Source organism: Peromyscus californicus, unplaced genomic scaffold (assembly GCF_007827085.1).
Source record: "Peromyscus californicus insignis strain IS unplaced genomic scaffold, ASM782708v3 Scaffold_13__1_contigs__length_99412109, whole genome shotgun sequence".
NCBI lineage: Eukaryota > Metazoa > Chordata > Mammalia > Rodentia > Cricetidae > Peromyscus > Peromyscus californicus.
The window spans coordinates 29,571,826-29,632,773 of record NW_026294424.1 but is presented as its reverse complement, the minus strand read 5'-3'; the positions used below and the strand labels follow the sequence as shown (position 1 = coordinate 29,632,773).

The 60,948-nt window shown below is 43.0% G+C and overlaps 3 protein-coding genes across 5 annotated transcripts in view; 2 read left to right on the top strand and 1 right to left on the bottom strand.

Annotated features, from left to right (window-relative positions):
* Positions 1-2,920: 2,920 nt before the first annotated feature.
* Positions 2,921-11,592, bottom strand: Pno1 (partner of NOB1 homolog). Its single transcript, XM_052734776.1, has 7 exons — positions 11,335-11,592; positions 11,048-11,197; positions 8,344-8,427; positions 8,115-8,175; positions 7,811-7,928; positions 4,075-4,145; positions 2,921-3,600 (listed from the first exon to the last, which is right to left on the bottom strand). The coding sequence occupies exons 1-7, from the start codon at positions 11,536-11,538 to the stop codon at positions 3,533-3,535; spliced, it is 756 nt and encodes a 251-aa protein (XP_052590736.1). The 5' UTR covers positions 11,539-11,592; the 3' UTR covers positions 2,921-3,532.
* Positions 11,593-11,789: 197 nt separating this feature from the next.
* On the top strand, positions 11,790-37,089 carry Dnaaf10 (dynein axonemal assembly factor 10). Its single transcript, XM_052734775.1, has 8 exons — positions 11,790-12,168; positions 17,965-18,065; positions 20,517-20,647; positions 22,687-22,788; positions 25,378-25,493; positions 26,558-26,692; positions 32,235-32,332; positions 35,941-37,089. The coding sequence occupies exons 1-8, from the start codon at positions 11,986-11,988 to the stop codon at positions 36,146-36,148; spliced, it is 1,074 nt and encodes a 357-aa protein (XP_052590735.1). The 5' UTR covers positions 11,790-11,985; the 3' UTR covers positions 36,149-37,089.
* Positions 37,090-59,028: 21,939 nt separating this feature from the next.
* Positions 59,029-60,948, top strand: part of C1d (C1D nuclear receptor corepressor) — an 11,661-nt gene continuing 9,741 nt past the window's right edge. Inside the window, exon 1 of one of the 3 annotated variants that reach the window (XM_052734773.1) lies at positions 59,029-59,142. Coding sequence is in view for 1 of the 3 variants with exons in the window: in XM_052734772.1 (XP_052590732.1) it covers positions 59,461-59,467 (7 nt within the window). In the remaining 2 variants the exon portion in view is untranslated. The other 2 variants (XM_052734772.1, XM_052734774.1) reach the window with 2 other exon arrangements.

Below are 60,948 nucleotides of genomic sequence, written 5' to 3'. Positions count from 1 at the left end.
ATCCGAAGAGAAAGAGCCTAAGAAAATGACTATTCAGAAATGAAAACTCTTAAAGTAGGAGAAAATATTTGTAAACCATATAAGAAAAATAGGATTGATAATCAAACCTGAAGGTCTGCATAACAGCAATAAAACATCTAGCTAAAGTATGGGCAAAGGACTTGGAATAGACAGTATAAATACACAAGTGGCCACTAAGTACTGGAAATGATTCTCAATAGCACTGTCATTAAGGAAATGCAAATGCAAGTCACAGTGAGATCCACTTTACAAGCATTAGGTTATATTAACTGTTCTTCCTCGTCCCCCAAAGGAAAGAAAAACAGAATTGGAGAGAATACTGGCCACCTCTTTGGTTACTGGTGAACTCACTCAGTTCAGGCAGCATTACAACAGCTAAAGAATGGAAGCAGTCCAAGTATTCTGGAGATGAACTGGTAAACAAGGCATAAACACTACTGAACAGAAAGGAAAATTCTGACACATTCTCTAATATGGGTAAGCCATGTTAAGTGAAACAGCTCCACTTTTAATGGGATAAAATTTCTAAAGACAAATGCAGATTGGTTTTGTTAAGGGCAACAGGAAGAAAGGGATTTACTGTTAAAAACTTGTACAGACCTTCAGGAGACAGAACATTGATTGTGATGGCTACATATTAAATAAAACTACCAAGTTGCATTATCTACAGTTACAATGGTTAAACTGGAAAGCTGTATTTCAAAAAATTTTATTTTTTATGTGCACTGGTGTTTTGCCATGGGTGTCTGATCCCCTGAACTGGAGTTATAGACAGGTGGGTGCTGGGAATTGAACCTGGGTCCCCTGGAAGAGCAGTCAATGCTCTTAACCACCGAGCCATCTCTCCAACCCTTGAAAGGAATTTTTTTAATGTGTAGAATGTTTTAGAATGAAAGGTGTAGACAAGATGGTAGATTTACTTTCTGGATATTTCTCAGGATGTACAAAGAAAGTGTTGTTCAAGGTCATGTCTTGAGATGTTCATCTTTAGTGTTCAAAACTCCCCCACATGCCAGGTTCACACTAATGTAGAGCTTCTAAGTCCTGTTGCAACCTTTTCCTTCCTTATCAGCTAACCAATCCAAATGGCTGAGTTCTTTGAGAGTTCCTGAAGATTGTGATTTCTTTGGCCAAATAAGCAGTGCTTTCCCAAGACAAGTACTTTGCACGTGGCAGGCACTTTGCAGCTTTCAGAATGGCTATGGATACTTTCAATAATGTAACCGGAAGTGTGTTGCTCCAAACGTGACATGGCTCTTGGAACAGTGCAATTGAATAAATCAGTAAAATATAGTTGGAGTTGTGATAGACACCGAGTATCCTAAAGACCACGTGGCCTTACAGTTAACAGGTGAGTCAGTAGCAGGGCAGTGCCACAAAAATAGGTTTCAGGCCGGGCAGCAGTGGCGCACACCTTTAATCCCAGCACTTGGGAGACAGAGCCAGGTGGATCTGAGTTCGAGGCCAGTCTGGTCTACAGAGCGAGCTCCAGTACAGGCACCAAAACTACACAGAGAAACCCTGTCTCAAAAAACCAAAACACCAAACAGGTTTCAGGTTGGCTGTAGTGTGCTGGCACTAGAGATGTTAAGGGAGTGATTTGGTCCAGGTTGTTAAGATTAACTACCAGCAAGATGCAATCAAGTGACTTCAAGAGTTACTCTCTAGCATCGTCTACCTTTGAATGCAGAGTACTGCACTTTAACATAGAATCTCAAACTCTCACAGGCAAAAATTATGTTCTTAACTCTGCCTCAATTCCTTAGAATTAAACCCAAAACACTGTTACCTAGCCATGGATCACTTCAGACACTTGAAAAGGCATTAAAGCCACAGACGACATTTCCGAGAAAAGCACATGGTAGCTGTCACCACAATATTGAATCCCTCTCACTGGGCATATAGTTTGTATGTACCTCCTAAATGCTCTATAGACTCCAGAATAGAGAATTCCTAACACATTCCTCCTTTTAATGAGGTTTGATAATATTAAACATTCTCTCCTGTGTGAGGGGACACTCCAGCAATTTCTTGTTGGCAGACAGTCCATCCAGGTAAAAAGCAGCTTGGATACTTAGCACCTCCCACCGATAAGAGGGAACCCAAGCTCAACAAAAACTACTACTAAGCAGGGCATGATGACACATTTGTAACCCTGGCACATGGAATGTTGAGGCAGCAGACTGTCCCAAATCTGAGGCAAGCTGGGCTACACTGAGTTACAGGCCAGTCTAGACTACACATTCTGTCTCAAAACCCAAGAGGAACTGGAAAGATGGTTCAGTGGTTGAGAGCACTTGCTGCTCTTAGAAGACTGGAGTTCATTCCCAGCAGCCACATCAGGCCTATAACCATCTGTAACTACAGCTCCAGGGGAACGCCTATACACACGTAGCAGGCACAGGCGCACACACACACCCCTATACACATGTTGCAGGCATACATACCCAAGTTCACATAAATAAAACTAAAATTTATGCTGGATGTGGTGGCGTATACCTTGCATTCCCACTCAGGAGGCAGAAGCAGGGGGATTTCTGTGGGTTCGAAGCTAGCCAGGGCTACACAGTGATACGTATCTCCAAACACACACCCTCTTTGTTAGAGCTGGCTCACTGGGGAAGAGCACTTGACTTTTCAGACTTGGCCCAGCAAACAAGGTGACTCACAACTTCATCTGTTAACTCCAGTTTAGGGATCTGATTCCCTACTCTGGGGATACCAGGCACACGCATGGTGCACAGACCTAAATGTATAAAACACTTATAAAATAAGTATCAAATTTTTAAAAAGTTAAAAAAATTTTTAAAAGCACTACTTCTTTTAGCTATTGCATGGATTTCCTGATACTCCAATCATCACAATAGTTTGGTCAAAGCCTTTGAGAAACAAAAGAATGTAGTATCTAAATCACATGTTTAATGAATTAGGTTCTAAACAATGTAAGAAATAAGCAAATTCATATACACAGACACTAGTTACAAGAATATACTGTTGGGAAAACTGTTTTACTTTCATTACTTCCTTGAAAAGCAATTCATTAGGCTTGTGATGCGGGCTTTCATTTCATAAATAGACACAGACAAGCACCTAAGGGTCAACAGCACAGACTAGTGCTATGACCCATCCCTGAAGTAGTCACGGTGCTCGGTACCAAGGACTGTGATTCTCAGGTCTTCTGAGATTTTCATTAAAATTTTCAGAGGAAAAAAATGCTTAGTTTAGTTATAAATCTGTCTTAAGAAGTCACCTCTAAATGACAAGACTTTAAACTGTGAATCTGCCACATGTGATTAAAGTGAAAAATACAGCAATTTACACTTAATGTGTTAAGTATTAAAATATTACATTTTGGTATTTAAATTAGCCTAGAAGCAGAGGAGTGCCAAGTCCGGTTAAACCTTCCCTTTCTGCTTCTGCTCTGGCTGAGACCTGAAAAGGAACCTGAGCTGTAGGTGGCTAGGAAATATTCCCATGGTTTTATGTGAATAACTCAAGGGTCGGAGGGGAATCAGAACCGGTCCGCTGATCTGCTGGCCACAGCTCGGATATTGCCGTACACCTTTGATGGAGGATTTCCTGTTTAAGAAAAAAGCAGCTTATATATACAAATATATTCAAACAAAGAACTACATAGAAGACAAATATCTTGCATTCCTAAGAGAAATCAGTTATAAAAACAGTATTTCATAAAGAAGCCAGCCAGCCAGACCTGAACACCAGAGCAACCTCTGAGCAAATTACTATGACTCTCGAATTAGATTAAATTAAATCAAGTGGACAGATGTGTTTAGCAGCCCCCATTTTGTAGAACTTAAAATGTTCTGTTATTTTGGAATGGCTTTTCTATGTACTTCTTAGGGAAAGCAACAGAGATTTAATGATATTACTCAATAAACGCTTCTCTCCTCTAACAAATGAAATCTAAGTAAAATATTCCTGTTTTTCCCTTCACTAACTCTTTGACTTCTCTTGGTATCTTTAACAATATGAAAGCTGCTTCATAAATATGGCTTCAATTCCTCTGTTCCCTAAGAAATAAACTGTTATTACCTAGGATGAGGTTGCAAATGGCAGTTCTAGCCATCTTGATGTTCTGGAAAGAGCCGAGAATGTGAACTTTCCTGAAAGAAATAAATGAGTTAGGTTAGCCACGAAAGGCATGTCCATACCAAATCCTGGGAAACTAAAAACTCTGGAAATCACAAGAGATCCATATTCTAAACCGAGGGCAGGGGGTGATGGCTGACAACTTAAAGATCTTCTAAAACCACTTCTACAATGAGTGACTTGTGGTACAGAAATTATATATCCCCACAAAAAAATTATCAAAAAGACAAGTAACAACAAATTAAAAATGCCTTTTTCTTGGCAGTTTTTGCAGTGTTACCAGACTGGCCTTAAACATGAAGTGATCCTCCCATCTGCCTCCTGAGTGCTGAGGTTACAGGCATGTGCCACCACTCCCTGATTACTGGTTACAGGCAGCGAGAGATGGTGCAGTGTGTAAAGGTACATGCCACCTAGCCTGACAACCTAAGTTTGATCCCTGAGGCCCACTTGAGAGAAGGAGAGGACTAATTCCCACAGGTCGTCCCCGACCTACGTTCAGGTGCTATGGCACATGATCCGCTATACAAACAGGAATTACACAAAACAGAACAAAAAGATTCCTGGTCAATAGTTGTTCTCATCCAATGAGTCCTCCACTGTAACCCTCAAAGGACCTTCCCTAGGTAGAATTATTCCCACTGTATACGAGGAAAGAAACTTTAAAGACATCAGGAGACTTAGGGCTAGGGATGTAGCTCAGAGGCACACACCCCTGTGTGTGAGGCCCTGGATTTCATCCTGAGCAATAAGGACGGGAAAGGATAGAGGACACACATGGAAAGGACACAGAAATCAAGAAAGCTTAGACCATTTAGCTGCTCACAAAATACCCAGAACTCTAACACTGATTCACTAATTACAGCATCTTTCAATTTCAACTTATAAAGCTATGAAAAACTATTTTAGAGGCTTCTATATTTATGTATATTAAATGAGATGCTATTTTATACTTGGGGATTATAATGCTATTTTCTGACTCCAAAGACTATCACATAACAAGTCCAATGCTAGATGTGGGATACTGACCTTCAAGTTGTTGGCTGGGGTACTATATTCCCCCAAACGATACAGGCTACTGACAATGTTGTTGGTTACCTACCAGATTTGATCGTAATACCCTATTGCTGAAGACACAGAAAAGTCGAGCTGGTATTACCTAGAAGCTTCCCCTCTATTTGCTAGCTTTCATAGTGATACACACTGCTACACGAGCTGCCAAGGGAGGAAAGTCACAGGTTCTACTCAGAAGTGAAGCCCACCAGCTTACACTAATGATCGGGGGTTTGCTGTGAGATTGTGTCTCCTACTAACATCAGAAAAGACACTCATAACGTCTTACCAACATGACCGCCCAATCATGAGCAGAAAACAAGGACACCACCAGTGGACATGCCAAAGTAGATGGGGAAAAAGCTCAAGAGGCCTCAACCCTATAGCAAGAGCTACAAGTAATAGGAATGCTGAAGTAGGAGAAATGGTCTACCCCAGGGAAGAGCACCCCAATTGGTCATCCAATACCAAACGGTCAGCTCTGAAAACACACATACAAGTAACATTAAGCTGACTGAACAGCTTGTATTTAGGAATACATATGAATAAACATATATGCAATTAATAACAATTTTTTTAAAAAAGCCGTAAGTTTGAAAAAGTAAAGAAGGGTATATGATAGGGTTTGGTGGAAAAGAAATGTAATTAAATTACAATCTCAAAAAAAATTTCTAAATGTAACAACAACAAACAACTGTTGTCACACTTTAAATCTAATTTAAAATTAATCAAAAGATGTACGAAGTACTTTTACACCAGCGTTAGTCACCATGTCTCCAACATGAAACATCCCAGATGTCCATCAACTGTAATAGAATGCTACTTGGCTATTAAAAAAAAGGGAACTACTGTTTCACTCAACAAAACAAGCTCAAAGCAATGTGCTAAATGAATCCACACTGGGCATCCATTTACATGAGCAAAAGCAGTGACAGGAAGCAGACTGGTGGCTGACTGGGACTAGAGTGGGGTAAAGGGCTGGTAAAGTGATGCAGGGGAACTCCGATGATGGACAGTACGGCTGTTGCAGGGCCACAGGACGGCTATGCTGAGCAACTCACTAGACTGACAGTGCCAACAGGTGACGTTTACTGATGGAAACTGTGCCAAAAATACCCTTTCTGAAACATTTATAGTGAATTTTAAGACATTTAAATTTGCAGATTATAAAGTTAATGACAAACCAGTCACAAGTTCATTAGCAAGTTGATTCTAACTTTGGTTTTCTCAACTAACAAAAACTTTTAGGCTACGTTCAGCTATTTTGAATATTGTTATTTCCATGTCTTTGAAATTACCAGTAGAAAAAAGCTCAGATTTCAGACTCTTAAGGCTCAATCCATAGAAGAGCAAAATTATGATACTACATTTGACTTCAAGTAGAGGGCCATCAATACAACAGTTACCCTTAAATATAAAGACTACATTATAGTCTAAATAATGATGTTTAGAGCAAAATGGTATTAAATGAAATCCTTACCCTCTCTGCCAACTGCTATATGCCAACTTCATAGTCTATCAGCTCTGAGATATCTCCCTGTTTAACACCAACATGGGAACAGAACAGCTCTGACCTCAGAGAGGTACTCCCAGCCTCATATCCAGCACTCTCATGCCCATCTTAAAAGGGGCACTCCCAGCTCCGCGTCCAGAACCTCATCCTCGCCATAAGCCTGTATCATCTTATTTATAGTCACATATAAGTGTCTGACAGTTTTTTATTCAATATGCAATACTCACCCTCCTATTAAGAAAGGTATGTGTGAAATATAGATATATATTCTAAAGGAAAGCCTCACAATGGCATTTCAAGCACCCACTATTTGTACTTCCCTTAATGACTTAATGAGATTGGACCAAGAGCCCTGATAAGACCAAAAGTGGCTCCCTGAGACACAGAATCAGCCAGCTTAGATCAGACCAAGAGCAGCTCACTGAGACACAGAGCAGCTCCGAGACACAGAATCCACCAGCTCCAATTAGACCAAGAGCTAACATTGGACCCAGAGTGGCCCCCCAAGACAGACACAGGAAGCACAGATTGGACCAAGAGCAGCTCACTCAGACACAGGCACCTCTTGCACCTATTGGAGGAAGAGATGGGAAGACGGCAGTGCAAAAATACATACAAAACATAAAGAGCAATATGGCACCACCAGAACCTAGCCGTTCTACAACAGCAAGACCTGAACATCCCAACGTAGAAGAAGCAGAAGAAAGAGACCTTAAAAATAACTTTATGAAGATTTAATGGATTTTCCCGAGATAAAATTTAAAGCTTCCCTTGTGATAAATCATTTTAATAGTGAGTCTAAGTATTTCTTTTATTCTGAGGGGAAAAAAAATGAAACTACAATCACTGGAATTTCCTTGACTAACTCATCATCCTTTCAAGTTTGATGACTGTTCATCTAGGACCACATACCTACAAAGACCCAATGGCAAGAACATCAGGTAATACAACTATGATAAGGCAGTGGTATGGTACTTGACCAGAACACACGTGGTCCCTGGTTCAATCCCCGACACCAAAAAGAAAAAGAAATTACAACAAATATAACAGCTATAAGACCAATTATAAATCACTAATTATAAATTAAAAATTTCCTCAAGACGAGATACTTACACATCTGCCAAGACAATCCGTGTCCGTGTCACATTCTCTATTGTGAATTTGGTTTTCCCTCCTTTGCCAGCAATGCGTCCTATTGCCCTGGACAGGTGGTCTCCTTTCAGGGGCTTAACTAAAGGAGAAAGACAAGACATCAGGGGCTAGCTACTGAGTTGTTCTACTACACAACACTATACATTTTCTGAAGTGTTAGTAATACAGCTCAATTGAAGCTATTAGAAAGCCAGTCACAACACAATGCAGTCAGAAACACAAAGGCTGACTGCTCACACAGAAGACCACCAAGTGCTTCTCTCACCATCGGTTATTTCAAAAGACTCTAGGAAGAGGTCATCCAGCCTGATAAGGGCAAGCGCATCCTACAAAACAAAAGTAAACATCATGAAGACCTTTTCAGTAGACACTTGGCAGTGACAGCATTTCTGCAACTAAAATCCAGATGCCACAATGACAAGACTCATTTGGAAAATGATCCATCTACTGAAATGTCCACACTGTGTATTTCCAAATCCCCTGAGACTACTCACCTCCACCTGAAACCCAAGAACAAAGGCTTTCACAAAGTCGGCCGCTTTTGTCAGGGCAGTGACATCCTTGGTGTCTTTACAAGTCTGAAAAAAAGAGGTACACACATGGAGGGAAGAAAAAGAAAGCATTCTAAAAAACACTAGAAATGCTATTTTTATTATAATTTCCTTCACCATCAGCTGCTACCCTCCCCCAATATTCTAAGACCCCTTTTAGGTGGGATAAGCATGCTCTTTAATTTGTACAAGAGAACCTTCTGTTCCAAAGCTGGGCAATGCTACACAAACCCGCTCAAATGACTAACCACACGCTATGACTTGTCGAGGTTAGTGGCAACACCCCTAGCATTCTCCAAGGGCTCACACCCATTCTGTCCTCTTTTAAATGTCCAGACAGTTCCTCTTCTCTCCTCCATCAAGGCAGTATTCCCCAGAGTCCTGACCTAATGTTCTGTCTTAGAGGACCATTTTTTTTTTTTTTTTCCCGACACAGGGTTTCTCTGTGTAGCTTTGCGCCTCTCCTGGAACTCACTTGGTAGCCCAGGCTGGCCTGGAACTCAGAGATCCGCCTGGCTCTGCCTCCCGAGTGCTGGGATTAAAGGCGTGTGCCACCACCGCCCGGCTTAGAGGACCATTTATATGCTGTTGTTTCCCAAATCAACAACTCCAGTTCTAACTCCTTGCATGCCTGGTACTGAGGAAATCAAGAATAGCTTAAGTAGGAATCCTGTCTGCAAGTAATTACTTGAACTACAGAAATAGCTGTTATTCACAGAACGCCCACCACTGTAAATAATATGCTTTACACATCTAGCTCTAAGCCTCACCTTGACAACCTTGAATGTTTAGTAATATAAACACTTATCAAACATGAGGAAATTAAGGTACTAAAAACCCAACGCAGTCTAATTCCAAAATATTCCTTCCGGTCTCCCACACAAACTCACAATCCATTTGAAGGGACTACACATTTGACAGACTTAAAAGCATACAGGATTGTGTTAACAGGATTTTCACATTTTTTTTTTTTTTTTTGGTTTTTCGAGACAGGGTTTCTCTGTGTAGCTTTGCGCCTTTCCTGGAACTCGCTTTGGAGACCAGGCTGGCCTCGAACTCACAGAGATGCGCCTGGCTCTGCCTCCCGAGTGCTGGGATTAAAGGCGTGCGCCACCACCGCCCGGCTAGGATTTTCACATTTAAAAACAGAACCCAGCAGGGTAGGGGAGCATATGCCTTTAATCCCAGCACCCTTCAGACCTCTTTCAGTTTCAGGCCAGCCAGGGCTACATAGTGAAAAACAACAAAGCCCCAGACTCTGGTTTCCACCCTATACATCCCATAAATATCCTAGGATTTTTTTCATCTATAAAATTACATGTCGGCATAGAAGATCTTAAGTGGTCTCTTCCAGCATTAATACTCAATGACTACACTGAGGGCTCTGGCCAAGGCACTGAATTTCTTTTTTCTTTTTTTGGTTTTTCAAGACAGGGTTTCTCTGTGTAACAGTCCTGGCTGTCCTGTCCTGGATCTCGCTCTGTAGACCAGGCTGGCCTCAAACTCACAGAGATCCCCCTGCCTCTGCCTCCTAAGTGCTGGGATTAAAGGTGTGAGCCACCACTCCCTGGCTGGCACTGAATTTCTTTAACTTCCCTTGCCTCATCCTCTGGCATGTGTGGGGGCTGGGGCGGTGGTGTATCATCTACATCATACTTAAAGACCGAATGACGTGGTTCACCTCAAGCTAACACACTATGCATCTGATATATGGCATCAACACATAATAAGAATACCAACTAATGATCCTGCAACAGACAAGGCAGCCAAGCACAACAGAAATGTATAAATGCATAAATTTCTAAAGAAAGTGTTTGAGCTAGAACCGAAGTCTAAAGAGAATGAAGAAACAGTCTCCTCCAGAGAGTAAAGCCACCAAAAGTACCAGCGCGGGGTGGGGATGGGGGGGGTGGAGTGGGGATGGGGGGGTGAGGAGAAATAAACACGACTGGGTCTCCTACTTGAAAGCATCTAGCTTTTATCCCTTTGAAATGCTGGGGATTCTAGACTATCAAAATAGAAGCACTGTGACCTGGGAAAATTAATTTGGCATAGAAGATCTATTGAAGAAAGGAGAGTCTTAATGAAAAAAAAAATTACTTCCTCCGAAAAGAGTATCGTTAAAATATACAGCAATATGCCGGGCGGCGGTGGCACACGCCTTTGATCCCAGCACCCGGGAGGCAGAGCCAGGCGGATCTCTGTGAGTTCGAGACCAGCCTGGTTTACAGAGCGAGATCCAGGACAGACACCAAAACAACAGAGAAACCCTGTCTCGAAAAAACAAACAAACAAACAAACAAACAAAAAATATACAGCACTTATATTGTTAAGTGGGTACCTGAAGTTACCACCTATTAATGTACACCCAATTACCCTTCTCCGCCTTTCATCAATTCAACCAGCATTATAGAAGGCAGTCACAGGATAGACAATATTTTGGAGTAATCTCAGGACCAATTTAGGAATGCATTCAATCCCTGTTTTGAATACAGTTTTGAAGGTATTTGGTTAAGTTCAAAATCACTATACTAGAACCCCGAAGAAAGCCACTTACTAGAATAAGCTCTAGGAAGGAAAAACGCACTCATTTATTTTCAGTTCTGAAGGAGAAAACTCGGTGGGCTGCTACCCTTCTCCTCCTTACCCTGATTTCGACATTCCTTGATTTCAGGTTAAAGCGTATCTGAAGTCCCAAATGTTCTACTATCGGAGTAAATATCTTCATCCAGTTTTCCTTTAATGGCGTGTATCTGTGAGCGGGGACAGGAATCTTTCTCGTTTCTTCTTTCCCAGTCTGCAACAAAGCACACACACACACACACACACACATTCAGGAGGTGACTGGAGACTTGCGGGCCGAGACTTAATACCAAAAGGGATCGATCCTTCACCAGGACGCCCGTCCCCACCCCGTCCCGCCTCGGTCCTCACCAGGAGCCGCTCGCCCGAGAGCGGCGGGAAGACCGGCCTCTTCGCCGGCTGCGCCTCCTCCGTGTCCATGCGGCTGGCGTCTCCGTCCTGCCCCGCCGCGGACGGCTGCTCGGCCTGTCGCTTCTTCGCCCGCCGGCTCCCTCTGTGCGTGACGGGAGTAAAGCCGTCCTCCGTCCCGGTGTTTTGCGTCTCCATCTCGGCCATGTTACTCGAACCCGGTGAGTACAACCGGCTGAACACGTGCGTGGTGGTACTGCGCAGGCGCCAGCCTCCGCCAATCAATTTGAGGGCGCCGCCCCTTTCCTGAGGCGGGGCCCATGCCGGGGGCCTGAGACGGGATTGGTCCGCGTGTCTGAGTGGCTGCCCTAAGATATGCCTGGTTGTTAGTGTCGCCGTACCCCCACGCGCTCGCAGCCAAAGGCTTCTCAACCTCTAATGTGTCTATGTGAAAACGTCTTGGTAAAGGCAGTAAGTCAGCTTGTGCCGTGTGTGGAGAAACATCTGATGCGGTCTCAGCAGCTCATCTGGCATTATCAGAGGCACCCAAGCCCAACTTGCTAGAGCGTTCCGGGTAGAGTGCGGCTCGGGAGGGACAAACTGCCCCTGCGATGTTTGCAGTCTGGTTTCTAGGTTAGTGTTTGCATCTGCACCATGACCACCTTCGAGAAGCCTCAGATCATTGTCCACATTCAAAAAGGCCTCAACTACACGGTGTTCGACTGCAAATGGGTGCCCTGCAGTGCAAAGTTCGTGACGATGGGCAACTTTGCCCGGGGCACCGGCGTCATCCAGGTGTACGAGATCCAGCGCGGGGACCTGAAGCTGCTGCGGGAGGTGGGTGCAGGCTTGGACTGCTGTTTGGGCGTGCGAGCGTGTTCTGGGGTCTGCATTACTCCTTGCCACAGCCTTGCTCCAGCAGGACCAGAAAGGAGATTACAGACTGAGAAATACTTCGGACTTAAAACTTTGGCATCCCAGAATCTCACTGGGGAACCAGTACTTTCTCTCACTGCCAGCCCCTTCTCCCGCCACCCTCGGTGCAGTCCGTTGTAAGGTTTCTGGGAAGTGAAGTTGAGGTTTCATATTTACGTTCGAGGACCTTCTAGGCTGTTTGTAGTTGTTGTAATCTGCTAGTACGTATGTGCAATGCATGCACGATTCTTGCAAGCAGAACCAAGGAGGCACTGGTATACCTATAACGAAGTTTCTGGAGACAGCTAAATACCCTCTTCTTTCGAGAAGTATCAGGTGAATGCCTAGTAGTCCCAGGCGTGACAATGACAATGTCACGGATCTCATGGAGTTTATTTTCTGTTGGGGGAGACAGTTAGTTAAACACCAAACCAAGAATACATAAATACATAAATCAAGATGAGTTTTCTAATACACAGTTCTGTGAGAGTAAAAATAGATTTAGGGTGAGCAGAAACTAGGGCAAATTCAGAGTAGAGTATGAAGTTTCCAGAAGAAACAGTTTGTGGGAGAGCTCTTTGATAGTTGTGGGAGATGGTTTATTATCTTTTAAAAAACAAAAACACGCTGGAAGTGGTGGTGCACACCTTTAATCCTAGCACTTAGAAGGTAGGAGCAGGAGAATTTCAGTTTGAGACCCTGTCTGAACAGCAATCACAAAAAGATCATACACATACAAGAGGGATAAGTAGGGACCTTTGCAAGATCTCTAAGACATTTAACAGATTTGTTCTTCTTTTTCCTTTAAGAAAAACAGGATCCCACTCAAGGACTTTTAGAAGGAGGATGCAAGACCAGATTGACAGGTTTTGTAAAAGACCAATTACAGAATAATGAAAACAATTAACATTTCATTTTCTTTCTTTCTTTTTGAGATGGGTGTTCTCTGTGTTATCCAGTTGGCCTCAAATTCATAATCCTCATGCCAGCCCCCACAGTGGGCTGGGATTACAGGCCATGTGCTGTGGTGCTGAGCTGTGACTAACAGTTTTATAGTTAGCTATAGTTTTAAAAAATGTTTCGATTTGGGTTGACGAAAACCAATGACCAGTCTCATTGAGGTGTTGAGGGTTGGTAAGCTTTGCAAAGAGTTGGCTTGAAGGAGGTGAATTTAGAGCAGTTAGTGGATAAATAAACTTGCATGAGAAGGTGTGTGAAGTATCATCTCTTCCCTGAGCTTTGCTGAGAGCGTGTTTTCAGGTTTAGTTCCTACTCTGTAGCCGGGCATTCAACTTGGAGAATCTAAACACGGCTTGGTTTTCTCCCTTGCCTTGTCTTCTTCATCACTGGACTCACAGTCACCTGTTGCTGTTCCAGTGGCCAGTTCAGGTTATCTGAGAGAGGGAGGAGCCCTTCCTGATCTGCACTCCTATAATACTGACCTTCTGTGCCAGAAATAAACAGACTGTCTTATGTCTCCAGATTGTAAGCTGGACAGCAAGGACCATGTCTTCTAGTGTGATTTGTAAGGACCAGCCACTCATTGCGCATTTATCATAAGAATGGGGAATAAATGAACTTGGGAGTTTTAAATACTGGTGTAGGTAGGGATCTCGAGTCAGTGTGTGGGTTAAAGACTGTGGACATGGGAAACATTGGCATAACAGAAACTTTAAAGTGAAATGTTAGGAGCAAATGCCAGTCAACACGCCACCAGAAAGCATCTGTAGACTTGTATTTTGTTTTCCCAAGAATTATGATACATTTATACATTTCAGTAATAGTTATTCCAAGTGAAATAGTGTTCTTTTCTAATTACTGAAGAATTCTAGCAAATTTTCATTTATTTACTTATTAAATGAAAATAATAAGTGTTTATAAGAGAATGTTTAGAAAATATTGATAGGTCTAAAAAAGAGAGTGATCTGAACCCTAGGAGTAACAATTGTTTTTGGATCCTCTTCATTCCATGAATTACTGAGACTCCTGTAGAGGTGCTGTGCCGAAACAGAATCACAGGTATTTGAACATTTCCTCATAAAAAGCAAGTGAAACAGTAGAAGCAAATACAATATTGTATTTGTTTGGGGTGCAGCAGAAAAGCATGCAGGTTCAATACATAGCCAGTGACTGTCCTGCATCCAAGTCCTCTGTGTATGTTTGGTTGCTAATAATGGCTATGTACAGATTTGAAAATATCCATGCCTTGTTCCCACCCCTAAAAATATGAACTCCTGCTGGTTGATTGTAGTGAGTGCTAGAGTTAAGAACTGTTGGGTCAGGTAGATTACTTACCTCAATAGGAGGAGACATACTTATTTTGTTATGATGGATTACTACAAGACTTGCTCCAAAGCCTGTACACCCAGGATACATGTAAAAGGAGCGAGTTGGCTGTTTCCTCTCTTGTGCTTTTCCTAATTGCTAAAGGAATGGGTACAAACGGAGGGCATGAGGCTGGGCACTTTGCCACTCGTGATTTATCCCAGCACTCGGGAGGCAGAGGCAGGAGGATCTCTTTAAGTTTGAGACTAGCCTGGTTTATGTAGTGAGTTCCAGAATAGCCAGGACTGCATAGTGAGATCCTATCTCAAAAAACAAACTCACAAAAATTAAACAAATAAATAAAAATGGAGGATAGGGGACTGGAAAGGTGACTGGGTGGTTAAGCACACTGGCTTGTCTTCCAGATGACCCAGGTGGCAGCTCACAGCTGTGTGTAACTGCAGTTCTAGGGGCTCTGCTGCCATCTTCCAGCTTCCATCAGTGCCAGTCAGGATTCTACTGCACAGACATATGCAGGCAAAGCACCCATACACATAAACTAAATGAGTAAGTAGAGGGCAGGACCTCCTTCCCTAGTTGAACAGTTTGGTGGGCCACATAACAGTGTCTAGCCATGTGTCACTTCATCATCCCTGCCTGAGACGTCAGCTTTCCTAACGTACACAAAGGTACCATATGGACAAAGACAGCCCTGAAAAGTGAAAATCAGGGTTGAAAGTTGGTAGTGAGCTAGTGAAGTTTTGGTGTTTTAGCTCCTGTGCTACTGAATTCACTGCTTGTTCATTCGCCTGACTAAACCTTTTAATGTTAATTAAGTAGTGCCAGGATGTGGAGGAGGCAATACTGACAGGCTGCAGTAGACCCGCCCACAGGCAGAACAAAAATAGCTTGCTCTGTGGCAATTATTGATCATGGGCTGCTTTAGTCATGCTAACATAAACTTCTGGCAAAGAATCTAAAAAACTAGGCCAAGTAAACTGTCACTGATGGTCATGTTCAATATTTATCATTATTTATCAATATATTTATCATCATATATTTATCAATTTCATATGCTGATTTTTGTGTGAAATAATTTTAACCAAATAGATCATTATTTTTTAACCAATTAGTATTCTGTCAAAGTTATCACTGAATTCTACTCATCTTTCCATAGAAAAAAATATTTAACAGTGTTAAAAAGAGTTCTTTTGTGTGCTGTGTGAGTCTGTGTGTTTGTGGTATCCCCTCAGTTACTGATTTCTATGAATGTCTGAGAGCAGGGGAAACATGACTGCTTTCCAAAGTCCAGCTACAAAGGAGCTCAGCCTCTCTGAGCAAAGGTTTTGAGTTTGAGTCTTGAACAATAAACTGGTAATACCTAAGTTTCTGTTTCTTTCATACAAAAACAGAAACCCTAAGGGAAGCATGATACTATCTATTTATCTTGCAAAAAAAAAAAATACGAACGAGGGTTAAAAAAAAAACGGAAGTGGAGAAATCTGAAATTAACTTTAATTCATTCCTCCACCATTTTGTTCACTTTTCCAGGCCTGGAACTTTTTTTTTTTTTTTTTTTTTTTGACACTTCTATTGACTCAGGCTTGCAGAATGGGGCTGTGTAATAAAATGTTTGTTGGAATCACATACTGGCCTGGAGGCAGCATTCCTTAGTAGAGAGAGCTCGAAATCTGCCTGGCTCTTGATTATAAATAAGAGATATCACTTCTCACTTTGAAAATGGTATCCCGGGACTGCGTAGATGGCTTAGGTAGTGTTTGTGCAAACATAAGGACCTGAGTTTTAATCTGCAGTGGCCACATAAAAAGCCGGGCACATCTGTACACAAGTAACTCTTGCACTGTGGAGGACAGACGGGATCCCTGGGGCGTGCTGTCAGCTTGCTTAGCTCCAGGTTCAGTGAGAGACCCTGTCTCAGGAACAAAGCAGAGTGCTAGAGCATGATGCCTGAAGTCCTCTTCTGACTTCTGCATGGATGTGCGTGCCTGTACACACTACACACACACTGTACACACATACTTTACACACGCTATAACACACTACACACACTGTACACACATACTGTACATACACTACACACGCTGTACACATATACACACTATAACACACTACACTCACACTGTACACACATATACACACTATAACACACTACACACACATACTATACACACACACTACACACAGAGTGATATCTTTAACAGTTTGTGGCAATGTACATGTTATGAAAAAAGATAGTCTTTTCTGGAAAAAACTGTATAGAATGATGTTTGTTATCATATCCTTAGTATATGGAAACTGTTTCTGTGATTGTGTGCAGTTGACACCAGACACCATCTTAGACACACAGCACGTGAAAACCCAGAGAACCGAAAGGGGCGGACCTGGGAAAGTGCTCTGGTGCTGGCTTCCTTAAACCCTCATTCAGAGAGTATTTAACACCTACTAGGTTCTACAGGTAGGACTGTAAGAGGCTCCGGGACATTTTTGTTCTTGTATTCTTCAGGAAATAATGTCTCTGTTGTGTTTGCATTTCTGCTGAGAGCTTTGCATATTGAACCTTTTTACATGCACACCAGCAGAGATGTTAGAGCGTTGGAGGATTGTGAGAGGGCAAGGTTAAAGCAGGGTCCTTCTCTGTAGCCCAGCCTGGCCTAGTATTCGCTGTGTAGCCTAGACTGACCTTGAACTCACAACTGCCCTTCTGCTTCCTTGTCTGGAGTGCTGGGGCTACAGGAATGAGCTACCACACTGGGGGCTCAAGCTGGCAGCATTTGGCTATCTCAGTGAGATAAGAACAACAAAAACATCCTTCCCTCTCCCTCCCCTGTATTCCCATGCTGACACAGGGATTTCTGGGTTTTAGACCAGTTTGGATCGCATCTGGCTTGGACAACAAAGTGAGAGACCGTGTCTCAGACTATCCGGCTGGAGAGATTGCTCAGAGGTTAAGGTCACTGGCTGCTCTTCCAGAGGTTCTGGGTTTGATTCCCAGCACACATGGCAACCACCTATAACTCCAGTTCCAAAGGATCCAGTGCCCTCTTGCAGCTTTTGAGGGTACTGCATAAAGACAAAACACCCATCCACATAAAAATAAACTCCACCCCCAATCTAAAAGAAAAACACCCAGATGTATTGCATGCCTTTAATCTTGGCACTTAGGGAACAGTGACCTAGGAGCTCCAAGTTCAAACCAACCAAGGCTACCCAGTAAGATCCTGTCTCAAAACAAAAAACACCTTTCTTTTTGATGGTGATATGCTTTTTTAAATTATTCAAAATTGACTAAAGAAAGAGTACAATAATTTCCATCAGAAAATGTTTTAATTGCTTTTATATATAATGTATTTAACCCCTACAGCAAAGCTGTAGACATTGTGATTATAAATAATTGCTTGCATAAGTAAAGTATTCTCTCTCTTTTCTGTCCAGATTGAAAAGGCTAAGCCCATTAAATGTGGAACATTTGGTGCCGCATCCTTGCAGCAGAGATACTTAGCTACTGGGGATTTTGATGGAAATCTTCATATATGGTGAGATTATTAAACAGTACCCTAATGGGATAAGCCTTCTCTTTGATAGGCTTATTGCTCTTCTGAATTCTAATTTTAAAATACTTCTTTCAAATATTTTAATTTCTTCCAGAAGTAACTAAAATCATAAGGAGTGTTATAATAAATACACCTCTGTGTCATATTTAAAGTCCACTTAAACTCCTAAGCTCTTCATATTACATTTAAGGATGTGTATGTGTGTATGTATATGTATGTAATAACAATGAACAAACAGGCCATGAATGTGAAAGCAAGGAGGGGCCCATAGGAGAGTTTGGAGGGGTGGGGGTGGGGTGATATGTTATAACCTCAAAAGTTAAAGGACAAAGGTTTAAAAAGATACTGAGCTCTAGAACTTGACAGTGTTACCAGTTCTTACCAACTCACAGGCTTAGTAATTAATGCCATTTTAGCAAGAGATTTGGCATTATAGAGCAATACACTGATTTTAATTTTTCCCGTGTAGAACTTCCAGTTAAAGTTTTTGTTAGTATTTAATGCTTTAAGACCTAGACAACTTTTTAGGAAAATGTCTATTGAACAACTCAATAAAAGCCTGCTTTGAATAAACAAAATCACAATTGTGTTTATTGCCTTTACTATTATAATATCTTACTTAGAATTACTTTTTAATATTTAAAGTTGAATGAATTCATATTTCTCTTTAATTGCTTTTTAGAAAAATCTTTTTCTCACCACTTAAAGTATATAGCAGTATTTTATTTATTTATTTATTAGCTCTTTTTTTTTTCTTTTTGGTTTTTGTTTTGTTTTGTTTTTTCAAGACAGGGTTTCTCTGTGTAACATTCCTGGCTGTCCTGGAACTCACTTTGTAGACCAGGCTGGCCTCAAACTGGTTTGTTTGTTTTTTGAGACAGGGTTTCTCTGTGTAGCTCTGGATGTCCTGGAACTCTAGACCAGGCTGGCCTCAGACTCACAGAGATCCGCCTGCCTCTGGCTCCCTAGGTGCTGGGATTAAAGGTGTGCGCCACCGCCGCCATCTTATTAGCTCATTTCTAATCTGAGCTGTTTGGTTCACTGCTGGCCCGGAACTCACTCCGTAGACCAGACCTGTTTCAGACTCACAGATTCACCTCACTCTGCCTCCTAGCGACGGCACTGGAGGAGTAAGCCACCACACCCAGCCTAGTAAGGCTTTTTGATTATCACTTAAATTGTACTACTTTATAGTTAAATTCTATTCACATATTTACCTATTTTAGAATTGGAACATCAAAATGAAGCTGGTATAATTTCTCCTTGATCTTAACTGCTTACCTACTAAATTCACATTTATTCATCATTTCACAGACTTTGTCATAGAGTTTCAGAGAAATGGAGAGAGAGGCCAGTGTCTTACTTTCTGTATTTCTCATTATTTTTGGAGGACTTGGGGGCTTAGCATGTAGAGTGGTAGATTTTCATGACTTCATTTTCATGTATGTATGTGTCAATATGCTTTGCTCTTAGTCATTTCCCTCTCACTGCTTGCCCCTGTATCCCCGCTCCCTGTGGGTGCGGGGGGGATCTCTTCCCTCCAGATACAGAGCCATTCCTTTTTGTTTGTTTGTTTTTTGGAGACAGGGTCTCTCTATAGCCCTGGCTGCCTGGAGCTCACAATGTAGACCAGGCTGGTCTCTAACTAACAGAGATCTGTTTGCCTCTGCCTCCTGAGTGCTGCCATTAAAGGTGTTCCCAGCACGCCCAGCTAGCTACATTCTTAGTGTGTATATTCCATTGCCCACTGCCTCCCTTCTGATCCCCTTTCTGGTTTTGTTTTGTTGTTTAGATTTTTTTCACATTTTAGTCAGTGTCTGTGTGTGTGCACACACACAAGGGGAAAGCAGAAGACAGCTTCTGGGTGTCTGTTTTCTCTTACACCTTGAATGATCTGGGAATCAGTGCAAGTTGTCAGGGTTGGTGGCAAGTGCCTTTATCTGCCAAGCCATCTTACTGGCCAACCTTCCCAGTTTCATGACCTACATACAAGCATACATAAATATGGATATTTACACACATGTATGCGTGTCTAATTTTAAATTTATTTTCCACATATAAAAGGAAACATGGTATTTGTTTTCCTGATTCTGGCTTATTTTGCTTAACATAATGGCTTCCAGTTTTGTCCATTTTCTTACAAATGTCATGATTTCATTTTTCTTCATGGCTGAATAAAATTTCATTGTGTATAACTTTATCCATTCGTGTCTTGATGAGTCCGTTTCCCGGGTTTATTTCTGTGCTGTTGAAGTCCTTTTCAGAGAATCCTTGCCTTTGCTTGTATCACCCAGTGTCTTACTTATGTTTGCCTCTAGCATTTTCTGAGTCTCTGTCTTAGGTTAAAGCCTTTGATCCATTTTGAATTGTTTTTATTTTATTTTGAATTGATTTTTAGGCCACATGTGATAAGTAGCTATGCTTTTTGCTTAGGAATTTGGAAGCTCCAGAGATGCCAGTGTATTCTGTAAAAGGCCACAAGGAAATTATAAACACTATAGATGGTATAGGCGGACTTGGAATTGGGGAAGGAGCGCCTGAAATTGTGACCGGCAGCCGGGATGGTGAGTCAGTGTATTTTATATATTACACAAATGTTTAATGGAAACGTCTGTGCTGCAGAATACCCTCTCTTTATGGGGTCCTCTTTGGTTGGCTTCACTCTGCATCTGCCCTTTGAGCATCTGCATTTTAATAAACAAGTTTTATTGCACAGCCTTCATTTGTTTCTGACTTGTGTATTTTCAAGTAGAGTCTTAGCACTGAATATTTAGTGTGGAGTTAGTTCAACAGCTAATAATGAGCTGACTTTGAAAGACTGACAATGTCTCTACAGGTTTCTGAAGCAGCCAATGATGTGATGGGTGGCAGCTTTTCATTCTCTTTTTAAGAGAACAGTTACTACTAGGAAAATGTCGGGTTGACAGCTACCAGAAAACATGTCCTGTGATCTGTCCCCTGAGCACTGTGGAAGCTCCACAGGCACCAGCTTGGCTTTCAGCTCTAGTGACCAACAGACCAGGTCTGAATGACCGCTGTGGGGTCCCAGGTTTTGTTACTTCACTCGGAGATAATAGTAGTTTCTTTAAAAGAAGAATGAGATGTAATTTTCTTTTTTCTTCTTCCTTTTTTTTTTTTCTTTTGGTTTTTCAAGACAGGGTGTCTCTGTGTGTGTAGCTCTGTCTATCCTGGAACTCGCTCTGTACACCAGGCTGGCCTGGAACTCACAGAGATCTGCCTCCAAGTGCTGGGATTAAAGTCATGAGCCACCACCACCTGGCTGAGATATAATTTTCTGGTAGTTACTCAAGGGCAGTGGTGTGTTAGAAATCTTTTTCAGGAAGCAGTGTGGAACACAGAAGGAAAGATGACGAGCAGTTCATTAATGCTGCCACGGCCATTGTGCTGCTGCTGCGCTAGCCACGCAGTTTCTTGAAGTTTTCTGGGTATTCTTAGGAGAGTGGCATGAAATTATGAAGAAGTGATATTGTTACGTATGTAACTCCTTGGTGATAAATACTTCATGATTTATAAAGTGAATTTCTAAATAACCCATCTCACCAGTTTACCTGGCCGGCTATGGTAGACGAGGACTAAAGTGGCTGACACAGATGTTTCTTTCCTGTAAGTTTGTAGGTTAGAAATTGTACGCCATCTCCACTTGTGTTAGTGTCTATGCTTGCCTACTAATTAATTTGGTGTTATGAATCATCTTTATGTCCTTCACTGATTCAAGTGTGGAGAACTTACTGTCGATCTTAATGGTTTGTGTAAACCCTGTATCTGAGTGGTGATCTGTCAGATTTGTGGGAGTCCACAAAGGATTGAAGCCTTTTTAATGACCAGCTCTATCCCTGGAGATAAGTCTTAAGTTTCTTGTCTCTTTCAGGGACTTTTTGCCCTTTCCTGTTCTTGCTCAGATGTATGACTTTTAGCCATCTCATTTCATGCATTTATCTTGATTATATACAGGTAGTGACAGTAGTTAGTAATCCTATAATATCAATTGATATAAGAGGGTTAAAATTTAATTTAGGCTAATTTTATTTAATAGCTCTCCTCACTCTTTTGTGATAGAAAGTTAAGCTTCATTATATGTGAAATGGGTGGTGGTCTTTCTTCTCATGCCAACAAGTGAAGCTGAGAGCTCATGCATGCTGGTCCCTGTGCTGTGAACTGCCTCCCCCAGCCGTTGAATGGCATTCTAAAATGTAGAATGTAGTAACGGTGCTTACTCTTCTGCATACGAAAAGTGCCAGTGGTTATCTGTGTAGTTAGGAAAACGTAGAGTTAAAGAAAGTACGGCGTGTTTGAATTGTACCCTTGTCTTTGCCTTGTCAATCATAACTTACAGATAACCTAGGCATACTTGTTGGGTTTTCTCCATGTAGCTGTTAATTTAGGCATCATTTCTAATACTAGCATATGGGTTATGTCTGGTATCAAGTACAGCTTAACCAGTTTGAAGCCAGAAAAACATGAACAGTTTACAGATGTTCTAACATCTACAGTATTGGCACATGTCCCATTCGTACAAAGAGTGCAAAAAGGAAATGTGATCAGTCACTGTTGAATTTTGCCAACTCCCTTTTATTCATGACAGGAACTGTAAAGGTGTGGGACCCCAGACAAAAAGATGATCCTGTTGCTAACATGGAACCCGCACAAGGAGAAAACAAGAGAGACTGTTGGACTGTGGCATTTGGTAGGTTACTGAAGAAATAATTGCGTTTGAAGTTTGTGTTTTAGGAAATTCCCAATAGTCTGTTCTATAGATTATTCTGAGAGGTTATCCAGGCAAATATCATAGTAGTTGTCAGCCGCAGGCTAGGATTTACTTCGTTACTGTTCTATTTATTGTGTGGCTTAGAGAAAGTCAACAGACTTGACCGTTTCTGGTTATTGTGTTGACACAGTAGTGCTAATAGAATTTGCTTAGCAGTGTTGAGGAGCCAATGCGCTAATGCCACTAAAGTGCTTAGAACAGCGCTTCTCAGCCTGTGGGTCACAACCCCTTTGGGGGTCTAACAACCCTTTCACAGGTCACCTAAGACCATCAGAAAACACAGAGATTTACATTATGATTCATAACAGTAGCAAAATTACAGTTAGGAAGTAGCAATGAAAATAATTTGTGGTTGAGGTTTACCATAGCACGAGGAAGAATATGAAAGGGTCGCAGCATTAGGAAGGTTGAGAACCACTGTCATAGAATGTGCATAGATTATTAAGTGTTAAAAATGTTTCCTATTATTATGATAGGTTTTTGCTTAATTGATAATATTGACCTAATTTGGTATCAAATGCTATTAATAAGGCTAAGGGAAGCCTCAAATGCAAATGATAACCTAAAAAATCCTACATTACATTTTACATAGTACATTTATTTTCTAGAAAATAGTTGTGCCATTACATAATTATTTCTTACAGGTCTGATGACCATGACCTTTATTAGTACACTTACACTGCATATTGATCCTGTCAGTGCTGGTGCTTGTCTCTGACTGTGAAAGATGTGAGTCAGAGCCCAGGCCAGCTGCAGTTACCAGCATGAACTGCTGCTGGCTGCAGCTCCGTATTCAGTTTTAAACCTCTGTTTTCTTTTTGATCAGGCTGGCCTCAAAATGGCAGAGATCTTCCTGCCTCTGCCTTTCAAGTGCTGGGATTAAGGCATGTGCCACTACACCTGGCTTTTGTGAGTTTTTTGTTTTGTTGTTTTGAAACAAGATCTCACCATGTTGCTCAGGCTGGCCTCAAACTTCTGGACTCGAGTAATCCTCCTGCTTCAGTCTTGAATAGCTGGGACTACAGATGAATACCGCCATGCCTGGCTTGAGTTTTGTTTTGTTTTTTAGTAACTACTGTGGACATGCAGTAGTGAAACTGAGTCATATTTGACCCCTCAAGCATATGCTTTCATGAAGAAGGGCTGGCATCGACTTTACTTACAGATAAAACAGAAGTAATGAAACATCACAAGAGGCATCTGTCCATGCAAAGGGAGAGATATAGAGGGAGGAAGATCATTTTGAGCTCAGACCAAGGATTCATAGGATTTCCATCACTAGAACTGGGAGAGAATTTCAACACCAGGAATAATTATAAGGTGTCCTAGAATGGTATGATGGGGAAAGTGGCCACAGAGATGGCGCTAGCCACAGTTGCCATAGCCACCGTTATTTGGGTGGACTGGAGGTAGTGGTCGGCCTTGGAAGGTCTTTGCATAGTGAGATCTGGTCTCTGGTCTGAGCTTTCAGATGTCACTGGTGATAGTAGAGGGTGGTGAAAGGCATAGTGGAGATGAGTTCAGAAGTTCTAGGCAGGATTCCAGGTGAAGAAGGAATGGAGCAATGAAAATGATTCACATGATAGATACCGAATAAATAGTATTTGCAAGTCTGTATCCATAAAATGAGGAACAAGGAAAAGGATTCTGTCCAAGATGACTACATTTTGGGATTGATTGTGGAGGGAAAGATGTTGCTCATTGAAAAGTTCCACAAGCAGTGTCACAGTGGTAAAGGAAGTCTGTGAGGCCAGTTTGGGACATAGCAAGAACAAGATGCTCGTACCATCAATAGCTCACAGTGGAAATGCAGACCTGGAGTTAATAAATAGGAAGCTAGAGGTAGTTGAGAATAAAGACATTGGGGTCATTGTCCAGATAGCCTCATACACTGATAGGACCTTCCTCTTCCCTCACATTTTTTTATTCAGCAAGAGCTATGCAGGAAAACCATCCTGCAACTAAGCATGCTGAAATTAACTTCACATTCTAAACTCTAGGTATGGTCATCTATACCACTAAAAATACACTCTAATTCATTACAAAGTTTCCTGCAAAGATAAAATAACCAGAAAAATATTCTGCAAGATAATTATAAAACAGTATTTGCATTCATATATCATTATTACCAAGGAATGAAAAAGAATAATTATATGTGTTTTCCCAGGCCCTACTATCTGAACTGTAGTTGGTCTGTCTTTACAGGTATGTAATGGATCATGGCTTTGCATTTGCTAGACAAGCCCTGAGTGATATTTCCAGCCTGAGAGAGCATTCCCTTTCTATTTAGAATCCTCTAAACACTTTCAAGTAGACTTTTGCCAGAGAATTTCAAGTAAGCATTTTTTAAAAATTAATGCTCCTCATCAGCTGTCAGGATTGATGAATGGAATTCTCCCCAGTATAATTTTTTAAATTTATATCTGTCCCAAGTTATATGCGTAACAGTTTTTCTTAGCAGGCTGCACCATGGATTTATGAAGACCTGCAATGTGTCTTGATTTCCAGGCAATGCTTATAATCAGGAGGAGCGTGTTGTCTGTGCTGGCTATGACAATGGGGACATCAAGCTATTTGATCTCAGAAACATGTCACTGCGGTGGGAGACGAACATTAAAAATGGGGTAATGTGCCTTTCTGTGCTGTCCAGCCTCTCTGAGATGTTTGTATCTACTGTCTACCTCTAGCCACTACAAAGTTCTCAACTCCTTTCTCTTAACTCATGTCTCTCAGTCTTCTACCAGAAGTTAAACTTTTGGGCCAAACCATCTTGAATCTAATGGCAGCCATGCATCCTTTTTTAAGAAAGTGATCACATATTTAGATATGCTTTGTTAGTGTCCGTGGAGTCAGTGGAGCCTGCAGCCCATCTGAGGACAATGGGGACCACACATTTGATATCAAAATGAGCAAATACGTGGTCCTTCTCTTGCTGGAGTAGGCAAAGTTTCACCAAGCGCCTTTGGACTTTGATTCTCAAGCTGTACACATTTGTTAAAGAATTTAGTTCCTTTCTGATTTCTGAAGGTAACCTTGACTTACCTTCCTGTTCTAAATAGAAAACATCACATTGCCGGGCGGGGTGGTGCTAAATAATAAAAAACATCACATTGCCGGGTGGGGTGGTGGCGCACACCTTTAATCCCAGCACTCGGGAGGCAGAGGCAGGCGGATCTCTGTGAGTTCGAGACCAGCCTGAGCTACAGAGTGAGTTACAGGAAAGGCACAAAGCTACACAGAGAAACCCTGTCTCGAAAAACAAAACAAAACAAAAATATAAAGTAAAAAAACATCACATTGTGACCTTCTACTGAGCATGGGAACCCAAGATGGTTTTGTTGATCAAATGAACAGAAAACATATTTTGCTATATTCAAGTACATGGTCTTGTCATTTTGAGCGATTCAGATAACTTCAAAGAGCCAACAGGATCTGGAGAAATGACTCAGTGGTAAAGAGCACTGAATGCTCTTCCAGAGGACTGGGGTTTGATTCCCGGCACACACATGATGGCTCAGAACTGCCTGTAGCTCCAGTTCCAGGGATTCTGACCCTCTCATCTGGCCTCCCTGGGTACCAAGCACATACTTGATGTGATATATGAAAGCAGGCAAAACACCCATACACAGTTTTTAAAAAGTAAAGAAAATAAGAACCTATCAATAACAGATACATTCTCCACTTTCAGGTGTGTAGCTTGGAGTTTGACAGGAAGGACATAAGTATGAATAAGTTAGTAGCTACATCTCTGGAAGGCAAGTTCCACGTCTTTGACATGAGAACGCAGCATCCCACCAAAGGCTTTGCTTCTGTTACAGAAAAGGTAAGTGAGAGACTCTCTGTGGGTCTGTCATGTGCTTGTGGGGTCTTAGGTGCCTTGGTGCAGGTTACTTTCGCAAAGGTTGCCAGCTTTATACTTCTTGATTATAATAATTATCTCGCTTAGTTAGGAATCTTATTTTGTAGTTAAAGAAACCTTGCTGATGCCAAGAATTTGATCAGGAAATCCCAGCCTGATGTTTTCTAATAAAGGTATACTCATTAATAACTAATAATGTACTTTCCAGAAGTAACATTTTCACTGTCATTCATCCCATTTTATTCTATATTCTCATTTGCTGTATTAAGTGAACTTATTTTAAAACACTGGTTACTGTGGTTAGGACGTAATAGAAATTCAAGAATGTTCTGTTTGTTTATACTTTGACTTCTACTTGAGAGACTTAGTGGGAAAGGCTTTTGATTTACAACATTAGAAAAATAGATAAGGAAGAAAAAAAACAAAGGGAAAATATTGGTCACAAAAGAGAGAAGATGTCTGGAATAAAGCAGCTGCATAAAGTCCGTGTTAACATCCTGACACTTTTAGGAGACAGGTGAGGACTGTGGCCCTCTCTCCGTGAACATAGGGAGGAAAGCAGCCACAGGTTGGCTGTTTCCATAAGACTCAAATGTGCAGTTTGCTCAGGAAATTGGAAGTTTCTTCCTGTTCCTTCCCCCGCTGTGGATGCTGTGGGATTCCTTCCCCCGCTGTGGATGCTGTGGGATGACTTCCCCGAACTCCCTCCTCTGTGCTCTTGTGTCATCTTATGACATAGTGGAGGTATCATTGGGACCGGTGAGATAGCTCAGCAGTTGAGAATGGTGGCTGCTCTTCCAAAAGACCTGAGTCCAATTCCAACACCCGTGCCAGGCTCCTTACAACCCCCTGTAACTCCAGGTCTAGGGGATCTGATGCCATCTGCTGACCTCCTCAGGCACTGCACTCACGCACAGACTCACCACCCTCACCCCCACACACGTACACATAATTGAAAATTAAATCTCAAGATTAGTAGTCACTGAAATGTGAAATGTGAAGCTTAGCTTAAATAGCAGCTTCACTGCTCATACAAAACAGTATCACCCTCTCCTGTATCCGCCTACTTCCCCGGATCGCTCCTCTCGCTCAGTGCTCACTCTCATGACCCCCAAGGTGAACTAGCATGCTGGAGTGGATTTGCTGGTGTGAGTGTGGTACTGATAAACTGTTAGCCTTTTCTACTTGTCTGTCTTTATTTTCCTAAGGAAATGCATTTTGCTTTTTTTTAATATAGGGGATATATGAACACATTTAAATGACAAAAATCAAAAGCCATCCAGATATGAAAGGTATTAGTTACAAAATAGATACAGCATATTGAAATGTGTCCATATACATACACTGCTATTATTCAGCCTATTCCCCTAGTGTCTCCTGCATGCCCCTGCTTACCTCTTTCTGGTCCCCTTTTTCCTGTCAAATTCTCCCCTCTTCTGCATTCATGTCCTGTGTATTCCATTACTCTACTTTCCCCCTCTTCCCATTCATACAACCCTCCCTTCCCCTTATACTACACTGTCAGCTCTCATCATCTACACAGACATAGACACACAGCAGTTTAATCCTAGATTTTGGGTTTGAGAGAAAACATCCTGTATCTGTCTTTTTAGTGAGGAAATAAAATTCCATTGTATGGACCTCATTTTCTTTACTTGTTCATGTAGCTGGAGTTTTCTCTCTGGGTCCCGCCAAGCCCCGGCAGTCCAACAGCCCACTTATAAAATAAACACACAGACATTTATATTATTTACAAACTGTATGGCCGTGGCAGGCTTCTTGCTAACTGTTCTTATGTCTTAAATTGACCCATTTCTATAAATCTACACCTTGCCACGTGGCTCGTGGCTTACCGGCATCTTCACATGCTGCTTGTCATGGCGCGGCTGGCAGTGTCTCCTCGACTCAGCCTTCCACTTCCCAGAATTCTCCTCTCTCCTTGTCCCGCCTACACTTCCTGCCTTGCCACTGGCCAATCAGTGTTTTATTTATACAGAACGATATCCACAGCATGTTCATCTGCTGGTAGATGTCTAGACAGGTTCTATTCCTCATCTTTGTTAGCAGTTTAACAATAAAAGTGGACGTGCAGTTCTCTCTGTAATATGTTGACCTAGAGTCCTCTGGGTCTGTATCCAGGAATGGTATAGCTAAGTGACACAGTAATTCTGCTTCAATGTTTTTAAGAGATCTTATGTTCACTTCTTTATTGGCTGTACCACTTTACATTTTTACGTTCCTACCAGCAGTAAGGGTTTCTTCTTCACATCCTTCGCATCATTTGTTTCTTCTCTTTTTTTTAATAATTTTTTTATTAGCTGAAAATTCCATACAATGTGTTTTGATCATATTCACTTCCCCTCCCCCAACTCCTACATCTCCCATCTCCCTATCCACCCACCTTCGTGTTCTTGTTTTCTTTTCCCCGCCCACCTCTCAACATCCATTGAGTTCAGCTTGTGTGGCCCAACCACTCTTGAGTGTGGAACCTACCCTGGAGTGTGGCCACCTTACTAGAGGTCACATCATTAAAGAAAACTAACTCTCCCTTGTCTAGCAGCAGTTGATGCCAGTAGCTCCTCGGGTAGGCGGGACCCCAACCATGCTGGGATTTTGTCTGGCTTGAGCTTGTGCAGGTGTGTGCATGCTCTCGTAGCTGATGTGAGTTCATTTTTGCATCTGCCCTGCTGTGTCCCGGAAGTACTGTTTCTTTGAAGCTGTCCACCATCTCTGGCTGCTACAGACCTTCTGCCTCCTCCTGTAGGAAGATCCCTGAGCTTTGAAGAAAGAGCGTGGAGCACTCCACAGTTGCCAGTTGTAGGTCTCTGAGGAAGCTTCTCTGATGAGAGTTGAGCTCCATGGGTACAGCAGTGAGTCATTAGGAGTCATTTAAATGCTGTGTCCTGTTAGCAGAGTGATAGTAGTCGGTTTTCCCCTAGGGCCTGTGACCTATCTAGCCATGGGTTTTTGGTCCCATTAATGATGCCAGGTATATGGGTCTCTGGTGGAGCAGGTCTTCAATCCAGTCAGAAAATGGTTGTTTGTTTCTTGATGATAGTCTCTGTGGGGTGAAATAAAACTCAAAACAGTTAATAATTTGTAGTTGCTAAACACAGTTCAAGGCTCTGTTTCCATTTGCATTTCTCCTTTTGAAAATATTGCCCAGCCGGGCGGTGGTAGCACAAGCCTTTAATCCCAGCATTCGGGAGGCAGAGGCAGGCGGATCTCTGTGAGTTCGAGGCCAGCCTGGTCTCCAAAGCGAGTTCCAGGAAAGGCGCAAAGCTACACAAAGAAACCCTGTCTCGAAAAAAACAAAAAAAAGAAAACATTGCCCATTGGATCTGCCCAGTGGGTGGCTTTTTCCTTTATGACTTGATGTTTTACAACTCTGTGGATTCTGGGTACTGACCCTCTGCCTGATACATAGTTGGCAAATATGAATTCCTGTTCTGTAAGCTCTCTCTTCACTCTGCGGTGGTCTCCGTTGCTGTCCGGAGGCTTTTTAACAGCAAGTGATCCTGTTGTCAGCTCCTGAGGAAATGGCGTATGTTATTAGAGTCCTCTGAAAAGATAGGACTTGCTTATGCCCATATCTTCAGTTCTTTTGCTTATATTTCTTCCAGCAGTTTCATAGTTTTTGTTCTTATGTTAAGGTCTCTGACTCATTTTAAATTGATTTTGGCCAGGATGAGAGATATGAGTCTAAATTAATCTTATACATGTTTGTATCATGTTTTTCTATCTCTGTTTGCTGAAGAGGCTGTTCTGTTTTGTGTGTGTGTGTTTTCATGTATGTGTACTTTTGGCATCATTGTCACTACTGTTGCGTTTCACTGATCTGTGTGTCTGATTTTCTTCTAGCATTGCACAGCTCCTGGCACCTTGGGTATGGAACGGCTTAGTTTGCACCGATAATACCTAGCATCATTCTAGGTTTGTTAGTTTGTTTGGTTTTGTTTTTTAAGACAGGTATCTCAGCCGGGCGGTGGTGGCACATGCCTTTAATCCCAGCACTCGGGAGGCAGAGCCAGGCGGATCTCTGTGAGTTCGAGGCCAGCCTGGGCTACCAAGTGAGTCCCAGGAAAGGCGCAAAGCTACACAGAGAAACCCTGTCTCGAAAAACCAAAAAAAAAAAAAAAAAAAGACAGGTATCTCTATGTAGTCCTGACTGTCTTGGAGCTTGCTATGTAGATTAGGCTGGCCTTGAACTCACAAAGATCCTCCTGCCTCCACCTGTGCCTCCCAGTTTTTGGGACTAAAGGTGTGCACCACCGTGCCCAGCCATACTCTTAGTGCTTTGGCTGTTCAAGCTCTTTTGTGCTTACATTGAACTTGGGATTGTTTTTTGTAGTTCAGGGAAGAACAGCATCAGTTTAATGGGAGTGTTTTGAAAGTGTGCAGCCCTGGGTAATGTAGCCGTTACTAATAACAGTTCTACCTGTCTGTGAGCGTGGAAAATCCTTCCATCCATTAGTGTCCTCTTCAAAGTCTTAAGTTTTCACCATAGAGGTTATTCACCTTCTTCGTTATGTTTATTCCTAGGTTTTTGTTTTTTAAGCTGCCCTCTGTGAATGGGATTCTCTCCTCCTGCCCCAAGTTCTTTTTTGCAAGACCATTATTAGAAATTGAAAGGCTGCTGAATTTTGTGTGTTGACTTTATTTTGCTGAAAGTATTTAAGTTTAGGAATTTTCTGGTAGAGTCTATAGGGTCTTTTAAGTCTAGGATTGTGTGTAGGATATTTCAGTAAAGAGAATTGCAGAAGAAAAACCAAACTGAAGTGATGCTGGAAATAAAACACTGAAATAAGCCACACTGAAAAAACTCAATGGAAAGCCTCAGCACACAGTGGATCTGATGAAAAACAGAGGATTAGGCCTGGGAGGTGAGATAGAGGAATTGGGTCATTCAGTAAAGGTCAATGATAAACTAACTCTGTGTGTGTGTGTGTGTGTATATATATATATATAACACACACACACATATATAACATGAGGAGCTCTGGAACACCAGGAAAAGACCAGATCATGGAATTAAGAGAATAGGGAGAAAGAAAATACTGTACCAAAGTATTTGGTACATTTTCACTGAAACCATGGAATTTTCCAAGTCTAGAAAAGAGGTCCCCAACCAAGTCCAAAAAGCCTGGAGAAGAGCGAGCAGAGGATGAGAAGAGAAACTCACATCACATACTATAGTTAAAACACTGAAAACAGACAAAGGAAAGGGTGTTAGAAGCTGCAGAAGAGAAGGCTGGTCACTTCCAGAGGCAGGCCTATCAGGATAGTACCTGATAGTTTGATAGAAATGTTTAGTCAGAAAAGCCCTGACTGGCCCACCGCCAACCCCGACTGTGCGCCTCAGCAAAACTGCCTGTTGAATTAAAGCAACAACAAAACATTCTTTTCTAACAGCCAAAGTGAAGGTGGTTACAGTTCTTTGTTTTCGAGTCTTCTCTCCAGGGCTGCCATTTAGTCTTTAACCATCACATATGTCTTGTCTGAGCAGGCCCATAAATCCACCATATGGCAAGTTCGACACCTGCCTCAGAACAGAGAGCTCTTTCTGACAGCGGGAGGCGCTGGGAGTCTGCACCTCTGGAAGTAGTAAGTCTTCTTAAGTTACTTGTGGGTGTGAAGTGGGAGTCCATGAGCTTTTCTTTTTCTCCTTTAATACTTGCATTAATTCATTTTGGTATGATTTTTACTTTCAGTGTTGTTATGTAACCGACTTTCTAAATATTTTCTTTTACTAATGTATTTATTTTATATTTGATTAAAAAGTCGTCCTTATCTAACACAATAAATATATTTGTCATACTTATGTCTCTGTGTATGAGAGCGACATAGAAAAAGTTGGTAATCCCCCCCATAAATTTGGAATTGTAGGTAGTGTGTTTACACCTATAATCCCAGCACTCAGGAGACAGGGCCAAGATTGCCATAAGTTTCAGGCCAGCATGGACTCCATAATGAGTCCTAGGTCAGCCTAGGCTACAGAGCAAGAGCCTGTCTCAAAAAATAAATAAAAAGAGGGAGGGGCTGAGGGAGAAGGGTGATGGTGGGGAATAGCTTTTGCTAGTTTTTGTTTTTAAATTTGATTCAAGACTTTCGTTGAATACTACCTTCTAGTCATTAGAACATTGCCTCTGGAAGTTGGGGAGAGGGTTACAATGCTTAGGCTTGAAAATGAGTTTGTTGAATTCCTTGTGGTAGAGCTGAAAGCAGCCTGAGGCTCCTGATTGATCTGCAGATAAAGCCTTGCTTGCTCAGCACTGCCTTTCTTTTCTGTACACCTGGGCAGGATGAGTTACTGTGGCAGCTGTAACCAGGTGTGTTCCAACATTCCCGAGGGCGCTAGGTGCCAGGTCAGCTGCCAGGTCAGCGGGTCTTGTACAAACTGAAAGTTTGAAAACTTCACTAGCAACAAAAACATCTCTAAGCGTTACTCAGAAAATGATAAGTTCACAACTCAAGAGTATTTCAGAATTCAAGTTTGGTTACTACTGTATAGGAAAAACAAAACAAAGCAGCATGTTCAGCGTGGCTTGGACTTCCACGTTTACAAATCTCTCTCTTAGCTCCTTTTAGAAGCTGAAACACAGGGCTGCAGTCAGTACTTGTTAGAGAACTGAAGCTGTGAACTGACGAGTTTGTGATTGTTTTTGATTGAAATAGCAGTCGAATGGAGTTTAATACACTCCGTCCATCCTTGCTTCATTGAGTAAATGTGCCTTCTGTTGGGAAAAGGCAGTAGACGTGTTTTGAGTGTTCTGGGATGATGTTGGGTAGATAGACCATTTGATCCTGGAAGCTTTGCCCTTCATTCTTCATGGTTCTAACCCAGTCTCGCCGCAGGTTAGGTTTTGTAGGTCTCATAGCTAAATTGTGCCTCTTTCCTTGATTCCCCAATTCTTGAGACTACTAAAGGAGCCAGTACAATTTTCCACACGTGGGCACAGTGGCAGCTAGAGTTTTTTCTTTACTTTATTGTAATAAGGCTAGATCTGTATGCACTTAGACATTGGAAGGTTTTTTGCTTGGCTTTCTTTCCTTTAAAATTAACCACTGTGTGCCCTTATGGAGGCCCAAAGCGGACATCAGGTGTCTTTCTTGATTGCTCTCCACTTGATTTGTTGAACTGGGAGCTCCCTGATCGTGGCTAGGCTAGCTGCCTGCTTGCCCCAGGGACGACTGCCGTGCTCTGTCTGCCTCCCAAGGGCTGAGATCACCAAGGCAGCCTGTACTTTCATGTGGTCTTGGAGATCCAAACTCCAGCCCCCATGCTCCTGGAGGAAGCGCTTTACCAAAGAGGAGTCTTCCCTCCGGGATTTTATTGTAAGGTGAGCACTGCCCAACATCAGAACCAGTGACTCATGTACTTTGTAAATTTTTTGGAGCTTTGCTGTGACGCCCTCTAGTGCCAGCAAAGAGAAGTGGCTGAAGTACAGTGCAATGAGCTTGTTTTCATGTGCAGCCCTGCCTTGAGAGTGCAGTCAGAAGCGCTCACTGAGCGCTCGCCAGGCATTCCTAGAGAGGAGTGCAGGTGAGTTTTCAGACTTTGCCTAAAGAGCAAACACAAAACCTTACACAGGTAATGAAGAGACCTGAGACCTGAGAACCTTTTTTTTTTTTTGAGATGAGGTCTCGCTATGTAACCCTGGCTGGCCTGCAGCTTGCTATGTAGATCAAACTGGCCTCAGGCTTGTGGAGATACACCTGCCTCTGCCGCCTCTTAGTGCTGGGATTATAGGTGTGCAGAACCATGCATGGCCCTTGAGTTTTTTTTTTTTTTTTTTTTGGTTTTTCGAGACAGGGTTTCTCTGTGTAGCTTTGCGCCTTTCCTGGAACTCACTTGGTAGTCCAGGCTGGCCTCGAACTCACAGAGATCCGCCTGGCTCTGCCTCCCGAGTGCTGGGATTAAAGGCGTGCGCCACCACCGCCCGGCGGCCCTTGAGTTTTAATACTAAATAACTGCAAACTTTGCTAAGAAATGTGGGGAAAGTATTTATTTAAGACGTGTGTGTGTGTGTGTGTGTGTGTGTGTGTGTGTGTGTGTGTGTATGAACACTTTGTTCCTTTTAAGTAAAATAATCTGTTGGGTCTAAAAGGAAGAGAAAGTGTTTTCTACCCATGGTTTCTCCTCCATTTTTACTGTGTCTGATCCCTTTGTGTCTCTTAGACTCTGGGTCTGTATTTTTGTGTTTGTTTTGTTGCTTTGTTGGTTGTGGGTTTTTGTGTTTGTTTGCATCACAAAGTGTTGTAATTGATATACAGTGCATTCTGAAGGGCCCTGTGAGGAGTTATACCTTAGAGCAGTGGTTCTCAACCTGTAGGTTATGACCCCTTGGGGGTGTTGAATGACCCTTTTGTAGGGGTCTCATATCAGATATTTGCACTACGATTCATAACAGCAGCAAAATTAGTTATGAAGTAGCAACAAACATAATTTTATGGTGGGGGTCACCACAGCATGAGGAGCTGTATTAAAGGGTCACAGCATTAGGAAGGTTGAGAACCACTGCTTTATAACACATCTATAGAGAAGTTTGCTTTTCTTCCCCCACCTTTCAGGTTTGTCAGGTATTATTTAGTTGTTAGCCTTTCCCTCTTCTTAGCTTAAAAGTTTATATTTCTTTCTGGTAGAGAAAAAAAAAAAAAAACCCCATGTTCTCAGTGTTGCTTTCTCCTTGTGGATGCAGTGGTTTTACAGCTCTCTCCAGTGGCATCCCCACAGTAATAGGACAGGGAAGGTCTCAGGCTAGGTCTGAATGGTGACTCTGGGGTTAGGGTGTGGTGCAAATCCTTTTTGTGAAAGTGTTAAATGAGTTTTGTAAATGCTTCTTACAGCTTTTTCCCTTGTACACACACACTGCCCATCCTGTCTGGCAACCCAGATTTAGGAAAGAATTACAATAAAAGATTCCAGAGAGCAACACGTCAGGCCACCCTGCAGTGTTCATATCAAAAAGGAAGCACAGGCAGCTGCTGGGCAGAGGTGCTGTGTAGAAGTTTGCGGGAAAAGTACTCACTGCCCTGGGTGTGTTGGCCTAGGGCTGAGGTTGAGGCAGTCTTTACTCACATAGGTCAGTATTGGGAAGTCATCAGTGCTGGTTCGGTAATCAGCTGAGAAATAAAAAGTTATTGACGCTCATATAGGAAAGTAAAACGGTGAATGCAGGATTGCTCTCTTACCACGTGGATCTTGTTTTTAGTGACTACCCTATTCATCGGTCAAAGAAAGATTCCGAGGGAGTAGAGATGGGAGTCGCGGGTTCCGTCAGCCTTCTGCAGAATGTGACCTTGTCTACTCAGCCCGTCTCGAGTTTGGACTGGAGTCCTGACAAAAGGGGGCTCTGCGTCTGTAGCTCCTTTGACCAGGCAGTGCGAGTGCTGATTGTTACAAAGCTCCAGACCATCTGACGAGCGCTCGGACCTCGACATCTTCCAGAGGGTCACTCTCAGAATTTGAGCTATCTTCTCCCTCCTCTGGCCTCCTGGAAGACATTGGAGTTGAGTGATGAATGACAGCCACAGGCACGAAGCCAGTCTTCCTCCAGCTTCTCTGGGTGTTTGGTGGCCTGGCGGGCATGCTGCTGCAGGGGAAGGTACCACACTACAGGGCCAGCTCTGTCCCTTTTCCCCATATTTCTACTAAAAAATGTGAAACCAGGTGCTGTGGTCTTGGTCCCAGCTACGTAACAGGCTGAGGCAGGCGGATGGATTTAGCCCATAAGATCAAGACTAGCTTAGGCCCTAGTTAGGCCCTGCCTTTAAAAACAGTTGGGGGTGTCGCTGAAGAGGTGACTCGTGGTTGAGAGTGCCTGATACTCTTGTAGAAGACCCAAGTTTGGGTCTCAGTATCCATACCGGGTGACTTACAACCCCCGTAACTCCAGCTCCAGGGCGTCTGATGCCATTTTCTGGCTGTATCGGGCAATGGTACTCACAAACACATGCACATACTTGGAAATTTACAAAAATTTTGTATTTAAATTTTTTAAAAATTAAAAAAAAAAACACCAAAGTCAGTAGTTGTTATTTAACTGTGTTTTAAGTTTGTTCTGTATCTCAGAAGTTCCACATTTTCTCTGTACATTTGTGCTTTATTTTAGTGTTTCCATATTGTAGGAATCGTTTAATTTGGTTTGTAAAGTACTGGAAACACTGTTCGAGGGGACAAACTGTTTCTTAGTGTAACTGGTAAAATACTGTGACTTACAGCCGTCTCTGTTTTACTCGAATACAGGTGTTGAGTGAGTGAGCCTTGGTGGTTTTTTGACTGTGGTAAGCAGTTGAAGATTGGAGTGCTTTTTTTCTAAACCTTTAAACTATATTTTTTAAATAAACAGGTTTCTAAAGTCTGTGGAGGCTTTGATTTTTTAATGGTAGTAAGATGGCCAGCCGCTTGCTTTGCTTTCCCCTCTGAGTTCTCAGGAGGTGCCTGCCCTTGGCTGACTGTCCTTGACTGTGGAACCACGTCATACGCTGGGCCTCAGGAGGACTGGCCTGATCACGCTTCCATTAGCTCTGTCCAAAAGAACAGAGCCACCTACAGCATTCATAATATACAAAACTCAGGAACTCTCTGTTCCCCAAATGCTTCATAAAGCAGAGCTCCTGGAGGCTGGGGAGATGGCTCCGTGGGTTAAGTGCTGGTCGTGCAAGGATGAACACCTGAATTCTGAGGACTCTGGCCTCAGAAAATGAGGTGAAGAGAGATAGACACTCAGCCTTGACCATTGGTACATGCACAGGTGCATATGTGTTCACACATACAAATACAAATCAGCTTTAAAAGGAACAAGGTTGTGGGTATAATATCAAAGTAAAAATAAAATTAACCTTAAAAAGGCTGCTTGGATTTTTTTCCCCCAATTTTTCAAAGAAAAAATGGAAAATATATGAAAATCTGGCTCAGAATATTTGTTATTGTAAATATGGAGAGGTTTAAGTAGAGTATATGTATTTCATTAAACCTAAGATGCCATTAGTTGAAGAATTATTTTGTACCACAGAGAAAAAAATGCCACAATGGCATAGATACCCTGCTTTCTTATCAATTGGTATTTGTTATATATATCTATGTATGTATGTGTATGTATTGGGACCAGGCATTGTTCCCAAGACTTCATACATGTTCAGCATACACTATAATAATTAGATACTAGTTTTATTATAATTTGCATATGTTTATTATTATGCAATCTTGAGGAAAATAAGCAAAAACAACTTGGTATAGTTATTATTATCCTCATCTTTCTTTTCTTGGTTTTTCAAGACAGTGTTTCTCGGTGTAGCCCTGACTGTACTGGAACTCTAGAACAGGCTCTGTAGACCAGACTGGTCTATCAGAGGTCCACCCACCTCTGCCTCCTGAGTACTGAGATTAAAGATGTGCACGGCCATTGCCAGGCTTGTTTATGTTCTTGAACCCAGACTGGCCTTGAACTCCTGATCTCCCCCATCTGCCTCAGTTGTGTGTCATCATGCCCAGCTCCCTGGGATTTTTTTTTTTTCCTCTCTCTCTCTATGTAGCCCTGGCTGTTCTGGAACTTCTGTAGCCCTGGCTGGTCTTAACTAATGGAGATTTGCTTGCCTCTGTCTCTCAAGTGCTGGGATTAAAGCTGTACGCCACCACACCTGGTCTCCTATTTAATATCCAGAGTCTGACCCTTTAACTTCCTTTAAAATCTTTACTTCTTTTGAAAATTTGTCTTAGTATTTTCTAAATTCCTTTTAAATTAAGAGCTATTAGTATTCATGATTACAGTATTGTCCCCTGTGAATAGCATGCTAGAGACATGCTCTCTCGTGACTGAGAGCATGTGTAGCTCCTCCAGAGGACCCAAGTTGGATTTCAGCACACACTTCAGGCAGCTGACAACCTCCTGTAACTCCAACACCTCTGGCCTCTGCAGGCATCCACACACATGATATGCACTCTCTCACACACATACACAAATTACTGAAAATTGAAAAAAAATTTAAGCGTCAGTGTGGTGGTTTGAATAAGAACTGCCCTCATAGGCTCATAGATTTGAATGCTTAGTCACAAGAAAGTAGAACTGGTTGAAAGAATTAGGAGGTGTGGCCTTGCAGGAGTAGGTGTGTCCTGTTGGAAGAAGTATGTCACTGAGGTTGAGCTTTGGGGTTTTCAAAAGCATATCCCAAGCCCAGTTACTCTCTGTCCGCCTCTCTCTCGCTCGGCCTGCTGCTTGTGGGTCAGGATGCATCTCTCGGCTGCTTCTCCAGCACCATGCCTGCCACCATGGCCCCTACCATGATGGTAATGGACTGAGCCTCCCGGTTAAATGCATTCCCTTATGAGTTGCCGTGATCATGGTGTCACTTCACAGCAGTAGAGCAGTGACTAAAACAATGAGTGATGCACTAGTTCTACTGTTCCACTACTACGTCAGGAAATCCTTGTAAGAAGTTGTCATTTATTCTGCAAACTTTGGGGTACATCTGGGGATGACAGTTGTCGGAACTGCTTCCAAACGAACCAAAAAGAGTCGTGAGACTCACCCTACCCCATATGTTTAAAACTGCCAAGAAGTTCTTTCCAGCCCTAAACCAGAGATACAAATATGCCAACTGGAACTTCATATGTAACATGGAGTGAGCCCTAACTTTGCCAACAGGTGCACCCTCTTGTGCATGCCACTGTACAACATGGCATGTAATGGTTTTGAAGGTTTCCCGTGTGTGAAGTTAGAGGCATGTTGACAGTGGTTAGAAGTGATTTATCCAGACTTCAATAAGCTGAAAGGCCTCGTGTTGAAGAGGGAGGTCCTAAGACGCTATACACATTAGGATTATACACTTAGCAGAGTGAAGCACGATCGTAATTACTCTCTAACAATAAAATCCCAGAATCAGATATTGAGGGTGAAAGCTGAAAGATCAGAGAAGCAGAGCAGCAGCCACCAGAGACTTCTTACCTCTACAAATCCTCAGACCAAATGGGCCCCGAGTTCCTGTCTCCACCCACCTTATATTCCTGTCTCCACCTCCCTAGGGCTGGGATTAAAGGTGTGCACCACCACCGCCCAGCTCTGTTTCTCTTTTAGACTGGTTCAATCTCATGTAGCCCAGGGTAGCCTTGAACTCCTGATCTTCCTGCCTCCTCCTCCCAAGTGCTGGGATTAAAGGTGTGTGTCACCACTGCCTGGCCTCTATGGTTAAGTAGTGGCTAGCTCCACCCTCTGATCTCCAGGCAAGCTTTATTTGTCAGAACACAAACAAAATATCGCACAACAGCAAAGAGACTGCCAGCTGCCGTCATGTTGCGGGGCTAGAACCTCCCAGGCTAAGGCTGCCTTGTAAAGGTTTCCTTTTCTCTTTGATCACCAGATTGCCCCCTAAAGTAAGTGAAGCATAGAAGATAAACCTGGCTTATGCAGCCATATTATAATCTGCACTCTGTAATCAGGAACCACGGCTAGTTTAAGAAAATGTGAAGGCAGTTAGCCTTTAGCAATGCTGTTAAAGAGACCTAGTGTTTTGTTTTTTTTTTATGCCCAGGGAGCCTCGCTCCTGGCTGTCTGATCACTCATTGTGTTGGGTAGAGTCACCCCACTAATCCTGCCAGGGCTGATTTGCACAGAATTCTTTCAGTTCGGCTATAGCAGCAGTCCCAGTAAGACAGAGGATGGGAACTGATACTAATTCTAAAAGACCTGAGACCTTGGACTCACGTTGCTCTCAGACCAGTTGAGACCTGTCAGAAGTCCTGACCCATGTGGCCCCCCTGCACCCCTGAATAGTGAGAAATTCTTTGACCAGTGCACCCACCTCCATCTTCTCTGTGGACTCTGTTGATCTGTCTCACTGCATACGTCTAGTGTTAGCATTTAGGCATCTGTACTGGCCTGCCCTTAGGGTCCTAACAGGATATATCCTCAGCTGCAGACACTAAGAGCACCCCCTGTGTGCATTCGCTCGCTATGTTTCCTCATAAAAGGCAGGCCTTGAGCCGGGCGGTGGTGGCGCACGCCTTTAATCCCAGCACTCGGGAGGCAGAGCCAGGCGGATCTCTGTGAGTTCGAGGCCAGCCTGGTCTCCAAAGTGAGTTCCAGGAAAGGCACAAAGCTACACAGAGAAACCCTGTCTCGAAAAACCAAAAAAAAAAAAAAAGGCCTTGTACACCTCCTGTCCTTCCTTCTCTTGCTTCACTTTCGTCCCCAGGGACCTGTCTCTTCCCCCTTCTCTGCTCTACCCTCAACAAACCTCCCACGTGGGCCTTGTATGGTGTGACTCCTTCCCGCTGCTTTTAAAATACAGCGTTTGGTGCCCGGACTCCGATAGTCTCTCCCGGCAGTCCGAGACATGCTGGGTCCCTGGAACCTGGTCCACCAGCCACAACCCTACTTTCCCACCTAACGGATCGCTGGGGCTCTCCATCCAACACCAATGATTGGTAACACACCCACACCCCCACCCCGACCCCTGCGCACTTCTGGTCATTTCTCACGAATGAGGTTTCGTTTCTCGAGCACAATCCTCTCCTTCTGGCTTTTCTCCAAGTCCTGGTACCAGGTGACTGTGTCTCACTCAGGCTTTTAGCCCACCGGCCACTGGTTTTTTGGATGACGGTCCACTGAACAGCCTGTGCCTGCTCGTTGGTCCTCACTGAATTTCTGGGATGCTAGAGATTCCAGCCCTTGGACCTTCTCTACCTCACTCGTGGAAAATGCACCTCCCTCCACATCTAGCACCCAATTTAAGGGCTTAACTTATCCACCTTTGCAGTCAGACTTGGTCCCATACTCCTTAAATACTAATCAAAATGGCCGCTAACCAGCACCCCATCCCCGGTATTTCACAGGACCCTTGCAATCCAATAGATGTCAGGGGGTACCCTACTTTCAAGCTTTCTCTTATCAAGTCCCTTCTTCGTACAGTCTTTCACTCTTTCTCTCTCCCCTCCCTCAAATCTCTTGTAGTAACCTTGTTGCATGTGGCATATTTGTTTAGTGATATACCTTGGCAGAGCCCGCCAAGGATACCCACTTCACGCTGGGATCCTACCTGCCTGCTCCACCGGCCGCAGATTTGCTCCCCAACTGTAACAAATGTGCTTTCTGATTCGTTCTCTTCCACCAGCAACAAATCTGCTTTCTCGTTCACCAACAGTTTTACCTTCCCTTCAGTACCAACCATTGGGTCTCTGGTGGGGCTACCCACCTCTGACCACTCCCCTGGATGTGAGACTGGCCTCAGTCAGTATTCCTTGGACCAGGCAGTTGGGCAACCAAGAAAGAATTGTGCACTTTCTTTCTCTTTGCTCCAAGACCTGTTTGTGTCTGTCTGCTCTCCATCTCTAAATGCTCTGTTTGCTGCAACGTGCGAATCAGAGATGGAGAAGCTAGCTTCGTCTTGCTCAGCACACGTCGGTTCTCCCTTTCTATTTACTCAGTTCCTTTTTAATTCTGTGTGTATGTGCATGTAACTATTAACAGCAACCATGTGGCTCTCCTTCATCTTGACCTCATCATGATTTCTTGTGAGCTCCGGGGAGTCGACTTGGATCCATCTGAACAGCATCTTGCCAGGTCCAAGCAGTGCTGGACGGTTCCACAGAGCCTGGACAGTGAAGTGAAACAGCCAGCTGCCCCAGGATGTGGCCAGCACCCTAGTTTTCTCAGGTCCCCCAAAGATGATCGACACCCCCCCCCCACAGGCCAGCAGGAAGCAGTCTCCAGAACACGGTGCCCTCATCCCCGCCTCATCTGCTACCTCTTTCTAACTCTTCACCTTTTTATAATAAACAAAAAGTGGGAATGTTAGCATTTAGGCATCTGTACTGGCCTACCGTTAGGATCCTGACAGGGTATATCCTCAGCTGCAGCCACTAAGAGCACCCCCTGTGTGCATTTGCTATGTTTCCTTACAGAAGGTGGGCGTCATACGCCTCCCATCTCTCTTTCTCTTCCTTCACTTTGGTCCCCAGGGACCGGTCTCTGCCCCTTTCTCTACCCCCTTCTCTTCTTCCTTCTCTGCCCCTTCTCTCCCCTGCCCTCAACAAACCTCCCACGTGAGCCTTGTTATATGGTGTGACTCCTCCCCACTACTTTTAAAATACAACATCTAGAGCAGTGCTTCTCAACCTCCCAAATGCTGCAGCCCCTTAATACAGTTCCTAAGCATAAAGTTATTTTGTTGCCACTTCATAACTGTAATTTTGCTGCTGTTATAAATCATAGTTTAAATATCTGATATGCAGGATTTATGCAATATGACCACTGTGAAAGGGTAGTTTGACTCCAAAGGGATCTCGACCCAAAGGTTGAGAACCACTGGTCTAGAGAGAAGAGGACCTGCTTGTCCTCAGCCCAGCAGCAGAGAAACACTTGTTAATCAGAACAGCCTGAAAGGCATAGATGCAGGGCATCCTTTCATTGAGTGCCCTGGCTATTGGTTCTTATTTTGCATCAAATATCAACATAAGTGAAGGGGCAGGATTTTTATTTTTTCACAAATTATAAAGAAAGGTTTAGAGTAAATACTACCTCTGCTCCTAAGAAAAACTTAGAAATAGCTACAGCCGTGTCTCTGGCCAAATACGGCTGTCTTTACATAACTCTGATAGGGCAATGTCAGTAAAAGATTATCGAACCATTGAACTTTTTATAACATTCCAACTTAGCTGTACCTCAAGCCACTTTAAAACCAGACTGATCATCAGGGACTCCACACACCGTGACCGAGAAAAACGATGACATGACAGAATAAGCCATTAGAAAGATCTGTGTATTTTAGTCACGCCTGTCCTGTTTTCTCAAGGTATCTCTGCTCATTAGGATTACTGCATAAGGGTTCTCGGGAGGAAGAGAATGGATGGGATGAATTTATAGACCAAAGTGGATATATTAGATTAGCTTACATAACAGGGTTGAGTCCTCTAACAGCGGCTGCCTTCATGCTGGAGAGACCGAGAACCTAGAAGCTACTCACTTCACAAGGCTATCCTTCTCTGATGCTGAATGAAGTCCTGAATGAAGGATTTCTGGGGCATCCCTGGGCTTCAGTCCATGTTTGAAGGCTAAAGAAGCTGGGTTCTGATGGCAGTGGCAGCAGCAGCTGCAGAGCAGATGCATATGCTAGCAGGGAATGGAGGCAGAAGGTAAAAAGCAGCGTTGCTTCTCCCTCCAGCCCCTTTGGACCCGAGCTGCCACCCACTCTTGAGGAGCTCCCCTCACTCAGTCCTTGCAGGGATTCCGAGGAATGTCCCTTGGTTGATACCACTCTGGACCATCATTGTCGCCTTCAGCTGTAAATAATTGAAAACCAAACTATGGGTGTCCCTTGCTCTTGTCACAGACCTGGGCACGCAGTTTGGCTGCCACGGCAACTCGTCTCCCTCACTTCTTCATCGTTTTCATTGTGTGTTTTTCACCTTGACTGCCCAACGTGGCTACTGTGACTTCCACCGTTGTGCCCACATCCACCCTATCAACAAAGTAGGAAAATAAGGACAAAAGACTCCTTGCTGTTGGAAAATCTGTCCCTCTGCTTTCATATTGGTCATAGTGCTATATGCACTGTAATGAGCTAAAACAGACCCATTTGTACAATAGCTGTCTTATGTGCACCCTGCTGTGCTCACTATACCTGATAGACAAAACTCAAGGGAGGAAGGACTTAGTTTCGCTCCTGGATTCAGAGGGTTTTTGAATATCTTACTGGAGAAGACCAGGCAGAACAGCAAAAGTCTCTGGCAGCAGGAACATGTAGGAGAGGCTGCTTACACGGAAGCAGTCCAGGAAACAGTGAGACCGGAACCAATGGCAGGTATACCTTCAAGGGCCCACTGCTACTTCCACCAGCCTCACCTCCTTAAAGGTTCTTCCAGCTTTCAGCACGGTGCCACCAGCTGGGAGGTAGGCATTGAAAACAGTGATAGGATGGTGTGTAATCAAACAGGAAGCAGACAACCCGGAGTTCTGGTGCTGAGGCAGGTGGGGTAGAGGAGATCAGGAGATGCAAACAGATCCTGCGACAGTAAGCCAGAGAGTCAAGCATGGCCTTCTGGCTGAGTTCACCCAAGGGGCAAAAATCGGGGTGTGATCAACTCATGCTTTTTTAGACACTATCTGGGGCTTGGTACTCAATGCTGTTTCTTCATCTTTCCCATCATCTGGGGTTTGGTACCCAGTATTCCCTTCATCTTTCTCATCATCAGATGTTCCATGCTTTTATTTCTTCCGTTTTGGATCATGTGTATTCTACGTTGTGCACAGTCGGTGGAAACCCAGCTCAGTAGAAATATAAAAAGAAACTTGATCTTCTAGCTTAAACTTTTTCTTCTTGAGAATTCACATTTACTTAGTAATTTCTTTCAAAGCCTAAGTACTCGTTGTAACTAGGGCAGTCCCAGGGCAGGTACAAAGCATGGGAGAAACACAGTGCTTCTCAGATCTGCATAAACTCGCAAAAGAAACTTAAACCAACGGTAGCGCATTCCGGTCCCAGAGGGTGCCAGCACCTGCCTGAAGTCATTTCTGTTGATGACTTTAGTGGGTACATTTTGCATCTATACAGAATTTTTTTTTTTCTGGTGGAGCCTAAGGACAATGCAACAGAAAATGGTTTTATTCGTCACCCCGCCCTTAGGAACAGCCAAAAAGTTTCTAACCAACACTGAGTGTTTGGGAGACACGAAACTGAGTAACATTCATGTGCTGAGACCTGCCTTTCACCACGTGTGCCCCTGTGACTTCTGTCCTAGAGATGGGCTTTGCAAATCCCAAGCTTAAGTTTAACTGAATACCCAGTGTGCATTGCCCCCTCGTGGGTGATGTTTGCATTGCAGACCCCTGATTACAAAAACGAAGTGATTTGGAGCCTTTTAAAACCAGCTGGGAAAATCGGCAGTTTAATTCTCAGAAAGCACACACATCAAACTGAACCCCAAGAAATACATTATCTTAAGAAGAATCTCCCCCCCAAATATAAACACATGAAAAAGCTCCCTGTGCACATAGCAGCTGTGCTTGTTTGGATGCAATGAGATTAGTGAACAAAAGCCACATCATTGCATCTTTAGAGCCACTCTGGTTTCTAGCACCAGGGACGATTTCTTCCCAGGGAAAAGACTTGGCTTTGATTTCAAAGCAATTAATTGTTTTACAAAATAAGTATCTTATTCCTTCACCTCCCACCACTCCTTTGCTTGGAAGTTCTGATTTTAGTGATGTGTCCTCAAAGTAAGGACTTCTTCACACCATCAGTAGTTACCTTCGTGAAAACCACTGAGATTTCTCCCCACCTTCCCTGCTTCAGATTTACATGGGAGAGAGCCATTATTCTTTAGCAAGCTTGAATAAAACCCCCAACTTGCCCTGAAGTGCTATGGACCATTCAGCTCAGACCAAACCCACAAACAACCTTGTAGTCAAAAGACACAGTTCTCCCTCCCACAGGAGGCTGAAGGCACTCGCGTCTGTCCCGTGTCTTCTTCACTGCTCCTTCTTTATCACACCTCAGCTGTTCATAGCCGGTTGGATGTCAGCTCTGGAAGATATCTCAGAGACACTGCTTCCGATTCATTTGTCTGCAGACAGACCCGGGGTCTGAATCCCATGACCTCCCTGAAGGTCTGCATTGTTTTGAGGTGTGCTGCAGCCCTCTGAGAAGCCAGGAACCTCTTGATTCAGGTAGGTAGAACCTGAGAAAGGTGCACAAGCAAAGCCAGCTGACTGGTAAGAAGGGGAGCGAATAAAGCCAGGTAGCAACAGGAGCAGAGCGCTGGCTCTCTCCACCCGCAGATAAGGAGGTGTCTGGTCTGCTGATCCCTTATCTGGTAGGAGATATCATTCACACTCAGAGTGTCTGTCCTTGTAATAGGGAGATTTGGATCCTGTTAACTCCTGGTTAGACCCACCCCTGACTGAAGCAAGGCTCTGGAACAGTGCTCAGTCCTGAAGCTCTGCCTGCCCAGCGGAGGGGACCCTGGACTCCCAAGCTATCACAGTACACAGCTCGAAGAAGGAAGATCAAGGAAGGCCCCAGTAGCCACAGTCTACTTGGAGTCTGAATGAAACTTCCGGGTCTGCTCAGTGAAGTTGTAAACAGGAGAAACAGCATGCTTCTCATTCATTTTTTTTTTTTTCTTCTGTTTAGGTTACTGAAGCTGAAGATGCCACAGACGCGTGAAGTCAGGGGAAAACTGTTGGCCTGTCTCTAGAGAGACTTAATAAGAATCTCCTCCATAAAGATAATTATGGTTCAGACATGTATCCCCAAAGGTTAATGTTGGGGAGGTACTATGGCATTACAGGATAGTTTAACAGGGACCTCTAAAAAGTAGAGGCGTCCAGAATGCAAATGTCTCCAGGAAACTCAATGCTCACAACAAGAGCAGCCTGAAGCCTTGGCACCAGGAAAGCAACTTCCTAAAGACGTGATCCTCCCACTTCTGATAAATTAGCTTGCGGATGATTTTCTTTTCATGTTTCTGCTTTTCTTTCATCTGATCCTACTGGAAAGGCTGAGCAAAACTAAGAACAGTGTTTTCAGTACTTTACAAACCAAATTAAGTGACTCCTACAATATGGGAACACTATAATGAAGCGCAAACGTACAGAGAAAATATGGAATTTTTGAGATAGAGAACAAATTTAAAATATAGTTAAATGATAACTATTGACTTTGAGTTTTTTGATTTTTAAAAAATTTAAATACAAGATTTTTAAAATTTCTAAGTATGTGCATGTGTCTGTGAATATCATTGCCCGATACAGCCAGAAAGTGGCATCAGACGTCACATCTACTCCAAGAAGGCCACACTTCCGAATAGTGCCCCTCCCTGGTGACCAAGCATTCAAATTTATGAGCCTGTAGGGGGGCAATTCTTATTCAAACCACCACAGGTGGTGTGGTCTTATTGGAAGAAGTGTCACTGGGCTTTGAGCTTTCAAAAGCCCAAGTCAAGGTTGGGGATTTAGCTCAGTGGTAGAGCGCTTGCCTAGCAAGCTCAAGGCCCCTGGGTTCGATCCTCAGCTCCAAAAAAAAAAAAAAAAAAAAAAAAAAAGAAAGAAAGAAAAAGCCCAAGCCAGGCCCAGTAGTGTGCGCGCTCTCTCTCTCCTGCCTGCAGATCTGGTTGTAGAACTCTCAGCTACTTCTCCAGCACTATGTCTGCCTGTGTGCCACAGTGATGATAATGGATTAAACCTCTGAGACTGTAAGCCACCCCAATTACATGCTTTCTTTTGTAAGAGTTACCCTAGTCATGTGTCTCTTCACAGCAATAGAAGACTAAGCTAGACACTGAGAACACAGGAATGGAATAAGGCTGCTTGTGTGTGGACACAGGAATGGAATAAGACTGCTTGTGTGTACTGATGCTGATTCAGTGACATTGTGTCTTTCTCATCTCGGAAGAACCTTACCACAAAACTTCCAACATTTGCTTCAATAGCATGACTTCTTTCCTTCAGCTAGGCCCCACCCCATAAAGCTTCCAGTAGTTTCTAATGGTGTCGTCAGCTGGAACTAAGCCTTTTAACTCATGAACTTTGGTGGGACATTTGAGATCAAGACCATAATACTCTGTCTCTGTAGATCATTGCTTCACGTTTATACATGTTTAAAAAATATACACAAGCAGGGCATGGTGATGCATGCCTATAATTCTCAAACTTGGGAGGCAGAAGCAAAAGATCACGAGTTCTGGGCTGGTCTGAGCTGTATATCACACCACTCTGTGTCACATCAAACAAAGCACACAGACATATAGAAATACTACACCCCAAGAACTGTGCTAACCAAGTCTTCATGGACACTTTACCCTAACCCTCAGAAGGGCCTCAAAGGCACGTAATGATATTGTCAGGATTTTAGAGGTCAGGGAATAGAGATGATTAAGGGTTTAAATGATTCAATCAAGACCATAAAGATGTTAATAGAACATGAGTTGAAATGCAGGGAGTCTGAGAGTCCAAGATTCCCACTTTTGTTATTAATTACTCTTTTTTTTTTTTTTTAATCAAACTTAGCATGGAAGTTGTTGAGGATTTTTTTTTCTTATTTTCCTAACTCTCATTTTAGAAACTGGAACTTAGGACTTGTGGGATGGCTCAGTGAGATGGCTCAGACCAGACAACCCAAGTTCGATCCTAGGCTTCTAGTGGTAGAAGGAGAGAACCACCTCTCACAAGCTGTCTTCTGATCCCCACAGGCACGTGTTGACACGTGTTAGACCAACACACATACATAATACAATAAACTAATAAGTGGATGGTAAAAAATTTAGGGCTGGGGACTGGAGAGAAGGCTGACAGTTTTAATAGCACTGGCTGGTCTTACAGAGGTCCTAAGTTCAATTCCCAGCAACCACATGGTAGCTCACAATCATCTGTAATGAGATCTGGTGCCTTCTTCTGGTCTGCGGGCAGAACACTGTATATATACATGCGGGCAGAACACTGTATATATAATAATTAAGTCTTTAAAAAAAAAAAGTCAGGGCTGGAGAGATGGCTCAGCAGTTATTAACATGTTCTCTAGTGTCGCAGGGAACCTGAGTTCAGTTTTCAGCATTCGTGTTGGGCTGCTCACAACCACCTATAACTCCAGCCCCAAGGGATCAGACACCCTTCCTGATCTCATCAGACAGCTGCACTTATATGCATACATTCCTATGTAGGCACACATGCATACATATAATCAAAAAGATTTATCTATGTTCAAGAATACACTATTTTTTTGGGGTGGGGGATGTTGAGACAGGGTTTTTTCTCTGTGTCGTTTTGGTGCCTGTCCTGGATCTCGCTCTGTAGACCAGGCTGGCCTCGAACTCACAGAAATCCGCCTGCCTCTGCCTCCCGAGTGCTAGGCTTAAAGGAGTGCACCACTACTGCCCGGCATCAGAATACACTCTTTCTTTCTTTCTTTTTTTTTTTTTTTTTTTTTGGTTTTTCGAGACAGGGTTTCTCTGTGTAGCTTTGCGCCTTTCCTGGAACTCACTTGGTAGCCCAGGCTGGCCTCGAACTCACAGAGATCTGCCTGGTTCTGCCTCCCAGTGCTGGGATTAAAGGCGTGTGCCACCACCGCCCAGCTTGAATACACTGTTTCTTATTCCATTGATGTGAGAGCTGTGCTTTAGCATTGAAATGATATATTCTCTTGACTCTTCTTTCACTGAGCCACATGGAAGCGGTTTCTTTTTTTTTTTTTTTTTTTTTTTTTTGGTTTTTCGAGACAGGGTTTCTCTGTGTAGCTTTGCGCCTTTTCCTGGAACTCACTTGGTAGCCCAGGCTGGCCTCGAACTCACAGAGATCCACCTGGCTCTGCCTCCCGAGTGCTGGGATTAAAGGCGTGCGCCACCACCGCCCGGCGGAAGCGGTTTCTAAAACACTTTCTTGTTCAGGAGGTTTATGTTTTATTTACATTTCAGTGTTTAATATATTATTTTTAAAATTATGTGACGATGAAACTACATTTTCTGTTGCTTTATTCAATAATAGTAATACTATGACTACTAATATGGTTGCTCTCCATTCACAACCATGTAGTTGTCTGAACTCTAGTCAGTGTTTGAAGAAGCAAAGATGGTAGAAACAAATAGTCACTTGAATAGTGATGTGGGACCCTGGCCCTCCTTCGAGTGTTCTGTCATAATCAGTTCTCTAACTACAAAGCTTCTGAGGACAGCTATTGAAAACATGGCCTTGCTGCTTTGTGGTCTGAAGCGTGACCCTAATTAGTCATATTCAATAAAAACCCGGAGTCAGATCTTAGGGCAAAAGCTGATAGATCAGAGAAGCAGAGCAGCAGCCACTAGAGACATCTTACCTCTATGAAATCTCAGACCAAATGGGCCATCCTGTCTCAATGAATCCTCAGACTGAATGGGCTCAAGATCCTGTCTCTACCTCCCTAGTGTTGGGATCAAAAGCATGAACCTCCCAAATGCTGGGATCAAGGGCTTGAGCCTTCCACGTGCTGGGATTAAAGGCATGCACCACCACTGCCCGGCTCTGTTTCTCTTTTAGACTGGCTCAATCTCGTGTAGCCCAGGGTGGCCTTGAATTCCTGATCTTCCTGCTTCCTTCTCCCAAGTGCTGGAATTAAAGGTGTGTACCACCACTGCCTGGCCTCTATGGTTAACTAGTGGCTAGCTCCGCCCTCTGATCTCCAAGCAAGCTTTATTTGTCAGAACACAAACAAAATATCACTCAATAGCGGTCCTTGGGATCAAGGTCACAAACTCCAGCCCAAGTTTTCCCAGATATTCCTGTTTTTAATTTTAGAATCCTTCAGCCTCAGAGCACCCAGCCTGGGACAATTCCCTCAAACAAAACAATTATTGAACACTCACAAGTGCAACAAGAACAGTCTCCTGGGAGGCCTGTCTAATTGAACCATTAACACCCAGGCAGGAACAGTCTGGAAGCACTTGATCTCACTTTTGCGACTCTCCCTGGGCACACCAGGCCTGTCACAAAAGCCTCGTAAACACCCTATGCTTCTCATTCCGTAATTAAGATCTTTCAAAGTTTACGATATGATTATGAGTCAGTCAAACAAAGACGAACAGTGCTTTTTTTCACACGCAGCCTGGCTTTCCCATAGAAAGGATGGTGGTTCCATGAAGTGGGAGAAAATAGTGTCTCCAGCAGCCCCTTTAAACTTCTAAAGGAGAAAGTCTCTAAAAGTATGTGAAAAAGTTTCTGTTGTTTAAACCGTCCACTTTATGATCCTCTGTTACTGAGCCTGAGCAGGCTAATACATCCCATGGATAGACATCCTCCTATTTATAGAGGGTTGGCTTTCGAATTGTGGATATTAACTTAATCTTATTAGGACAAAACTCCTTAATGAGTCAAGGACCATCTGTATACTTCTCAGAAAGAATGTTTCTCTAAGTTGGACTACCTCTTCATTGTGGCTGGGCTCACAAATTTAGCTAGGGGGATGAGCTATGAGTCAGCTGTTAGTTTGGGCTGATACAGATGGGGACAGCTGGACTCTCTTCCATGTTTCCCACCCTAGTACAATGTACTAGTGGGACCTGTCCTACTCATGGTGAAGATGGCAGCCCAATACATCAACCCTGATTCACAAGTCTGGATCCTATCCGCTGTTATCTTACTGGCCACAACATTTCAAGTACCCACACGCAGAGTCTACTTCTTGGTGGGAGGAACTGCCACAGGGTGAAAGACAGCCATAGAGAGAGCTGAACACGAATTGTTACCTAAATGTGGGGGATTCACTATGACTGGGCCTTGTAATGAATACAGGTGCCATTTATTAATTTAGCAATTGAAGAAAGGTGTTTGTGGAGGGTGAGGAAATGCATGCGTGCTGCAGACATACAGAGGAAAAGGCAGAGGGGAGACCCAGAAATCTGAAAAATCCCAGTGCATGCCTTTAAAACTCAGCAGTTGGGAAGCAGAGGCAGGTGGATCTCTATGAGTTCAAGGCCAGTCAGGTCTACATAGAGTTCCAGGACAACTAGGACTATATAGAAATACCCAGTCCAATAGTTTCATATCCTTGAGCTTACAAAATACATGGTCTACCTTATAGCATAAAGTGTAGGAAAATATTACTGAGAAATGTAGTCCTTCCATCCAACATTAGCCTTTTAGCCTTGCAGATAATATAGAACTAAAGCCACTTGTGTGAGGACTAGAAAAAAAGCTAATTTGTGGTGTGGAAAACTGAATAAGACACATACAATGTTTTAGAAGGATTCAAGAGTGGTTGATATGCAAAATTTTATTGTACAGTTATCTGTCATTTAGTAAAATTTTGTATTCGCTAGAATTATTACAATAGTTTTCTAAATAAATGAACTCACTTATCATGAATCTTAGGTCCAAGTCAACATGGGAGTCTAAACCATACTTTCAGATTCACCCACAAGTTGCTTTCGTGCTAAAAGCAGTCACTTAACTAAAGGTCTATGCAGCCTCTTTCCTTTCACCACCAGCGCTGGCCACTCGATTTCTTTTAGGGTCATGGTTCACATACAAAACACTTATGCTCTTGGGGAGTTTTCATGGGCACGGGATGCTTAAAGAGAAACTAAAACCTAGAATGAAGGGGTGCCCCTGATTCCCTTATGCATACTCAATATCTTCTGAAGGTTTTGTAAAACAGTCTGCCACCCATGTCTTGGAAATATCACATATTTACACAGTTTAGAGAACATTGGGATTGTTTTCAATAATAAAAAACCCTGAAAATTATGTTCATATTTTGAGGATTTACTCAATGTTCCTAACCTGAACAGTATCAAAACAAGACAAGTCCATATATTCCTAAGCAACACACAGTGGCTAAGGGTCGGTGAGTCACATCACAACCTGCCACTCCATTGTACTCTCAGTTTCTGATGTCTTTCCATGCTCATCATTTCCCTTTATAACAGTTCTCTTGAACAGAAATGAAAGTTTCTCGTTTTTTCCTTGTGATGTTGGATGACACATCCTGATCTTACAGGCTCAGATACAGCGTATGTAGCTGCATCACGCACATTGCTTACACTGTTGATGACATACAACCTTCATCTCCTGGGATAAGGATTTTCAGTTTTTCTCCTTTAGCATCAATTCAGTTAATTCAGATTGGTCTTGACACGGAGATGGCAGATTTGCAAAGATAGTACAGACCCACTTGAAATAGAAGTGTTCATGCTGATTAATACATATATTTATTTCATGATGTCAACAAATGGTTTTTTGTTTTGTTTTTGGATCTTATTAGGTAGGAACCATCCCATGAGATCTTTAAAAGAAGCATGGCAGCCTCCCCCACCTCTTATTTTTAGAAGTAAGAATGCTCAAAGAATCCAGAATTCACTGATTGACTAGAATGGCTGATCAGCAAACCCCGAGGATCCCATCTCCATTTCTGTGTTGAGATTTCAGGGATGTGCCTGGTGTTTCATGCAGGTGCCCGGTATCGAAACTCAGGTCCTTATTTTGTCTACAAGCGCATTACCAAATGAACAATCTTCTCAGGCCCTAAAACCAATTTCTTTGAAGTAAAAAAAAAAAAAAATTTAATTTTTAATGATTATTTTTGTTGTTGTTGTTTAAAATGTTATACATGGGTCCAAAGAGATTTCTCAGAGGTTAAAAGCACTTGCTGCTCTTACAAAGGACCTGGGTTTGATTCCCAGTACCCACCTGGCAGCTCACAACTGCCTGTAACTCCAGTTCCATGGGAACTGATGCCCTCTCCTGGCTTTTTTGGGCATCAGGCATGCATGTGGTACACAAACATGCAAGCAAAAACACTTATACAAATAAAAATAAAAAAGAAAGTTTTAAAAGTAAATAAATAAAAAAGAATTTCATACATGCATGTAATGTTTTGATGAAATCCACTCCCCATTCCCACCCTTCCTGTCCCCTCACCCCTGTTCCTCACAATTTCTTGTGCTTTTATTTGTTGTAGAATATTCCTTTACATGGTGCAAAGTACGTCAATGTGATTAGTTTAATAAGAAGCTAAATGATTAATAGCTAGGCAGAATTTTCAGAGAGAATACTGGTGGGACAGAGAAAGACTCGGTACATTTATGTGTAAATCCACTAAGCCTAATTGGTGCTGCCCATATGTGCATGAGTATAGGCCATCTACTGAAGCATGAGTAACGTCTTAAGGGCCATATACCTGAAGAAAATAGAGTCTCCCCTTCCCACAGCCATCAGCTGCCCATAGCTCCCTACCTATGAAAGGACCAAGCAAATGCCATAACAGGCTGCTCAGTGTTCTCTCAGAGATCAGGCCTCAATTTCAGTTTCCCGAGACTTAAGCAAGCAGTTTCTGGGAGGGCCATGAACAAAAGACATAGATAGTCCTTACAGTAGCTCCCTTTCTGCACGTACTCTGACTGTTCAAGGTTCAGCCAGTTATTTACTGTCTGGGACCCCTCACCAACTTAGAGCTACGTGCATGGGTCAAGGCGAACATGCTAGGCCAGCCGGCCCCCATGGCAGCTCAAGGACAAAGCCTGGGACTTGTCCCGGACAGCCCCCAAAATGATAATTGTAACCCCCAACCAGTAAATTCAAAGGTTACATACCCTCACCCAATTAAAAGAGAACAGAGACCTTCAAAAATAAAAATAAACCAATCCGAGTTGCACCCGTGCCAAACCTCCAACCCCCCAACCACCCTGAAGGGCTTGCAGTTTTTGCCTTTAAATAGCTAGCCTCACAAAGGAAGAGCAACTCCTCCCTGCCTCACTGTATTGGGTGTAGGAATGAGCTCCCTGCCTAGGCTTGTATCTATAGAATAAACCTTGCTGTTGCATTCTGGACATCCTTGGTCTTCAGTGGTCTCTTTGGGGTTGCAATCTGGGCATAACACCTAGGGGTGCGATTTCGTGACCTTTCCTTCTCCCATGCTGGGATTTTATCTTGCTTGATCTTGAAAAAGAATTGTGCATTTGATCACAGTCACTGTAAATTCATATGACACTGCCTTTCATATGCAGACAACACTATTTCATTGCGGTCATCCACTGCCTATGGATCTTAAAAGCATTCTGTCTCCCCCTGCCCCTTCCATGATGATACCTGACCCCTCAGGAGAGGGATGTCTTTAGTCCCAAGGTTAAGGACTCTTTCTGCCTCCTCTTCTTCAGGATTCTCTGGACCCTGAGGGGAGGAATTTCATGAAGACATCCTGTTTAGGGCTGAGTGTTCCAAGATCTCCCATTCTCTTCACAATATTCAGTGTTGAGTGTCTGCATTCGTTCCTATCTGCTGCAGGAGGATGTTTCTCTGACAATGGCTGAGCAAGGCACTGATCTACAAGTATAGCAGAATGTCATTAGGAATCATTTTAAGGCTACGTGTGTGTGTGTGTGTGTGTGTGTGTGTGTGTGTGTGTGTGTGTGTGTGTGTATGTGTGTGTTTTCCAGACAAGGTTTCTCTGTGTAACAGCATTCGCTGTCCTGGAACTCAATTTGTAGACCAAGCTGGCCTCAAACTCATAGAAATCCACCTGCCTCTGCTTCCTGAGTGCTACAATTAAAGGCTTGCATCACCACTGACTGACTTGCTACTTATTTTAAAAAAAAAAAAGATTTATTTGCTTATTATGTATACAGTGTTTCTGTTTGCATGTATCCCTGCAGGCCAGAAGAGGGAGCCAGATCTCATTACAGATGGTTGTGAGTCACCATATGGGTGCTGGGACTTGAACTCAGTACTTCTGGAAGAACAGCCAGTGTTCCTAACCTCTGAGTCATCTCTCCAGCCCTACTTTTTTTTTTTTAAAAGACCAGTATTATTTGTTTTTACCATAGGTCCCTGGGCTGTATAGCCTCAGGTTCTTGTTCATCCAAGCAGTGTCAGATATGGGTTCCTTCTCATGGGTGGGCCTTACGTCAAACCAGATATTAGTTGGTTCCTTGCACAAACTTTGTGTCACCATTGCATTAACATGTCTTGTGGCCAGGACACCTTTGTCGATCCAAGGGTTTGTGGCTGGCTTGGTGTTTACATTTCCTTTTGTGCAGAGTGCCTTTCTGTACCAAAGACACTAGAACATAGGGGTGAAGCTCTATGTAGGCACCAGCTTGATGTTCAATGAGTTGTGTAGCTATCATTGTCAGCAATGAGGCCTTGCCATCAATTTGTGGAGAGAAAGCTATAATCTTGGCAACAGCCCGAGTTGTTTAGGAATTCCCTTTGGCCAACAACTCAGTTAGATGTAACCCAATCTTGGTACTGGAAGCTCATTTGGTGACAAGAGATGGTCAGTTGGGACTCTGTCTCCCTATTATTTGATGATTTCATTTAGATCACTTTATATATGTGTGTATATTTTAGGAATCTTCTTCTTCTTTTTTTTTTTTTTTTTTTTTTTTTTTGGTTTTTCGAGACAGGGTTTCTCTGTGTAGCTTTGCGCCTTTCCTGGAACTCACTTGGTAGCCCAGGCTGGCCTCGAACTCACAGAGATCCGCCTGGCTCTGCCTCCCGAGTGCTGGGATTAAAGGCGTGCGCCACCACCGCCTGGCCCGAGATTTCATTTTTTAACAGCTGAGTAATACTTCATTGTGCAAATGCACCACATTTTCTTTTATTTTTTTATATTTTCTTTTCAAAACAGGGTTTCTCTGAGTAGCCCTGGCTGTCTTGAAACACACTCTGCAGGCTGGCCTCAAACTCAGAGATCTGCCTGCCTCTGCCATCCAAGTGCTGAGATTAAAGGCGTGTGCCACCACACCCAGTTGGGTTTTTTTCTTAATTAAATCATTTGAAATGGGAAGATACACTTCTAATTGGTATCTTTTAAGGTTGGGAAGATAAACCTTGAATCTAAATCTTTTGAGGTGGGAAGATCCACCTTTAATCTAGATCACACCTTCTGCTGGCAGCCTATAAAAGGACATAGAAGACAGTTCTTTTCTTTGCCTGCTTGTTTTTGCTCTCAATAGCAAGTCCACTGGCATTAGAGTCCACTTCTTTGGGATCCCAGTGTATACTGACAACCAGGGGAGACATCCAGCTTCCTGGACTGAACAACTACTGGATTCTTGGATATTCCATTCATAGGCAACCATTGTTGGATTAGCTGGACCACGGCCTGTAAGTCATTCTAATAAATCCCATATATATATATATATAAATTTTGTCACTCTATAAATTTTGTTACTATATAGAACCCTAATTAATAGAAGTGGTATAGCTAGATCTTGAGGTATAACAATCCTCATTTTTTTCTGAGGAACTGCCACACTGATTTCCATAGTGGCTGTACAAGTTTGCACTCCCACCAGCAATGGATGAGTGCTCCCCTTCACATTCTTGCAGCATGAGCTGTCACTATTTTATTGATCTTAGTTATTCTGATGGGTATAAGATGAAATCTCAAAGCAGTTTTGTTTTGAATCCTGATGGCTAAAAATGTTGAACATTTAAGTGTTTCTCAGTCATTTGAGTTTCCTCCTTTGGTAATTTTTTTTTTTTTAGATCTCTACCTAATGTTTTAATCGGGTTATTTGCTTTCTTGATAACTATTTTTTGAGCTCTTTTTATATTTTGAATATTACCCTCTATCAGATGTATAGTTGGTAAAAATATTTTCCTATTCTGTAGGCTGCTGCTTTGTCCGAATGACAGTGTGCTTTGCCATATGGAAGCATTTCAGTTTCATGAGGTCTCATTTATTAATTGTTGATCTTACTGCCTGTGTTAATGGTGTTCTAGAAATTGAGAATGAAATTTAGAAACTTTCACTTCAGTTTCTCATTTGCTACAACACTAGTCACATGACATGAACAGGTTATAGATTAGTTTGGATATTGAACTCATGTGGTCAGTATGTATGAATTAAGTATCAGTTGTGTGCAGTGGGATTCTGTAATTGTAATGTCAGTAGGAAGAAAACATGGGAAAAACCTGCATAGGAGGTTTGTGTAGGAATCCAAGCTTGCTGTTGCCTTACAAGCTGGAATTGTGTAATATTTTGTTTGTGTTCTGACAAATAAAGCTTGCCTAGCGATCAGAGGGCGGAGCTAGCCACTAGTTAACCATTGATGCCAGGCGGTTGGCTCACACCTTTAATCCCAGAATTTGGGAGGTGGTGACAGGACTATAAAGCGTGTTGAGACAGGATCTCTCGGCCCGTATTCGGTCAGAGGATCCAGAGAGGTAAGAAGTCCGAGTGGCTGCTCCTTTGCTTCTCTGATCTTTCAGGTTATTACCCTGATATTTGACTCCTGGTTTTTATTGATAAGATTAAATAGATTCATGCATTATGGAATAGTAATAGGGCAGAAAGGAGGAGGGTGAGAAGTTTCCTTTTTGGCATGCAGTTGGCCATGGTTAGGGGTAAAGAGGGAGTGGTGAGTAATTGAGGTTCCCTCCTCTCAGGTCACTTTAGCTTGTGTGATTGACATAAAACTATCCAGCACAGTTGGGAATGGTGCCACAGCCTGTTACCCCAGCACGCATGAAGTGTTGTGAATTCATATTACATGAGACCGGCTCAAAGACAGAAACAAAATAACAAAACCCGGGCTTGTACTTTGCATATGTCCGCACCCCTATTTAGCTTTTTTAGTTTTTTAAATTGTATTTTCACTGGCCAGGCATCTGGATGCTCCTCAAAAAGCTTAATCTGAGCTCTGGACCCAGTTTCCGTCAAGCGAAAGAGCTGCACAAAGCTGTTGGGAACACTCAACTTGCATCTGGGGTAGGTGAGAGCAGAAGCCTAATCTACACAAGATGCCAGGGCCTCCTTCCTCTCACTTCCCACTTACAAACTCTAAGAATCTCCGCCTTCGGCCTCGGGATGGGACGGAGGCCGGGAGAGCCAGGGGACTGAACTACGCACGCGCGAGACCCGGAGCGACGCGCGCGCGGCAGGCGGAGGCAGTGTCATGGCGTCATCACCGTGCGACCTCTTTCCGGGAGACGGGCGTCCGCCGTATTGAGGTATAGTGCAAAGCTGGGTCCGGGCGAGTGTCGTGCTCCTGTTACGGTCCCCTTTCCCGCGCCCCGGGATCGCGTCCATCCCGTGGCCGGCCGGGAGGAGCCAGCGGGGCCCCGGCGCCGCTAGCGTGGTCCCGGCAGTCCCCTGAGCCTGTCCGTGCGGCTCAGGCCCTGCCTTGCTTCGGACCCTGGTTTCTCTCTCAGTCCTGCCTTTTTTGCTTTGATTGTTAGCGTTGCCTTTTAAGGATTGAAAACCAACCAGTGAAAACCCAACGCCATCGGTTTCTGGCTGATTTCAAATCTAAACGGAGAAAGGCCAAGATGGAAGGTGGAAAGTAATTTTTTTCACCCAGTCCTTACTGTTCTGCCCAAGATCGGAATACTTACGGTGGCAGTGTTAGCTCACTTGAGATAACGGCTTCCTTAATTTTATTTTTCTTTTTTTGACACTGGGTTTTTCTGTGTTGCCCTGGGTGTTCTGCATTCTCTCTGTAGTCCAGGCTGGCCTCGAACTCAGTCCCGCCACCCTCTGACTCCCTAGTTGATTATGTCAAGAAAGTAAATTTTCTTTATAGTCTGGGGAAAGTTCATCATGACTCAATTTTCTGTTAGAAGATAGGTTTAATGACTTAAAATTTGTTGACTACAGTTTAGTTTTGGCTTGGAAATGGTGTATTTGCCTTGGTGTGATGTTTATGGTCTAGCTATTAACCTGTTTGGGCTAAGAGTACACAGAACCAAATATCAACCATACACTTTTTATTTATAAATAACAACTAGGCCTTATTAAACTTTAGAAAACTACTCGTGGTTGGTAGAATCGACAGGCTGCATTGTTTTGTTACGAGATAAAATGACAGTGTGAACAGTCCTTTTTAAAAAAAGAATAGAAATGGAATCCCTCAAATCAGAGATGTTGTAGATGCTTTCCAATACCTGTAATGACACAATTTTCTCTTGTTTTTAACTTTTTAAATTGCTATGTATATAACAGTAGCTACTGTTTCCAAGCATTTAATCCTTTATATATGGCTCTAAGTATTCTACATTGGATTAAACTTGGATATTTTCATTTTCATAAAGCAGTAACTAATATTATTAGCTAATGTTTTGAGTATTCTACTAGTAGAGTACAGCTTTAAGAGTTTTACCAATATTATTTACTTAATCTCCATCACAATCTTATTATCATTTCTTTAATTGCAATCAACAAGTTCCATGCTTTGGAGAAGGTAGTTTTTGCTGCTTTCTAACTTTAGTTTTGAACTCATTGAAGTAAGCATTGAATAGAATTTGTTTCCAGTGTGACCCCAGTCTTAAGCTGTTTTCTTATTGTGTTTAAAATATTTCTGTTTATCTATGTGTATATGCTCTTCCTGTGTGTATGCCACATGTATGTGGGTACCAACAGAGGCCAGTAAAAATCAGATCCCATGGAGCTGGAGTTACAGGTGGTTGTGAGCTTCCCAGTCTGACTACTGGAAACCAAACTTGAATTCTTTGGAAGATAAACAATTGCTCTTAAATGCTGAGCCATCTCTCCAGCCTTGTAGTTCATGTGATTTTTGTCCCTGGAGTTTTGGATTGTGTGTTTGTGTGTGATGTTTTCCTCCATCGTTGTCCACTTTGTTCATTGAGTGACCCTCCACAGTGTTTCTTACTGGACCTGAGACTCACTGACTTCAGCCAGTCTAGCTAGGCTGCTAGGTGAGTCCCTGTTTCTCCCTTCTGAGTGTTGGGCCCCCTGCATACCTGCCCCACATTTATGAGGGTGCAGGAGATCTGAATTCCGGCCCTCAAGCTTGGGGT

Bases quoted from the DNA above. Each gene is read 5' to 3' on its own strand.
- Pno1 (XM_052734776.1), bottom strand. From the start codon at position 11,538: ATGGCCGAGATGGAGACGCAAAACACCGGGACGGAGGACGGCTTTACT. The intron at 11,198-11,334 runs GTGAGGACCGAG...GCTTTGTTGCAG, and splicing joins TCTCGGGCGAGCGGCTCCTG to ACTGGGAAAGAAGAAACGAG. The intron at 4,146-7,810 runs GTAAGTATCTCG...TATTTCTTTCAG, and splicing joins CGGATTGTCTTGGCAGATGT to GAAAGTTCACATTCTCGGCT.
- Dnaaf10 (XM_052734775.1), top strand. From the start codon at position 11,986: ATGACCACCTTCGAGAAGCCTCAGATCATTGTCCACATTCAAAAAGGC. The intron at 18,066-20,516 runs GTGAGATTATTA...CTTTTTGCTTAG, and splicing joins GATGGAAATCTTCATATATG to GAATTTGGAAGCTCCAGAGA. The intron at 25,494-26,557 runs GTAATGTGCCTT...CTCCACTTTCAG, and splicing joins AGACGAACATTAAAAATGGG to GTGTGTAGCTTGGAGTTTGA.